A 72089-nucleotide genomic window follows, 5' to 3' on the forward strand; every position below is an offset into this window, starting at 1 on the left:
GACTTGAATGCAGGCTCGTCTTGCATCTCCCAAGATGAAAGGATGTCTGAATCCCCTGTGGAGACCACAGAGAAAGACCTAGTTCCCCACCTCATCGCGACCGGAGGCCTCACATCCTTTGAAAACTCCAGAGTTATGCGGAGATCAGTGCCTCCAAAGGAGACGATGCCTGACTCCTCGTGAAACTTGATAGGAGACCCAGGATTCCTGTGGCACGTGGAAAGGGACCCTTGGTCTCCCGTCTCAGCTGGAGAGGCGTCCCAATTGCCCTGCAAAGCCTCGAGGAGAATCCCGAGTTGTCCCTCGCAACTAGGCAGGAGTCCTGACATGGCTGAACACACACGTGTGTGGAAGGGCCATCCCCGTCGTAACTCGAGAATATACCCCAGGTTCCCGCCGCAACTCGAGAAAAACCATGAGACTTCCCCCTCGCCGCGAGATGAGGCCCGATTCCCCTGCACTGCGTGCAGAGCAATTCCGTGTTGCACATCACACATGAAAGGAGCCTTGATTTCCTTGATGGCACTCCAGAGAAACCCCAAGAACACTGTTTCAAGGCTAGAGGGATCCTGAGGTCACTGTAGCAACACGAAAGAGCTCTGTGGACCAAGAATCAACACGAGATGAGAGGTTAGTCCCTGGCTTCGACTCCTGAGGGATACCACCTTACCACAAGCACCTCAAGAGGAAGCTTCTCTCAGCTCTACGTATGTGAGAGGGATCCTGAGTTTGCGGCCTCAAGTGGAATGGACACCGCGATGCCCTGACTCGAAATAAGGCCGGATATCCCTGCAGTGACTTGAATGTAGGCTCGTCTTGCATCTCCCAAGAAGAAAGGATGTCTGAATCCCCTGTGGAGACCACAGAGAAACACCTAGTTCCCCACCTCATCGCGAACGCAGGCCTCACATCCTTTGAAAACTCCAGAGGTACGCGGAGATCAGTGCCTCCAAAGGAGACGATGCCTGACTCCTCGTGAAACTTGATAGGAGTCCCAGGATTCCTGTGGCACGTGGAAAGGGACCCTTGGTCTCCCGCCTCAGCTGGAGAGGCGTTCCAATTGCCCTGCCAAGCCTCGAGGAGAATCCCGAGTTGTCCCTCGCAACTAGGCAGGAGTCCTGACGTGGCTGAACAAACACGTGGTTGGAAGGGCCATCCCCGTCGTAACTCGAGAATATACCCCAGGTTCCGGCCGCAACTCGAGAAAAACCATGAGACTTCCCCCTCGACGCGAGATGAGGCCCGATTCCCCTGTACTGCGTGCAGAGCAATTCCGTGTTGCACATCACACATGAAAGGAGCCTTGATTTCCTTGATGGCACTCCAGAGAAATCCCAAGAACACTGTTTCAAGGATAGAGGGATCCTGAGGTCACTGTAGCAACACGAAAGAACTCTGTGGACCAAAAATCAACTCGAGATGAGAGGTTAGTCCCTGGATTCGTCTCCAGAGGAATACCACCTTACCACAAGCACCTCAAGAGGAGGCTTCTCTCAGCTCTAGGTATGTGAGAGGGACCCTGAGTTTGCGGCCTCAAGTGGAATGGACACCGCGATGCCCTGACTCGAAATAAGGCCGGATATCCCTGCAGTGACTTCAATGCAGGCTCGTCTTGCATCTCCCAGGACGAAAGGATGTCTGAATCCCCTGTGGACAGCACAGAGAAAGACTTAGTTCCCCTCCTCATCGCGACAGGAGGCCTCAAATCCTTTGAAAACTCCAGAGGTACGCGGAGATCAGTGCCTCCAAAGGAGACGATGCCTGACTCCTCGTGAAACTTGATAGGAGTCCCAGGATTCCTGTGGCACTTGGAAAGGGACACTTGGTCTCCCGCCTCAGCTGGAGAGGCGTCCCAATTGCCCTGCCAAGCCTCGAGGAGAATCCAGAGTTGTCCCTCGCAACTAGGCAGGAGTCCTGACGTCGCTGAAGAAACACGTGGGTGGAAGGGCCATCCCCGTGGTAACTCGAGAATATACCCCAGGTTCCCGCCGCAACTCGAGAAAAACCATGAGACTTCCCCCTCGCTGCGAGATGAGGCCCGATTCCCCTGCACTGCGTGCAGAGCAATTCCGTCTTGCACATCACACATGAAAGGAGCCTTGATTTCCTTGATGGCACTCCAGAGAAACCCCAAGAACACTGTTTCAAGGATAGAGGGATCCTGAGGTCACTGTAGCAACACGAAAGAACTCTGTGGACCAAAAATCAACTCGAAAAGAGAGGATAGTCCCTGGATTCGTCTCCAGAGGAATACCACCTTACCACAAGCACCTCAAGAGGAGGCTTCTCTCAGCTCTAGGTATGTGAGAGGGACCCTGAGTTTGCGGCCTCCAGTGGAATGCACACCGCGATGCCCTGACGCGAAATAAGGCTGGATATCCCTGCAGTGACTTGAATGCAGGCTCGTCTTGCATCTCCCAAGATGAAAGGATGTTTGAATCCCCTGTGGAGACCACAGAGAAAGACCTAGTTCCCCACCTCATCGCGACCGGAGGCCTCACATCCTTTGAAAACTCCAGAGGTATGCGTAGATCAGTGCCTCCAAAGGAGACAATGCCTGACTCCTCGTGAAACTTGATAGGAGTCCCAGGATTCCTGTGGCACGTGGAAAGGGACCCTTGGTCTCCCGCCTCAGCTGGAGAGGCGTCCCAATTGCCTTGCCAAGCCTCGAGGAGAATCCCGAGTTGTGTCTCGCAACTAGGCAAGAGTCCTGACGTGGCTGAACAAACACGTGGGTGGAAGGGTCATCCCCGTCGTAACTCGAGAATATACCCCAGGTTCCCGCCGCAACTCGAGAAAAACCATGAGACTTCCCCCTCGCCGCGAGATGAGGCCCGATTCCCCTGCACTGCGTGCAGAGCAATTCTGTGTTGCACATTACACATGAAAGCAGCCTTGATTTCCTTCATGGCACTCCAGAGAATCCCCAAGAACACTGTTTCAAGGCTAGAGGGATCCTGAGGTCACTGTAGCAACACGAAAGAGCTCCGTGGACCAAAAATCAACTCGAGATGAGAGGTTAGTCCCTGGCTTCGACTCCAGAGGAATACCACCTTACCACAAGCACCTCAAGAGGAGGCTTCTCTCAGCTCTAGGTATGTGAGAGGGACCCTGAGTTTGCGGCCTCAAGTGGAATGGACACCGCGATGCCCTGACGCGAAATAAGGCTGGATATCCCTGCAGTGACTTGAATGCAGGCTCGTCTTGCATCTCCCAAGATGAAAGGATGTCTGAATCCCCTGTGGAGACCACAGAGAAACACCTAGTTCCCCACCTCATCGCGACCGGAGGTCTCACATCCTTTGAAAACTCCAGAGGTACGCGGAGATCAGTGCCTCCAAAAGAGACGATGCCTGACTCCTCGTGAAACTTGATAGGAGTCCCAGGATTCTTGTCGCACGTGGAAAGGGACCCTTGGTCTCCCGCCTCAGCTGGAGAGGCGTTCCAATTGCCCTGCCAAGCCTCGAGGAGAATCCCGAGTTGTCCCTCGCAACTAGGCAGGAGTCCTGATGTGGCGGAACAAACACGTGGGTGGAAGGGCCATCCCCGTCGTAACTCGAGAATATACCCCAGGTTCCCGCCGCAACTCGAGAAAAACCATGAGACTTCCCCCTCGATGCGAGATGAGGCCCGATTCCCCTGTACTGCGTGCAGAGCAATTCCGTCTTGCACATCACACATGAAAGGAGCCTTGATTTCCTTGATGGCACTCCAGAGAAACCCCAAGAACACTGTTTCAAGGATAGAGGGATCCTGAGGTCACTGTAGCAACACGAAAGAACTCTGTGGACCAAAAATCAACTCGAAAAGAGAGGTTACTCCCTGGATTCGTCTCCAGAGGAATACCACCTTACCACAAGCACCTCAAGAGGAGGCTTCTCTCAGCTCTAGGTATGTGAGAGGGACCCTGAGTTTGCGGCCTCAAGTGGAATGGACACCGCGATGCCCTGACGCGACATAAGGCTGGATATCCCTGCAGTGACTTGAATGCAGGCTCGTCTTGAATCTCCCAAGATGAAAGGATGTCTGAATCCCCTGTGGAGACCACAGAGAAAGACCTAGTTCCCCACCTCATCGCGACCGGAGGCCTCACATCCTTTGAAAACTCCAGAGGTACGCGGAGATCAGTGCCTCCAAAGGAGACGATGCCTGACTTCTTGTGAAACTTGATAGGAGTCCCAGGATTCCTGTGGCACGTGGAAAGGGACTCTTGGTCTCCCGCCTCAGCTGGAGAGGCGTCCCAATTGCGTTGCCAAGCCTCGAGGAGAATCCCGAGTTGTGTCTCGCAACTAGGCAAGAGTCCTGACGTGGCTGAACAAACACGTGTGTGGATGGGCCATCCCCGTCGTAACTCGAGGATATACCCCAGGTTCCCGCCGCAACTCGAGAAAAACCATGAGACTTCCACCTCGCCGCGAGATGAGGCCCGATTCCCCTGCACTGCGTGCAGAGCAATTCTGTGTTGCACATCACACATGAAAGGAGCCTTGATTTCCTTGATGGCACTCCAGAGAAACCCCAAGAACACTGTTTCAAGGCTAGAGGGATCCTGAGGTCACTGGAGCAACACGAAAGAGCTCCGTGGACCAAAAATCAACTCGAGATGAGAGGTTAGTCCCTGGCTTCGACTCCAGAGGAATACCACCTTACCACAAGCACCTCAAGAGGAGGCTTCTCTCAGCTCTAGGTATGTGAGAGGGACCCTGAGTTTGCGGCCTCAAGTGGAATGGACACCACGATGCCCTGACTCGAAATAAGGCCGGATATCCCTGCAGTGACTGGAATGCAGGCTCGTCTTGCATCTCCCAAGACGAAAGGGTGTCTGAATCCCCTGTGGAGACCACAGAGAAAGACCTAGTTCCCCACCTCATCGCGACAGGGGGCCTCAAATCCTTTGAAAACTCCAGAGGTATGCGGAGATCAGTGCCTCCAAAAGAGACGATGCCTGACTCCTCGTGAAACTTGATAGGAGACCCAGGATTCCTGTGGCACGTGGAAAGGGAACCTTGGTCTCCCGTCTCAGCTGGAGAGGCATCCCAATTGCCCTGCAAAGCCTCGAGGAGAATCCCGAGTTGTCCCTCGCAACTAGGCAGGAGTCCTGACATGGCTGAACACACACGTGTGTGGAAGGGCCATCCCCGTCGTAACTCGAGAATATACCCCAGGTTCCCGCCGCAACTCGAGAAAAACCATGAGACTTCCCCCTCGCCGCGAGATGAGGCCCGATTCCCCTGCACTGCGTGCAGAGCAATTCCGTGTTGCACATCACACATGAAAGGAGCCTTGATTTCCTTGATGGCACTCCAGAGAAACCCCAAGAACACTGTTTCAAGGATAGAGGGATCCTGAGGTCACTGTAGCAACACGAAAGAGCTCCGTGGACCAAGAATCAACTCGAGATGAGAGGTTAGTCCCTGGCTTCGACTCCAGAGGAATACCACCTTACCACAAGCACCTCAAGAGGAGGCTTCTCTCAGCTCTAGGTATGTGAGAGGGACCCTGAGTTTGCGGCCTCAAGTGGAATGGACACCGCGATGCCCTGACTCGAATTAAGGCCGGATATCCCTGCAGTGACTTCAATGCAGACTCATCTTGCATCTCCCAAGACGAAAAGATGTCTGAATCACCTGTGGAGACCACAGAGAAAGACTTAGTTTCCCACCTCATCGCGACCGATAGCCTCACATCCTTTGAAAACTCCACAGGTACGCGGAGATCAGTGCCTCCAAAGGGGACGATGTTTGACTTCTCGTGAAACTTGATAGGAGTCCCAGGTTTCCTGTGGCACTTGGAAAGGGACACTTGGTCTCCCGCCTCAGCTGGAGAGGCGTCCCAATTGCCCTGCCAAGCCTCGAGGAGAATCCCGAGTTGTCCCTCGCAACTAGGCAGGAGTCCTGACGTCGCTGAAGAAACACGTGGGTGGAAGGGCCATCCCCGTCGTAACTCGAGAATATACCCCAGGTTCCCGCCGCAACTCGAGAAAAAGCATGAGACTTCCCCCTCGCTGCGAGATGAGGCCCGATTCCTCTGCACTGCGTGGAGAGCAATTCCGTGTTGCACATCACACATGAAAGGAGCCTTCATTTCCTTGATGGCACTCCAGAGAAACCCGAAGAACACTGTTTCAAGGCTAGAGGGATCCTGAGGTCACTGTAGCAACACGAAAGAGCTCCATGGGCCAAAAATCAACTCGAGATGAGAGGTTAGTCCCTGGCTTCGACTCCAGAGGAATACCACCTTACCACAAGCACCTCAAGAGGAGGCTTCTCTCAGCTCTAGGTATGTGAGAGGGACCCTGAGTTTGTGGCCTCAAGTGGAATGGACACCGCGATGCCCTGACTCGAAATAAGGCCGGATATCCCTGCAGTGACTTGAATGCAGGCTCGTCTTGCATCTCCCAAGAAGAAAGGGTGTCTGAATCCCCTGTGGAGACCACAGAGAAAGACCTAGTTCCCCACCTCATCGCGACAGGAGGCCTCAAATCCTTTGAAAACTCCAGAGGTATGCGGAGATCAGTGCCTCCAAAGGAGACGATGCCTGACTCCTCGTGAAACTTGATAGGAGACCCAGGATTCCTGTGGCACGTGGAAAGGGACACTTGGTCTCCCGTCTCAGCTGGAGAGGCGTCCCAATTGCCCTGCCAAGCCTCGAGGAGAATCCAGAGTTGTCCCTCGCAACTAGGCAGGAGTCCTGACGTCGCTGAAGAAACACGTGGGTGGAAGGGTCATCCCCGTCGTAACTCGAGAATATACCCCAGGTTCCCGCCGCAACTCGAGAAAAACCATGAGACTTCCCCCTCGCCGCGAGATGAGGCCCGATTCCCCTGCACTGCGTGCAGAGCAATTCCGTGTTGCACATCACACATGAAAGGAGCCTTGATTTCCTTGATGGCACTCCAGAGAAACCCCAAGAACACTGTTTCAAGGCTAGAGGGATCCTGAGGTCACTGTAGCAACACGAAAGAGCTCCGTGGACCAAGAATCAACACGAGATGAGAGGTTAGTCCCTGTCTTCGACTCCTGAGGAATACCACCTTACCACAAGCACCTCAAGAGGAGGCTTCTCTCAGCTCTAGGTATGTGAGAGTGATCCTGAGTTTGCGGCCTCAAGTGGAATGGACACCGCGATGCCCTGACTTGAAATAAGGCCGGATATCCCTGCAGTGACTTGAATGCAGGCTCGTCTTGCATCTCCCAAGAAGAAAGGGTGTCTGAATCCCCTGTGGAGACCACAGAGAAAGACCTAGTTCCCCACCTCATCGCGACCGGAGGCCTCACATCCTTTGAAAACTCCGGAGGTACGCGGAGATCAGTGCCTGCAAAGGAGACGATGCCTGACTCCTCGTGAAACTTGATAGGAGTCCCAGGATTCTTGTGGCACATGTAAAGGGACCCTTGGTCTCCCGCCTCAGCTGGAGAGGCGTTCCAATTGCCCTGCCAAGCCTCGAGGAGAATCCCGAGTTGTCCCTCGCAACTAGGCAGGAGTCCTGACGTGGCTGAACAAACACGTGGGTGGAAGGGCCATCTCCGTCGTAACTCGAGAATATACCCCAGGTTCCCACCGCAACTCGAGAAAAACCATGAGACTTCCCCCTCGATGCGAGATGAGGCCCGATTCCCCTGCACTGCGTGCAGAGCAATTCCGTGTTGCACATCACACATGAAAGGAGCCTTGATTTCCTTGATGGCACTCCAGAGAAACCCCAAGAACACTGTTTCAAGGATAGAGGGATCCTGAGGTCACTGTAGCAACACGAAAGAACTCTGTGGACCAAAAATCAACTCGAAAAGAGAGGTTAGTCCCTGGATTCGTCTCCAGAGGAATACCACCTTACCACAAGCACCTCAAGAGGAGGCTTCTCTCAGCTCTAGGTATGTGAGAGGGACCCTGAGTTTGCGGCCTCAAGTGGAATGGACACCGCGATGCCCTGACTCGAAATAAGGCCGGAGCCGGATATCCCTGCAGTGACTTCAATGCAGGCTCGTTTTGCATCTCTCAGGACGAAAGGATGTCTGAATCCCCTGTGGAAAGCACAGAGAAAGACTTAGTTCCCCACCTCATCGCGACCGATAGCCTCACATCCTTTGAAAACTCCAGAGGTACGCGGAGATCAGTGCCTCCAAAGGAGACGATGCCTGACTCCTCGTGTAACTTGATAGGAGTCCCAGGATTCCTGTGGCACTTGGAAAGGGACACTTGGTCTCCCGCCTCAGCTGGAGAGGCGTCCCAATTGCCCTGCCAAGCCTCGAGGAGAATCCAGAGTTGTCCCTCGCAACTAGGCAGGAGTCCTGACGTGGCTGAAGAAACACGTGGGTGGAAGGGCCATCCCCGTCGTAACTCGAGAATATACCCCAGGTTCCCGCCGCAACTCGAGAAAAACCATGAGACTTCCCCCTCGCCGCGAGATGAGGCCCGATTCCCCTGCACTGCGTGGAGAGCAATTCCGTGTTGCACATCACACATGAAAGGAGCCTTGATTTCCTTGATGGCACTCCAGAGAAACCCCAAGAACACTGTTTCAAGGCTAGAGGGATCCTGAGGTCACTGTAGCAACACGAAAGAGCTCCGTGGGCCAAAAATCAACTCGAGATGAGAGTTTAGTCCCTGGCTTCGACTCCAGAGGAATACCACCTTACCAGAAGCACCTCAAGAGGAGGCTTCTCTCAGCTCTAGGTATGTGAGAGGGACCCTGAGTTTGCGGCCTCAAGTGGAATGGACACCGCGATGCCCTGACTCGAAATAAGGCCGGATATCCCTGCAGTGACTTCAATGCAGACTCGTCTTGCATCTCCCAAGATGAAAAGATGTCTGAATCACCTGTGGAAAGCACAGAGAAAGACTTAGTTTCCCACCTCATCGCGACCGATAGCCTCACATCCTTTGAAAACTCCAGAGGTACGCGGAGATCAGTGCCTCCAAAGGAGACGATGCCTGACTTCTCGTGAAACTTGATAGGAGTCCCAGGTTTCCTGTGGCACTTGGAAAGGGACACTTGGTCTCCCGCCTCAGCTGGAGAGGCGTCCCAATTGCCCTGCCAAGCCTCGAGGAGAATCCCGAGTTGTCCCTCGCAACTAGGCAGGAGTCCTGACGTCGCTGAAGAAACACGTGGGTGGAAGGGCCATCCCCGTCGAAACTCGAGAATATACCCCAGGTTCCCGCCGCAACTCGAGAAAAAGCATGAGACTTCCCCCTCGCTGCGAGATGAGGCCCGATTGCTCTGCACTGCGTGCAGAGCAATTCCGTGTTGCACATCACACATGAAAGGAGCCTTGATTTCCTTGATGGCACTCCAGAGAAACCCGAAGAACACTGTTTCAAGGCTAGAGGGATCCTGAGGTCACTGTAGCAACACGAAAGAGCTCCATGGGCCAAAAATCAACTCGAGATGAGAGGTTAGTCCCTGGCTTCGACTCCAGAGGAATACCACCTTACCACAAGCACCTCAAGAGGAGGCTTCTCTCAGCTCTAGGTATGTGAGAGGGACCCTGAGTTTGTGGCCTCAAGTGGAATGGACACCGCGATGCCCTGACTCGAAATAAGGCCGGATATCCCTGCAGTGACTTGAATGCAGGCTCGTCTTGCATCTCCCAAGACGAAAGGGTGTCTGAATCCCCTGTGGAGACCACAGAGAAAGACCTAGTTCCCCACCTCATCGCGACAGGAGGCCTCAAATCCTTTGAAAACTCCAGAGGTATGCGGAGATCAGTGCCTCCAAAGGAGACGATGCCTGACTCCTCGTGAAACTTGATAGGAGACCGAGGATTCCTGTGGCACGTGGAAAGGGACACTTGGTCTCCCGTCTCAGCTGGAGAGGCGTCCCAATTGCCCTGCAAAGCCTCGAGGAGAATCCAGAGTTGTCCCTCGCAACTAGGCAGGAGTCCTGACGTCGCTGAAGAAACACGTGGGTGGAAGGGTCATCCCCGTCGTAACTCGAGAATATACCCCAGGTTCCCGCCGCAACTCGAGAAAAACCATGAGACTTCCCCCTCGCCGCGAGATGAGGCCCGATTCCCCTGCACTGCGTGCAGAGCAATTCCGTGTTGCACATCACACATGAAAGGAGCCTTGATTTCCTTGATGGCACTCCAGAGAAACCCCAAGAACACTGTTTCAAGGCTAGAGGGATCCTGAGGTCACTGTAGCAACACGAAAGAGCTCCATGGACCAAGAATCAACACGAGATGAGAGGTTAGTCCCTGTCTTCGACTCCTGAGGAATACCACCTTACCACAAGCACCTCAAGAGGAGGCTTCTCTCAGCTCTAGGTATGTGAGAGTGATCCTGAGTTTGCGGCCTCAAGTGGAATGGACACCGCGATGCCCTGACTTGAAATAAGGCCGGATATCCCTGCAGTGACTTGAATGCAGGCTCGTCTTGCATCTCCCAAGAAGAAAGGATGTCTGAATCCCCTGTGGAGACCACAGAGAAAGACCTAGTTCCCCACCTCATCGCGACCGGAGGCCTCACATCCTTTGAAAACTCCAGAGGTACGCGGAGATCAGTGCCTGCAAAGGAGACGATGCCTGACTCCTCGTGAAACTTGATAGGAGTCCCAGGATTCTTGTGGCACGTGGAAAGGGACCCTTGGTCTCCCGCCTCAGCTGGAGAGGCGTTCCAATTGCCCTGCCAAGCCTCGAGGAGAATCCCGAGTTGTCCCTCGCAACTAGGCAGGAGTCCTGACGTGGCTGAACAAACACGTGGGTGGAAGGACCATCTCCGTCGTAACTCGAGAATATACCCCAGGTTCCCACCGCAACTCGAGAAAAACCATGAGACTTCCCCCTCGATGCGAGATGAGGCCCGATTCCCCTGCACTGCGTGTAGAGCAATTCCGTGTTGCACATCACACATGAAAGGAGCCTTGATTTCCTTGATGGCACTCCAGAGAAACCCCAAGAACACTGTTTCAAGGATAGAGGGATCCTGAGGTCACTGTAGCAACACGAAAGAACTCTGTGGACCAAAAATCAACTCGAAAAGAGAGGTTAGTCCCTGGATTCGTCTCCAGAGGAATACCACCTTACCACAAGCACCTCAAGAGGAGGCTTCTCTCAGCTCTAGGTATGTGAGAGGGACCCTGAGTTTGCGGCCTCAAGTGGAATGGACACCGCGATGCCCTGACTCGAAATAAGGCCGGAGCCGGATATCCCTGCAGTGACTTCAATGCAGGCTCGTTTTGCATCTCTCAGGACGAAAGGATGTCTGAATCCCCTGTGGAAAGCACAGAGAAAGACTTAGTTCCCCACTTCATCGCGACCGATAGCCTCACATCCTTTGAAAACTCCAGAGGTACGCGGAGATCAGTGCCTCCAAAGGAGACGATGCCTGACTCCTCGTGCAACTTGATAGGAGTCCCAGGATTCCTGTGGCACTTGGAAAGGGACACTTGGTCTCCCGCCTCAGCTGGAGAGGCGTCCCAATTGCCCTGCCAAGCCTCGAGGAGAATCCCGAGTTGTCCCTCGCAACTAGGCAGGAGTCCTGACGTCGCTGAAGAAACACGTGGGTGGAAGGGCCATCCCCGTCGTAACTCGAGAATATACCCCAGGTTCCCGCCGCAACTCGAGAAAAACCATGAGACTTCCCCCTCGCCGCGAGATGAGGCCCGATTCCCTTGCACTGCGTGCAGAGCAATTCCGTGTTGCACATCACACATGAAAGGAGCCTTGATTTCCTTGATGGCACTCCAGAGAAACCCCAAGAACACTGTTTCAAGGCTAGAGGGATCCTGAGGTCACTGTAGCAACACGAAAGAGCTCCGTGGACCAAGAATCAACACGAGATGAGAGGTTAGTCCCTGTCTTCGACTCCTGAGGAATACCACCTTACCACAAGCACCTCAAGAGGAGGCTTCTCTCAGCTCTAGGTATGTGAGAGGGATCCTGAGTTTGCGGCCTCAAGTGGAATGGACACCGCGATGCCCTGACTCGAAATAAGGCCGGATATCCCTGCAGTGACTTGAATGCAGGCTCGTCTTGCATCTCCCAAGAAGAAAGGATGTCTGAATCCCCTGTGGAGACCACAGAGAAAACCTAGTTCCCCACCTCATTGCGACCGGAGGCCTCACATCCTTTGAAAACTCCAGAGGTACGCGGAGATCAGTGCCTCCAAAGGAGACGATGCCTGACTTCTTGTGAAACTTGATAGGAGTCCCAGGATTCTTGTGGGACGTGGAAAGGGACCCTTGGTCTCCCGCCTCAGCTGGAGAGGCGTTCCAATTGCCCTGCCAAGCCTCGAGGAGAATCCCGAGTTGTCCCTCGCAACTAGGCAGGAGACCTGACGTGGCTGAACAAACACGTGGGTGGAAGGGCCATCCCCGTCGTAACTCGAGAATATACCCCAGGTTCCCGCCGCAACTCGAGAAAAACCATGAGACTTCCCCCTCGATGCGAGATGAGGCCCGATTCCCCTGTACTGCGTGCAGAGCAATTCCGTCTTGCACATCACACATGAAAGGAGCCTTGATTTCCTTGATGGCACTCCAGAGAAACCCCAAGAACACTGTTTGAAGGATAGAGGGATCCTGAGGTCACTGTAGCAACACGAAAGAATTCTGTGGACCAAAAATCATTTCAAAAAGAGAGGTTAGTCGCTGGATTCGTCTCCAGAGGAATACCACCTTACCACAAGCACCTCAAGAGGAGGCTTCTCTCAGCTCTAGGTATGTGAGAGGGACCCTCAGTTTGCGGCCTCAAGTGGAATGGACACCGCGATGCCCTGACTCGAAATAAGGCCGGATATCCCTGCAGTGACTTCAATGCAGGCTCGTCTTGCATCTCCCAGGACGAAAGGATGTCTGAATCCCCTGTGGAAAGCACAGAGAAAGACTTAGTTCCCCACCTCATCGCGACCGATAGCCTCACATCCTTTGAAAACTCCAGAGGTACGCGGAGATCAGTGCCTCCAAAGGAGACGATGCCTGACTCCTCGTGAAACTTGATAGGAGTCCCAGGATTCCTGTGTCACTTGGAAAGGGACACTTGGTCTCCCGCCTCAGCTGGAGAGGCGTCCCAATTGCCCTGCCAAGCCTCGAGGAGAATCCAGAGTTGTCCCTCGCAACTAGGCAGGAGTCCTGACGTCGCTGAAGAAACACGTGGGTGGAAGGGCCATCCCCGTCGTAACTCGAGAATATACCCCAGGTTCCCGCCGCAACTCGAGAAAAAGCATGAGACTTCCCCCTCGCCGCGAGATGAGGCCCGATTCCCCTGCACTGTGTGCAGAGCAATTCCGTGTTGCACATCACACATGAAAGGAGCCTTGATTTCCTTGATGGCACTCCAGAGAAACCCCAAGAACACTGTTTCAAGGCTAGAGGGATCCTGAGGTCACTGTAGCAACACAAAAGAGCTCCGTGGAGCAAAAATCAACTCGAGATGAGAGGTTAGTCCCTGGCTTCGACTCCAGAGGAATACCACCTTACCACAAGCACCTCAAGAGGAGGCTTCTCTCAGCTCTAGGTATGTGAGAGGGACCCTGAGTTTGCGGCCTCAAGTGGAATGGACACCGCGATGCCCTGACTCGAAATAAGGCCGGATATCCCTGCAGTGACTTCAATGCAGGCTCGTCTTGCATCTCCCAAGACGAAACGGTGTCTGAATCCCCTGTGGAGACCGCAGAGAAAGACCTAGTTCCCCACCTCATCGCGACAGGGGGCCTCAAATCCTTTGAAAACTCCAGAGGTATGCGGAGATCAGTGCCTCCAAAGGAGACGATGCCTGACTCCTCGTGAAACTTGATAGGAGACCCAGGATTCCTGTGGCACGTGCAAAGGGACCCTTGGTCTCCCGACTCAGCTGGAGAGGCGTCCCAATTGCCCTGCAAAGCCTCGAGGAGAATCCCGAGTTGTCCCTCGCAACTAAGCAGGAGTCCTGACGTCGCTGAAGAAACACGTGGGTGGAAGGGCCATCCCCGTCGTAACTCGAGAATATACCCCAGGTTCCCGCCGCAACTCGAGAAAAACCATGAGACTTCCCCCTCGCCGCGAGATGAGGCCCGATTCCCCTGTACTGCGTGCAGAGCAATTCCGTGTTGCACATCACACATGAAAGGAGCCTTGATTTCCTTGATGGCACTCCAGAGAAACCCCAAGAACACTGTTTCAAGGCTAGAGGGATCCTGAGGTCACTGTAGCAACACGAAAGAGCTCCGTGGACCAAGAATCAACACGAGATGAGAGGTTAGTCCCTGGCTTCGACTCCTGAGGAATACCACCTTACCACAAGCACCTCAAGAGGAGGCTTCTCTCAGCTCTAGGTATGTGAGAGGGACCCTGAGTTTGCGGCCTCAAGTGGAATGGACACCGCGATGCCCTGACTCGAAATAAGGCCGGATATCCCTGCAGTGACTTGAATGCAGGTTCGTCTTGCATCTCCCAAGAAGAAAGGATGTCTGAATCCCCTGTGGAGACCACAGAGAAACACCTAGTTCCCCACCTCATCGCAACCGGAGGCCTCACATCCTTTGAAAACTCCAGAGGTACGCGGAGATCAGTGCCTCCAAAGGAGACGATGCCTGACTCCTCGTGAAACTTGATAGGAGTCCCAGGATTCCTGTGGCACGTGGAAAGGGACCCTTGGTCTCCCGCCTCAGCTGGAGAGGCGTTCCAATTGCCCTGCCAAGGCTCGAGGAGAATCCGGAGTTGTCCCTCGCAACTAGGCAGGAGTCCTGACGTGGCTGAAGAAACACGTGGTTGGAAGGGCCATCCCCGTCGTAACTCGAGAATATACCCCAGGTTCCCGCCGCAACTCGAGGAAAACCATGACACTTCCCCCTCGATGCGAGATGAGGCCCGATTCCCCTGCACTGCGTGCAGAGCAATTCCGTGCTGCACATCACACATGAAAGGAGCCTTGATTTCCTTAATTGCACTCCAGAGAAACCCCAAGAACACTGTTTCAAGGCTAGAGGGATCCTGAGGTCACTGTAGCAACACGAAAGAACTCTGTGGACCAAAAATCAACTCGAAAAGAGAGGTTAGTCCCTGGATTCGTCTCCAGAGGAATACCACCTTACCACAAGCACCTCAAGAGGAGGCTTCTCTCAGCTCTAGGTATGTGAGAGGGACCCTGAGTTTGCGGCCTCAAGTGGAATGGACACCGCGATGCCCTGACTCGAAATAAGGCCGGATATCCCTGCAGTGACTTCAATGCAGGCTCGTCTTGCATCTCCCAGGACGAAAGGATGTCTGAATCCCCTGTGGAAAGCACAGAGAAAGACTTAGTTCCCCACCTCATCGCGACCGATAGCCTCACATCCTTTGAAAGCTCTAGAGGTACGCGGAGATCAGTGCCTCCAAAGGAGACGATGCCTGACTCCTCGTGAAACTTGATAGGAGTCCCAGGATTCCTGTGGCACGTGGAAAGGGACCCTTGGTCTCCCGCCTCAGCTGGAGAGTCGTCCCAATTGCCTTGCCAAGCCTCGAGGAGAATCCCGAGTTGTGTCTCGCAACTAGGCAGGAGTCCTGACGTGGCTGAACACACACGTGTGTGGAAGGGCCATCCCCGACGTAACTCGAGAATATACCCCAGGTTCCCGCCGCAACTCGAGAAAAACCATGAGACTTCCCCCTCGCCGCGAGATGAGGCCCGATTCCCCTGCACTGCGTGCAGAGCAATTCCGTGTTGCACATCACACATGAAAGGAGCCTTGATTTCCTTGATGGCACTCCAGAGAAACCCCAAGAACACTGTTTCAAGGCTAGAGGGATCCTGAGGTCACTGTAGCAACACGAAAGAGCTCCGTGGACCAAGAATCAACTCGAGATGAGAGGTTAGTCCCTGGCTTCGACTCCTGAGGAATACCACCTTACCACAAGCACCTCAAGAGGAGGCTTCTCTCAGCTCTAGGTATGTGAGAGGGATCCTGAGTTAGCGGCCTCAAGTGGAATGGACACCGCGATGCCCTGACTGGAAATAAGGCTGGATATCCCTGCATTGACTTCAATGCTGGCTCGTCTTGCATCTCCCAGGACGAAAGGATGTCTGAATCCCCTGTGGAAAGTACAGAGAAAGACTTAGTTCCCCACCTCATCGCAACCGGAGGCCTCACATCCTTTGAAAACTCCAGAGGTACGCGGAGATCAGTGCCTCCAAAGGAGACGATGCCTGACTCCTCGTGAAACTTGATAGGAGTCCCAGGATTCCTGTGGCACTTGGAATGGGACCCTTGGTCTCCCGCCTCAGCTGGAGAGGCGTTCCAATTGCCCTGCCAAGCCTCGAGGAGAATCCCGAGTTGTCCCTCGCAACTAGGCAGGAGTCCTGACGTGGCTGAACAAACACATATTTGGAAGGGCCATCTGCGTCGTAACTCGAGAATATACCCCAGGTTCCCGCCGCAACTCGAGAAAAACCATGAGACTTCCCCCTCGATGCGAGATGAGGCCCGATTCCCCTGTACTGCGTGCAGAGCAATTCCGTGTTGCACATCACACATGAAAGGAGCCTTGATTTCCTTGATGGCACTCCAGAGAAACCCCAAGAACACTGTTTCAAGGCTAGAGGGATCCTGAGGTCACTGTAGCAACACGAAAGAACTCTGTGGACCAAAAATCAACTCGAAAAGAGAGGTTAGTCCCTGGATTCGTCTCCAGAGGAATACCACCTTACCACAAGCACCTCAAGAGGAGGCTTCTCTCAGCTCTAGGTATGTGAGAGGGACCCTGAGTTTGCGGCCTCAAGTGGAATGGACACCGCGATGCCCTGACTCGAAATAAGGCCGGATATCCCTGCAGTGACTTCAATGCAGGCTCGTCTTGCATCTCCCAGGACGAAAGGATGTCTGAATCCCCTGTGGAAAGCACAGAGAAAGACTTAGTTCCCCTCCTCATCGCGACAGGAGGCCTCAAATCCTTTGAAAACTCCAGAGGTACGCGGAGATCAGTGCCTCCAAAGGAGACGATGCCTGACTCCTCGTGCAACTTGATAGGAGTCCCAGGATTCCTGTGGCACTTGGAAAGGGACACTTGGTCTCCCGCCTCAGCTGGAGAGGCGTCCCAATTGCCCTGCCAAGCCTCGAGGAGAATCCAGAGTTGTCCCTCGCAACTAGGCAGGAGTCCTGACGTCGCTGAAGAAACACGTGGGTGGAAGGGCCATCCCCGTCGTAACTCGAGAATATACCCCAGGTTCCCGCCGCAACTCGAGAAAAACCATGAGACTTCCGGCTCGCCGTGAGATGAGGCCCGATTCCCCTGCACTGCGTGCAGAGCAATTCCGTGTTGCACATCACACATGAAAGGAGCCTTGATTTCCTTGATGGCACTCCAGAGAAACCCCAAGAACACTGTTTCAAGGCTAGAGGGATCCTGAGGTCACTGTAGCAACACGAAAGAGCTCCGTGGGCCAAAAATCAACTCGAGATGAGAGGTTAGTCCCTGGCTTCGACTCCAGAGGAATACCACCTTACCACAAGCACCTCAAGAGGAGGCTTCTCTCAGCTCTAGGTATGTGAGAGGGACCCTGAGTTTGCGGCCTCAAGTGGAATGGACACCGCGATGCCCTGACGCGAAATAAGGCTGGATATCCCTGCAGTGACTTGAATGCAGGCTCGTCTTGCATCTCCCAAGATGAAAGGATGTCTGAATCCCCTGTGGAGACCACAGAGAAAGACCTAGTTCCCCACCTCATCGCGACCGGAGGCCTCACATCCTTTGAAAACTCCAGAGGTACGCGGAGATCAGTGCCTCCAAAGGAGACGATGCCTGACTCCTCGTGAAACTTGATAGGAGACCCAGGATTCCTGTGGCACGTGGAAAGGGACCCTTGGTCTCCCGTCTCAGCTGGAGAGGCATCCCAATTGCCCTGCAAAGCCTCGAGGAGAATCCCGAGTTGTCCCTCGCAACTAGGCAGGAGTCCTGACATGGCTGAACACACACGTGTGTGGAAGGGCCATCCCCGTCGTAACTCGAGAATATACCCCAGGTTCCCGCCGCAACTCGAGAAAAACCATGAGACTTCCCCCTCGCCGCGAGATGAGGCCCGATTCCCCTGCACTGCGTGCAGAGCAATTCCGTGTTGCACATCACACATGAAAGGAGCCTTGATTTCCTTGATGGCACTCCAGAGAAACCCCAAGAACACTGTTTCAAGGCTAGAGGGATCCTGAGGTCACTGTAGCAACACGAAAGAGCTCCGTGGGCCAAAAATCAACTCGAGATGAGAGGTTAGTACCTGGCTTCGACTCCAGAGGAATACCACCTTACCACAAGCACCTCAAGAGAAGGCTTCTCTCAGCTCTAGGTATGTGAGAGGGACCCTGAGTTTGCGGCCTCAAGTGGAATGGACACCGCGATGCCCTGACGCGAAATAAGGCTGGATATCCCTGCAGTGACTTGAATGCAGGCTCGTCTTGCATCTCCCAAGATGAAAGGATGTCTGAATCCCCTGTGGAGACCACAGAGAAAGACCTAGTTCCCCACCTCATCGCGACCAGAGGCCTCACATCCTTTGAAAACTCCAGAGGTACGCGGAGATCAGTGCCTCCAAATGAGACGATGCCTGTCTCCTCGTGAAACTTGATAGGAGTTCCAGGATTCCTGTGGCACTTGGAAAGAGACCCTTGGTCTCCCGTCTCAGCTGGAGAGGCGTCCCAATTGCCTTGCCAAGCCTCGAGGAGAATCCCGAGTTGTCCCTCGCAACGAGGCAGGAGTCCTGACGTGGCTGAACAAACACGTGGGTGGAAAGGCCATCCCCGTCGTAACTCGAGAATATACCCCAGGTTCCCGCCGCAACTCGAGAAAAACCATGAGACTTCCCCCTCGCCGCGAGATGAGGCCCGATTCCCCTGTACTGCGTGCAGAGCAATTCCGTGTTGCACATCACACATGAAAGGAGCCTTGATTTCCTTGATGGCACTCCAGAGAAACCCCAAGAACACTGTTTCAAGGCTAGAGGGATCCTGAGGTCACTGTAGCAACACGAAAGAACTCTGTGGACCAAAAATCAACTCGAAAAGAGAGGTTAGTCCCTGGATTCGTCTCCAGAGGAATACCACCTTACCACAAGCACCTCAAGAGGAGGCTTCTCTCAGCTCTAGGTATGTGAGAGGGACCCTGAGTTTGCGGCCTCAAGTGGAATGGACACCGCGATGCCCTGACTCGAAATAAGGCCGGATATCCCTGCAGTGACTTCAATGCAGGCTCGTCTTGCATCTCCCAGGACGAAAGGATGTCTGAATCCCCTGTGGAAAGCACAGAGAAAGACTTAGTTCCCACCTCATCGCGACCGATAGCCTCACATCCTTTGAAAACTCCAGAGGTACGCGGAGATCAGTGCCTCCAAAGGAGACAACGCCTGACTCCTCGTGAAACTTGATAGGAGTCCCAGGATTCCTGTGGCACTTGGAAAGGGACACTTGGTCTCCCGCCTCAGCTGGAGAGGCGTCCCAATTGCCCTGCCAAGCCTCGAGGAGAATCCAGAGTTGTCCCTCGCAACTAGGCAGGAGTCCTGACGTCGCTGAAAAAACACGTGGGTGGAAGGGCCATCCCCGTCGTAACTCGAGAATATACCCCAGGTTCCCGCCGCAACTCGAGAAAAACCATGAGACTTCCCCCTCGCCGCGAGATGAGGCCGGATTCCCCTGCACTGCGTGCAGAGCAAATCCGTGTTGCACATCACACATGAAAGGAGCCTTGATTTCCTTGATCGCACTCCAGAGAAACCCCAAGAATACTGTTTCAAGGCTAGAGGGATCCTGAGGTCACTGTAGCAACACGAAAGAGCTCTGTGGGCCAAAAATCAACTCGAGATGAGATGTTAGTCCCTGGCTTCGACTCCAGAGGAATACCACCTTACCACAAGCACCTCAAGAGGAGGCTTCTCTCAGCTCTAGGTATGTGAGAGGGACCCTGAGTTTGCGGCCTCAAGTGGAATGGACACCGCGATGCCCTGACGCGAAATAAGGCTGGATGTCCCTGCAGTGACTTGAATGCAGGCTCGTCTTGCATCTCCCAAGATGAAAGGATGTCTGAATCCCCTGTGGAGACCACAGAGAAAGACCTAGTTCCCCACCTCATCGCGACCGGAGGCCTCACATCCTTTCAAAACTCCAGAGGTACGCGGAGATCAGTGCCTCCAAAGGAGACGATGCCTGACTCCTCCTGCAACTTGATAGGAGTCCCAGGATTCCTGTGGCACGTGGAAAGGGACACTTGGTCTCCCGCCTCAGCTGGAGAGGCGTCCCAATTGCCTTGCCAAGCCTCGAGGAGAATCCCGAGTTGTGTCTCGCAACTAGGCAGGAGTCCTGACGTGGCTGAACAAACACGTGTGTGGAAGGGCCATCCCCGTCGTAACTCGAGAATATACCCCAGGTTCCCGCCGCAACTCGAGAAAAACCATGAGACTTCCCCCTCGCCGCGAGTTGAGGCCCGATTCCCCTACACTGCGTGCAGAGCAATTCTGTGTTGCACATCACACATGAAAGGAGCCTTGATTTCCTTCATGGCACTCCAGAGAAACCCCAAGAACACTGTTTCAAGGCTAGAGGGATCCTGAGGTCACTGTAGCAACACGAAAGAGCTCCGTGGGCCAAAAATCAACTCGAGATGAGAGGTTAGTCCCTGGCTTCGACTCCAGAGGAATACCACCTTACCACAAGCACCTCAAGAGGAGGCTTCTCTCAGCTCTATGTATGTGAGAGGGATCCTGAGTTTGTGGCCTCAAGTGGAATGGACACCGCGATGCCCTGACTCGAAATAAGGCCGGATATCCCTGCAGTGACTTCAATGCAGGCTCGTCTTGCATCTCCCAAGACGAAAGGATGTCTGAATCCCCTGTGGAAAGCACAGAGAAAGACTTAGTTCCCCACCTCATCGCGACCGATAGCCTCACATCCTTTGAAAACTCCAGAGGTACGCGGAGATCAGTGCCTCCAAAGGAGACGATGCCTGACTTCTCGTGAAACTTGATAGGAGTCCCAGGTTTGCTGTGGCACTTGGAAAGGGACACTTGGTCTCCCGCCTCAGCTGGAGAGGCGTCCCAATTGACCTGCCAAGCCTCGAGGAGAATCCCGAGTTGTCCCTCGCAACTAGGCAGGAGTCCTGACGTCGCTGAAGAAACACGTGGGTGGAAGGGCCATCCCCTTCGTAACTCGAGAATATACCCCAGGTTCCCGCCGCAACTCGAGAAAAACCATGAGACTTCCCCCTCGATGCGAGATGAGGCCGGATTCCCCTGTACTGCGTGCAGAGCAATTCCGTGTTGCACATCACACATGAAAGGAGCCTTGATTTCCTTGATGGCACTCCAGAGAAACCCCAAGAACACTGTTTCAAGGCTAGAGGGATCCTGAGGTCACTGTAGTAACACGAAAGAACTCTGTGGACCAAAAATCAACTCGAAAAGAGAGGTTTTCCCTGGATTCGTCTCCAGAGGAATACCACCTTACCACAAGCACCTCAAGAGGAGGCTTCTCTCAGCTCTAGGTATGTGAGAGGGACCCTGAGTTTGCGGCCTCAAGTGGAATGGACACCGCGATGCCCTGACTCGAAATAAGGCCGGATATCCCTGCAGTGACTTCAATGCAGGCTCGTCTTGCATCTCTCAGGAAGAAAGGATGTCTGAATCCCCTGTGGAAAGCACAGAGAAAGACTTAGTTCCCCACCTCATCGCGACCGATAGCCTCACATCCTTTGAAAACTCCAGAGGTACGCGGAGATCAGTGCCTCCAAAGGAGACGATGCCTGACTCCTCGTGAAACTTGATAGGAGTCCCAGGATTCCTGTGGCACTTGGAAAGGGACACTTGGTCTCCCGCCTGAGCTGGAGAGGCGTCCCAATTGCCCTGCCAAGCCTCGAGGAGAATCCAGAGTTGTCCCTCGCAACTAGGCAGGAGTCCTGACGTCGCTGAAGAAACACGTGTGTGGAAGGGCCATCCCCGTCGTAACTCGAGAATATACCCCAGGTTCCCGCCGCAACTCGAGAAAAACCATGAGACTTCCCCCTCGCCGCGAGATGAGGCCCGATTCCCCTGCACTGCGTGCAGAGCAATTCCGTCTTGCACATCACACATGAAAGGAGCCTTGATTTCCTTGATGGCACTCCAGAGAAACCCCAAGAACACTGTTTCAAGGCTAGAGGGATCCTGAGGTCACTGTAGCAACACGAAAGAGCTCCGAGGGCCAAAAATCAACTCGAGATGAGAGGTTAGTCCCTGGCTTCGACTCCAGAGGAATACCACCTTACCACAAGCACCTCAAGAGGAGGCTTCTCTCAGCTCTAGGTATGTGAGAGGGACCCTGAGTTTGCGGCCTCAAGTGGAATGGACACCGCGATGCCCTGACTCGAAATAAGGCCGGATATCCCTGCAGTGACTTGAATGCAGGCTCGTCTTGCATCTCCCAAGACGAAAGGGTGTCTGAATCCCCTGTGGAGACCACAGAGAAAGACCTAGTTCCCCACCTCATCGCGACAGGAGGCCTCAAATCCTTTGAAAACTCCAGAGGTATGCGGAGATCAGTGCCTCCAAAGGAGACGATGCCTGACTCCTCGTGAAACTTGATAGGAGACCCAGGATTCCTGTGGCACGTGGAAAGGGACACTTGGTCTCCCGTCTCAGCTGGAGAGGCGTCCCAATTGCCCTGCAAAGCCTCGAGGAGAATCCAGAGTTGTCCCTCGCAACTAGGCAGGAGTCCTGACGTCGCTGAAGAAACACGTGGGTGGAAGGGTCATCCCCGTCGTAACTCGAGAATATACCCCAGGTTCCCGCCGCAACTCGAGAAAAACCATGAGACTTCCCCCTCGCCGCGAGATGAGGCCCGATTCCCCTGCACTGCGTGCAGAGCAATTCCGTGTTGCACATCACACATGAAAGGAGCCTTGATTTCCTTGATGGCACTCCAGAGAAACCCCAAGAACACTGTTTCAAGGCTAGAGGGATCCTGAGGTCACTGTAGCAACACGAAAGAGCTCCGTGGACCAAGAATCAACACGAGATGAGAGGTTAGTCCCTGGCTTCGACTCCTGAGGAATACCACCTTACCACAAGCACCTCAAGAGGAGGCTTCTCTCAGCTCTAGGTATGTGAGAGTGATCCTGAGTTTGCGGCCTCAAGTGGAATGGACACCGCGATGCCCTGACTTGAAATAAGGCCGGATATCCCTGCAGTGACTTGAATGCAGGCTCGTCTTGCATCTCCCAAGAAGAAAGGATGTCTGAATCCCCTGTGGAGACCACAGAGAAAGACCTAGTTCCCCACCTCATCGCGACCGGAGGCCTCACATCCTTTGAAAACTCCAGAGGTACGCGGAGATCAGTGCCTGCAAAGGAGACGATGCCTGACTCCTCGTGAAACTTGATAGGAGTCCCAGGATTCTTGTGGCACGTGGAAAGGGACCCTTGGTCTCCCGCCTCAGCTGGAGAGGCGTTCCAATTGCCCTGCCAAGCCTCGAGGAGAATCCCGAGTTGTCCCTCGCAACTAGGCAGGAGTCCTGACGTGGCTGAACAAACACGTGGGTGGAAGGGCCATCTCCGTCGTAACTCGAGAATATACCCCAGGTTCCCACCGCAACTCGAGAAAAACCATGAGACTTCCCCCTCGATGCGAGATGAGGCCCGATTCCCCTGCACTGCGTGCAGAGCAATTCCGTGTTGCACATCACACATGAAAGGAGCCTTGATTTCCTTGATGGCACTCCAGAGAAACCCCAAGAACACTGTTTCAAGGATAGAGGGATCCTGAGGTCACTGTAGCAACACGAAAGAACTCTGTGGACCAAAAATCAACTCGAAAAGAGAGGTTAGTCCCTGGATTCGTCTCCAGAGGAATACCACCTTACCACAAGCACCTCAAGAGGAGGCTTCTCTCAGCTCTAGGTATGTGAGAGGGACCCTGAGTTTGCGGCCTCAAGTGGAATGGACACCGCGATGCCCTGACTCGAAATAAAGCCGGAGCCGGATATCCCTGCAGTGACTTCAATGCAGGCTCGTTTTGCATCTCTCAGGACGAAAGGATGTCTGAATCCCCTGTGGAAAGCACAGAGAAAGACTTAGTTCCACACTTCATCGCGACCGATAGCCTCACATCCTTTGAAAACTCCAGAGGTACGCGGAGATCAGTGCCTCCAAAGGAGACGATGCCTGACTCCTCGTGCAACTTGATAGGAGTCCCAGGATTCCTGTGGCACTTGGAAAGGGACACTTGGTCTCCCGCCTCAGCTGGAGAGGCGTCCCAATTGCCCTGCCAAGCCTCGAGGAGAATCCAGAGTTGTCCCTCGCAACTAGGCAGGAGTCCTGACGTCGCTGAAGAAACACGTGGGTGGAAGGGCCATCCCCGTCGTAACTCGAGAATATACCCCAGGTTCCCGCCGCAACTCGAGAAAAACCATGAGACTTCCCCCTCGCCGCGAGATGAGGCCCGATTCCCCTGCACTGCGTGCAGAGCAATTCTGTGTTGCACATCACACATGAAAGGAGCCTTGATTTCCTTCATGGCACTCCAGAGAAACCCCAAGAACACTGTTTCAAGGCTAGAGGGATCCTGAGGTCACTGTAGCAACACGAAAGAGCTCCGTGGGCCAAAAATCAACTCGAGATGAGAGGTTAGTCCCTGGCTTCGACTCCAGAGGAATACCACCTTACCACAAGCACCTCAAGAGGAGGCTTCTCTCAGCTCTAGGTATGTGAGAGGGACCCTGAGTTTGCGGCCTCAAGTGGAATGGACACCGCGATGCCCTGACGCGAAATAAGGCTGGATATCCCTGCAGTGACTTGAATGCAGGCTCGTCTTGCATCTCCCAAGAAGAAAGAATGTCTGAATCCCCTGTGGAGACCACAGAGAAACACCTAGTTCCCCACCTCATCGCGACCGGAGGCCTCACATCTTTTGAAAACTCCAGAGGTACGCGGAGATCAGTGCCTCCAAAGGAGACGATGCCTGACTCCTCGTGAAACTTGATAGGAGTCCCAGGATTCTTGTGGCACGTGGAAAGGGACCCTTGGTCTCCCGCCTCAGCTGGAGAGGCGTTCCAATTGCCCTGTCAAGCCTCGAGGAGAATCCCGAGTTGTCCCTCGCAACTAGGCAGGAGTCCTGACGTCGCTGAAGAAACACGTGGGTGGAAGGGCCATCCCCGTCGTAACTCGAGAATATACCCCAGGTTCCCGCCGCAACTCGAGAAAAACCATGAGACTTCCCCCTCGCCGCGAGATGAGGCCCGATTCCCCTGCACTGCGTGCAGAGCAATTCCGTGTTGCACATCACACATGAAAGGAGCCTTGATTTCCTTGATGGCACTCCAGAGAAACCCCAAGAACACTGTTTCAAGGCTAGAGGGATCCTGAGGTCACTGTAGCAACACGAAAGAGCTCCGTGGGCCAAAAATCAACTCGAGATGAGAGGTTAGTCCCTGGCTTCGACTCCAGAGGAATACCACCTTACCACAAGCACCTCAAGAGGAGGCTTCTCTCAGCTCTAGGTATGTGAGAGGGACCCTGAGTTTGCGGCCTCAAGTGGAATGGACACCGCGATGCCCTGACGCGAAATAAGGCTGGATATCCCTGCAGTGACTTGAATGCAGGCTCGTCTTGCATCTCCAAGATGAAAGGATGCCTGAATCCCCTGTGGAGACCACAGAGAAAGACCTAGTTCCCCACCTCATCGCGACCGGAGGCCTCACATCCTTTGAAAACTCCAGAGGTACGCGGAGATCAGTGCCTCCAAAGGAGACGATGCCTGACTCCTCGTGCAACTTGATAGGAGTCCCAGGATTCCTGTGGCACGTGGAAAGGGACCCTTGGCTCCCGCCTCAGCTGGAGAGGCGTCCCAATTGCCTTGCCAAGCCTCGAGGAGAATCCCGAGTTGTGTCTCGCAACTAGGCAAGAGTCCTGACGTGGCTGAACAAACACGTGTGTGGAAGGGCCATCCCCGTCGTAACTCGAGAATATACCCCAGGTTCCCGCCGCAACTCGAGAAAAACCATGAGATTTCCCCTCGCCGCGAGATCAGGCCCGATTCCCCTGCACTGCGTGCACAGCAATTCTGTGTTGCACATCACACATGAAAGGAGCCTTGATTTCCTTGATGGCACTCCAGAGAAACCCCAAGAACACTGTTTCAAGGCTAGAGGGATCCTGAGGTCACTGGAGCAACACGAAAGAGCTCCGTGGACCAAAAATCAACTCGAGATGAGAGGTTAGTCCCTGGCTTCGACTCCAGAGAAATACCACCTTACCACAAGCACCTCAAGAGGAGGCTTCTCTCAGCTCTAGGTATGTGAGAGGGACCCTGAGTTTGCGGCCTCAAGTGGAATGGACACCGCGATGCCCTGACTCGAAATAAGGCCGGATATCCCTGCAGTGACTATAATGCAGGCTCGTCTTGCATCTCCCAAGCCGAAAGGGTGTCTGAATCCCCTGTGGAGACCACAGAGAAAGACCTAGTTCCCCACCTCATCGCGACCGATAGCCTCACATCCTTTGAAAACTCCAGAGGTACGCGGAGATCAGTGCCTCCAAAGGAGACGATGCCTGACTCCTCGTGAAACTTGATAGGAGACCCAGGATTCCTGTGGCACGTGGAAAGGGACACTTGGTCTCCCGTCTCAGCTGGAGAGGCGTCCCAATTGCCCTGCAAAGCCTCGAGGAGAATCCCGAGTTGTCCCTCGCAACTAAGCAGGAGTCCTAACATGGCTGAACACACACGTGTGTGGAAGGGCCATCCCCGTCGTAACTCGAGAATATGCCCCAGGTTCCCGCCGCAACTCGAGAAAAACCATGAGACTTCCCCCTCGCCGCGAGATGAGGCCCGATTCCCTTGCACTGCGTGCAGAGCAATTCCGTGTTGCACATCACACATGAAAGGAGCCTTGATTTCCTTGATGGCACTCCAGAGAAACCCCAAGAACACTGTTTCAAGGATAGAGGGATCCTGAGGTCACTGTAGCAACACGAAAGAGCTCCGTGGACCAAGAATCAACACGAGATGAGAGGTTAGTCCCTGGCTTCGACTCCTGAGGAATACCACCTTACCACAAGCACCTCAAGAGGAGGCTTCTCTCAGCTCTAGGTATGTGAGAGGGACCCTGAGTTTGCGGTCTCAAGTGGAATGGACACCGTGATGCCCTGACTCGAAATAAGGCCGGATATCCCTGCAGTGACTTCAATGCAGGCTCGTCTTGCATCTCCCAGGACGAAAGGATGTCTGAATCCCCTGTGGAAAGCACAGAGAAAGACCTAGTTCCCCACCTCATCGCGACCGATAGCCTCACATCCTTTGAAAACTCCAGAGGTACGCGGAGATCAGTGCCTCCAAAGGAGACGATGCCTGACTCCTCGTGAAACTTGACAGGAGTCCCAGGATTCCTGTGTCACTTGGAAAGGGACACTTGGTCTCCCGCCTGAGCTGGAGAGGCGTCCCAATTGCCCTGCCAAGCCTCGAGGAGAATCCAGAGTTGTCCCTCGCAACTAGGCAGGAGTCCTGACGTCGCTGAAGAAACACGTGGGTGGAAGGGCCATCCCCGTCGTAACTCGAGAATATACCCCAGGTTCCCGCCGCAACTCGAGAAAAACCATGAGACTTCCCCCTCGCCGCGAGATGAGGCCCGATTCCCCTGCACTGTGTGCAGAGCAATTCCGTGTTGCACATCACACATGAAAGGAGCCTTGATTTCCTTGATGGCACTCCAGAGAAACCCCAAGAACACTGTTTCAAGGCTAGAGGGATCCTGAGGTCACTGTAGCAACACGAAAGAGCTCCGTGGAGCAAAAATCAACTCGAGATGAGAGGTTAGTCCCTGGCTTCGACTCCAGAGGAATACCACCTTACCACAAGCACCTCAAGAGGAGGCTTCTCTCAGCTCTAGGTATGTGAGAGGGACCCTGAGTTTGCGGCCTCAAGTGGAATGGACACCGCGATGCCCTGACTCGAAATAAGGCCGGATATCCCTGCAGTGACTGGAATGCAGGCTCGTCTTGCATCTCCCAAGACGAAAGGGTGTCTGAATCCCCTGTGGAGACCGCAGAGAAAGACCTAGTTCCCCACCTCATCGCGACAGGGGGCCTCAAATCCTTTGAAAACTCCAGAGGTATGCGGAGATCAGTGCCTCCAAAGGAGACGATGCCTGACTCCTCGTGAAACTTGATAGGAGACCCAGGATTCCTGTGGCACGTGGAAAGGGACCCTTAGTCTCCCGACTCAGCTGGAGAGGCGTCCCAATTTCCCTGCAAAGCCTCGAGGAGAATCCCGAGTTGTCCCTCGCAACTAAGCAGGAGTCCTGACGTCGCTGAAGAAACACGTGGGTGGAAGGGCCATCCCCGTCGTAACTCGAGAATATACCCCAGGTTCCCGCCGCAACTCGAGAAAAACCATGAGACTTCCCCCTCGCCGCGAGATGAGGCCCGATTCCCCTGCACTGCGTGCAGAGCAATTCCGTGTTGCACATCACACATGAAAGGAGCCTTGATTTCCTTGATGGCACTCCAGAGAAACCCCAAGAACACTGTTTCAAGGCTAGAGGGATCCTGAGGTCACTGTAGCAACACGAAAGAGCTCCGTGGACCAAGAATCAACACGAGATGAGAGGTTAGTCCCTGGCTTCGACTCCTGAGGAATACCACCTTACCACAAGCACCTCAAGAGGAGGCTTCTCTCAGCTCTAGGTATGTGAGAGGGATCCTGAGTTTGCGGCCTCAAGTGGAATGGACACCGCGATGCCCTGACTCGAAATAAGGCCGGATATCCCTGCAGTGACTTGAATGCAGGCTCGTCTTGCATCTCCCAAGAAGAAAGGATGTCTGAATCCCCTGTGGAGACCACAGAGAAACACCTAGTTCCCCACCTCATCGCAACCAGAGGCCTCACATCCTTTGAAAACTCCAGAGGTACGCGGAGATCAGTGCCTCCAAAGGAGACGATGCCTGACTCCTCGTGAAACTTGATAGGAGTCCCAGGATTCCTGTGGCACGTGGAAAGGGACCCTTGGTCTCCCGCCTCAGCTGGAGAGGCGTTCCAATTGCCCTGCCAAGCCTCGAGGAGAATCCGGAGTTGTCCCTCGCAACTAGGCAGGAGTCCTGACGTGGCTGAAGAAACACGTGGTTGGAAGGGCCATCCCCGTCGTAACTCGAGAATATACCCCAGGTTCCCGCCGCAACTCGAGGAAAACCATGACACTTCCCCCTCGATGCGAGATGAGGCCCGATTCCCCTGCACTGCGTGCAGAGCAATTCCGTGCTGCACATCACACATGAAAGGAGCCTTGATTTCCTTGATTGCACTCCAGAGAAACCCCAAGAACACTGTTTCAAGGCTAGAGGGATCCTGAGGTCACTGTAGCAACACGAAAGAACTCTGTGGACCAAAAATCAACTCGAAAAGAGAGGTTAGTCCCTGGATTCGTCTCCAGAGGAATACCACCTTACCACAAGCACCTCAAGAGGAGGCTTCTCTCAGCTCTAGGTATGTGAGAGGGACCCTGAGTTTGCGGCCTCAAGTGGAATGGACACCGCGATGCCCTGACTCGAAATAAGGCCGGATATCCCTGCAGTGACTTCAATGCAGGCTCGTCTTGCATCTCCCAGGACGAAAGGATGTCTGAATCCCCTGTGGAAAGCACAGAGAAAGACTTAGTTCCCCACCTCATCGCGACCGATAGCCTCACATCCTTTGAAAGCTCTAGAGGTACGCGGAGATCAGTGCCTCCAAAGGAGACGATGCCTGACTCCTCGTGAAACTTGATAGGAGTCCCAGGATTCCTGTGGCACGTGGAAAGGGACCCTTGGTCTCCCGCCTCAGCTGGAGAGTCGTCCCAATTGCCTTGCCAAGCCTCGAGGAGAATCCCGAGTTGTGTCTCGCAACTAGGCAGGAGTCCTGACGTGGCTGAACAAACACGTGTGTGGAAGGGCCATCTCCGTCGTAACTCGAGAATATACCCCAGGTTCCCGCCGCAACTCGAGAAAAACCATGAGACTTCCCCCTCGCCGCGAGATGAGGCCCGATTCCCCTGCACTGCGTGCAGAGCAATTCTGTGTTGCACATCACACATGAAAGGAGCCTTGATTTCCTTCATGGCACTCCAGAGAAACCCCAAGAACACTGTTTCAAGGCTAGAGGGATCCTGAGGTCACTGTAGCAACACGAAAGAGCTCCGTGGACCAAAAATCAACTCGAGATGAGAGGTTAGTCCCTGGCTTCGACTCCAGAGGAATACCACCTTACCACAAGCACCTCAAGAGGAGGCTTCTCTCACCTCTAGGTATGTGAGAGGGACCCTGAGTTTGCGGCCTCAAGTGGAATGGACACCACGATGCCCTGACTCGAAATAAGGCCGGATATCCCTGCAGTGACTGGAATGCAGGCTCGTCTTGCATCTCCCAAGATGAAAGGTTGTCTGAATCCCCTGTGGAGACCACAGAGAAAGACCTAGTTCCCCACCTCATCGCGACAGGGGGCCTCAAATCCTTTGAAAACTCCAGAGGTATGCGGAGATCAGTGCCTCCAAAGGAGACGATGCCTGACTCCTCGTGAAACTTGATAGGAGACCCAGGATTCCTGTGGCACGTGGAAAGGGACCCTTGTTTTCCCGTCTCAGCTGGAGAGGCGTCCCAATTGCCCTGCAAAGCCTCGAGGAGAATTCCGAGTTGTCCCTCGCAACTAGGCAGGAGTCCTGACGTGGCTGAAGAAACACGTGGTTGGAAGGGCCATCCCCGTCGTAACTCGAGAATATACCCCAGGTTCCCGCCGCAACTCGAGAAAAACCATGAGACTTCCCCCTCGCCGCGAGATGAGGCCCGATTCCCCTGCACTGCGTGCAGAGCAATTCCGTGTTGCACATCACACATGAAAGGAGCCTTGATTTCCTTGATGGCACTCCAGAGAAACTCCAAGAACACTGTTTCAAGGCTAGAGGGATCCTGAGGTCACTGTAGCAACACGAAAGAGCTCCATGGGCCAAAAATCAACTCGAGATGAGAGGTTAGTCCCTGGCTTCGACTCCAGAGAAATACCACCTTACCACAAGCACCTCAAGAGGAGGCTTCTCTCAGCTCTAGGTATGTGAGAGGGACCCTGAGTTTGTGGCCTCAAGTGGAATGGACACCGCAATGCCCTGACTCGAAATAAGGCCGGATATCCCTGCAGTGACTTGAATGCAGGCTCGTCTTGCATCTCCCAAGACGAAAGGATGTCTGAATCCCCTGTGGAGACCACAGAGAAAGACCTAGTTCCCCACCTCATCGCGACAGGAGGCCTCAAATCCTTTGAAAACTCCAGAGGTATGCGGAGATCAGTGCCTCCAAAGGAGACGATGCCTGACTCCTCGTGAAACTTGATAGGAGACCCAGGATTCCTGTGGCACGTGGAAAGGGACACTTGGTCTCCCGTCTCAGCTGGAGAGGCGTCCCAATTGCCCTGCAAAGCCTCGAGGAGAATCCAGAGTTGTCCCTCGCAACTAGGCAGGAGTCCTGACGTCGCTGAAGAAACACTTGGGTGGAAGGGTCATCCCCGTCGTAACTCGAGAATATACCCCAGGTTCCCGCCGCAACTCGAGAAAAACCATGAGACTTCCCCCTCGCCGCGAGATGAGGCCCGATTCCCCTGCACTGCGTGCAGAGCAATTCCGTGTTGCACATCACACATGAAAGGAGCCTTGATTTCCTTGATGGCACTCCAGAGAAACCCCAAGAACACTGTTTCAAGGCTAGAGGGATCCTGAGGTCACTGTAGCAACACGAAAGAGCTCCGTGGACCAAGAATCAACACGAGATGAGAGGTTAGTCCCTGTCTTCGACTCCTGAGGAATACCACCTTACCACAAGCACCTCAAGAGGAGGCTTCTCTCAGCTCTACGTATGTGAGAGTGATCCTGAGTTTGCGGCCTCAAGTGGAATGGACACCGCGATGACCTGACTTGAAATAAGGCCGGATATCCCTGCAGTGACTGGAATGCAGGCTCGTCTTGCATCTCCCAAGAAGAAAGGATGTCTGAATCCCCTGTGGAGACCACAGAGAAAGACCTAGTTCCCCACCTCATCGCGACCGGAGACCTCACATCCTTTGAAAACTCCAGAGGTACGCGGAGATCAGTGCCTGCAAAGGAGACGATGCCTGACTCCTCGTGAAACTTGATAGGAGTCCCAGGATTCTTGTGGCACGTGGAAAGGGACCCTTGGTCTCCCGCCTCAGCTGGAGAGGCGTTGCAATTGCCCTGTCAAGCCTCGAGGAGAATCCCGAGTTGTCCCTCGCAACTAGGCAGGAGTCCTGACGTGGCTGAACAAACATGTGGGTGGAAGGGCCATCTCCGTCGTAACTCGAGAATATACCCCAGGTTCCCACCGCAACTCGAGAAAAACCATGAGACTTCCCCCTCGATGCGAGATGAGGCCCGATTCCCCTGCACTGCGTGCAGAGCAATTCCGTGTTGCACATCACACATGAAAGGAGCCTTGATTTCCTTGATGGCACTCCAGAGAAACCCCAAGAACACTGTTTCAAGGATAGAGGGATCCTGAGGTCACTGTAGCAACACGAAAGAAATCTGTGGACCAAAAATCAACTCGAAAAGAGAGGTTTTCCCTGGATTCGTCTCCAGAGGAATACCACCTTACCACAAGCACCTCAAGAGGAGGCTTCTCTCAGCTCTAGGTATGTGAGAGGGACCCTGAGTTTGCGGCCTCAAGTGGAATGGACACCGCGATGCCCTGACTCGAAATAAGGCCGGAGCCGGATATCCCTGCAGTGACTTCAATGCAGGCTCGTTTTGCATCTCTCAGGACGAAAGGATGTCTGAATCCCCTGTGGAAAGCACAGAGAAAGACTTAGTTCCCCACTTCATCACGACCGATAGCCTCACATCGTTTGAAAACTCCAGAGGTACGCGGAGATCAGTGCCTCCAAAGGAGACGATGCCTGACTCCTCGTGCAACTTGATAGGAGTCCCAGGATTCCTGTGGCACTTGGAAAGGGACACTTGGTCTCCCGACTCAGCTGGAGAGGCGTCCCAATTGCCCTGCCAAGCCTCGAGGAGAATCCAGAGTTGTCCCTCGCAACTAGGCAGGAGTCCTGACGTCGCTGAAGAAACACGTGGGTGGAAGGGCCATCCCCGTCGTAACTCGAGAATATACCCCAGGTTCCCGCCGCAACTCGAGAAAAACCATGAGACTTCCCCCTCGCCGCGAGATGAGGCCCGATTCCCCTGCACTGCGTGCAGAGCAATTCCGTGTTGCACATCACACATGAAAGGAGCCTTGATTTCCTTCATGGCACTCCAGAGAAACCCCAAGAACACTGTTTCAAGGCTAGAGGGATCCTGAGGTCACTGTAGCAACACGAAAGAGCTCCGTGGGCCAAAAATCAACTCGAGATGAGAGGTTAGTCCCTGGCTTCGACTCCAGAGGAATACCACCTTACCACAAGCACCTCAAGAGGAGGCTTCTCTCAGCTCTAGGTATGTGAGAGGGACCCTGAGTTTGCGGCCTCAAGTGGAATGGACACCGCGATGCCCTGACGCGAAATAAGGCTGGATATCCCTGCAGTGACTTGAATGCAGGCTCGTCTTGCATCTCCCAAGAAGAAAGAATGTCTGAATCCCCTGTGGAGACCACAGAGAAACACCTAGTTCCCCACCTCATCGCGACCGGAGGCCTCACATCCTTTGAAAACTCCAGAGGTACGCGGAGATCAGTGCCTCCAAAGGAGACGATGCCTGACTCCTCGTGAAACTTGATAGGAGTCCCAGGATTCCTGTGGCACGTGGAAAGGGACCCTTGGTCTCCCGCCTCAGCTGGAGAGGCGTTCCAATTGCCCTGCCAAGCCTCGAGGAGAATCCCGAGTTGTCCCTCGCAACTAGGCAGGAGTCCTGACGTGGCTGAAGAAACACGTGGTTGGAAGGGCCATCCCCGTCGTAACTCGAGAATATACCCCAGGTTCCCGCCGCAACTCGAGAAAAACCATGAGACTTCCCCCTCGATGCGAGATGAGGCCCGATTCCCCTGCACTGCGTGCAGAGCAATTCCGTGCTGCACATCACACATGAAAGGAGCCTTGATTTCCTTGATTGCACTCCAGAGAAACCCCAAGAACACTGTTTCAAGGCTAGAGGGATCCTGAGGTCACTGTAGCAACACGAAAGAACTCTGTGGACCAAAAATCAACTCGAAAAGAGAGGTTAGTCCCTGGATTCGTCTCCAGAGGAATACCACCTTACCACAAGCACCTCAAGAGGAGGCTTCTCTCAGCTCTAGGTATGTGAGAGGGACCCTGAGTTTGCGGCCTCAAGTGGAATGGACACCGCGATGCCCTGACTCGAAATAAGGCCGGATATCCCTGCAGTGACGTCAATGCAGGCTCGTCTTGCATCTCCCAGGACGAAAGGATGTCTGAATCCCCTGTGGAAAGCACAGAGAAAGACTTAGTTCCCCACCTCATCGCGACCGATAGCCTCACATCCTTTGAAAGCTCTAGAGGTACGCGGAGATCAGTGCCTCCAAAGGAGACGATGCCTGACTCCTCGTGAAACTTGATAGGAGTCCCAGGATTCCTGTGGCACGTGGAAAGGGACCCTTGGTCTCCCGCCTCAGCTGGAGAGTCGTCCCAATTGCCTTGCCAAGCCTCGAGGAGAATCCCGAGTTGTGTCTCGCAACTAGGCAGGAGTCCTGACGTGGCTGAACAAACACGTGTGTGGAAGGGCCATCTCCGTCGTAACTCGAGAATATACCCCAGGTTCCCGCCGCAACTCGAGAAAAACCATGAGACTTCCCCCTCGCCGTGAGATGAGGCCCGATTCCCCTGCACTGCGTGCAGAGCAATTCTGTGTTGCACATCACACATGAAAGGAGCCTTGATTTCCTTCATGGCACTCCAGAGAAACCCCAAGAACACTGTTTCAAGGCTAGAGGGATCCTGAGGTCACTGTAGCAACACGAAAGAGCTCCGTGGACCAAAAATCAACTCGAGATGAGAGGTTAGTCCCTGGCTTCGACTCCAGAGGAATACCACCTTACCACAAGCACCTCAAGAGGAGGCTTCTCTCACCTCTAGGTATGTGAGAGGGACCCTGAGTTTGCGGCCTCAAGTGGAATGGACACCGTGATGCCCTGACTCGAAATAAGGCCGGATATCCCTGCAGTGACTGGAATGCAGGCTCGTCTTGCATCTCCCAAGATGAAAGGTTGTCTGAATCCCCTGTGGAGACCACAGAGAAAGACCTAGTTCTCCACCTCATCGCGACAGGGGGCCTCAAATCCTTTGAAAACTCCAGAGGTATGCGGAGATCAGTGCCTCCAAAGGAGACGATGCCTGACTCCTCGTGAAACTTGATAGGAGACCCAGGATTCCTGTGGCACGTGGAAAGGGACACTTGTTTTCCCGTCTCAGCTGGAGAGGCGTCCCAATTGCCCTGCAAAGCCTCGAGGAGAATCCCGAGTTGTCCCTCGCAACTAGGCAGGAGTCCTGACGTCGCTGAAGAAACACGTGGGTGGAAGGGCCATCCCCGTCGTAACTCGAGAATATACCCCAGGTTCCCGCCGCAACTCGAGAAAAACCATGAGACTTCCCCCTCGCCGCGAGATGAGGCCCGATTCCCCTGCACTGCGTGCAGAGAAATTCCGTGTTGCACATCACACATGAAAGGAGCCTTGATTTCCTTGATGGCACTCCAGAGAAACCCCAAGAACACTGTTTCAAGGCTAGAGGGATCCTGAGGTCACTGTAGCAACACGAAAGAGTTCCGTGGACCAAGAATCAACACGGGATGAGAGGTTAGTCCCTGGCTTCGACTCCTGAGGAATACCACCTTACCACAAGCACCTCAAGAGGAGGCTTCTCTCAGCTCTAGGTATGTGAGAGGGATCCTGAGTTTGCGGCCTCAAGTGGAATGGACACCGCGATGCCCTGACTCGAAATAAGGCCGGATATCCCTGCAGTGACTTGAATGCAGGCTCGTCTTGCATCTCCCAAGAAGAAAGGATGTCTGAATCCCCTGTGGAGACCACAGAGAAACACCTAGTTCCCCACCTCATCGCGACCGGAGGCCTCACATCCTTTGAAAACTCCAGAGGTACGCGGAGATCAGTGCCTGCAAAGGAGACGATGCCTGACTCCTCGTGAAACTTGATAGGAGTCCCAGGATTCTTGTGGCACGTGGAAAGGGACCCTTGGTCTCCCGCCTCAGCTGGAGAGGCGTTCCAATTGCCCTGCCAAGCCTCGAGGAGAATCCCGAGTTGTCCCTCGCAACTAGGCAGGAGTCCTGACGTGGCTGAACAAACACGTGGGTGGAAGGGCCATCCCCGTCGCAACTCGAGAATATACCCCAGGTTCCCGCCGCAACTCGAGAAAAACCATGAGACTTCCCCCTCAATGCGAGATGAGGCCCGATTCCCCTGTACTGCGTGCAGAGCAATTCCGTCTTGCACATCACACATGAAAGGAGCCTTGATTTCCTTGATGGCACTCCAGAGAAACCCCAAGAACACTGTTTCAAGGATAGAGGGATCCTGAGGTCACTGTAGCAACACGAAAGAACTCTGTGGACCAAAAATCAACTCGATAAGAGAGGTTAGTCCCTGGATTCGTCTCCAGAGGAATACCATCTTACCACAAGCACCTCAAGAGGAGGCTTCTCTCAGCTCTAGTTATGTGAGAGGGACCCTGAGTTTGCGGCCTCAAGTGGAATGGACACCGCGATGCCCTGACGCGAAATAAGGCTGGATATCCCTGCAGTGACTTGAATGCAGGCTCGTCTTGCATCTCCCAAGATGAGAGGATGTCTGAATCCCCTGTGGAGACCACAGAGAAAGACCTAGTTCCCCACCTCATCGCGACCGGAGGCCTCACATCCTTTGAAAACTCCAGAGGTACGCGGAGATCAGTACCTCCAAAGGAGACGATGCCTGACTTCTTGTGAAACTTGATAGGAGTCCCAGGATTCCTGTGGCACGTGGAAAGGGACTCTTGGTCTCCCGCCTCAGCTGGAGAGGCGTCCCAATTGCCTTGCCAAGCCTCGAGGAGAATCCCGAGTTGTGTCTCGCAACTAGGCAAGAGTCCTGACGTGGCTGAACAAACACGTGTGTGGATGGGCCTTCCCCGTCGTAACTCGAGAATATACCCCAGGTTCCCGCCGCAACTAGAGAAAAACCATGAGACTTCCCCCTCGCCGCGAGATGAGGCCCGATTCCCCTGCACTGCGTGCAGAGCAATTCCGTCTTGCACATCACACATGATAGGAGCCTTGATTTCCTTGATGGCACTCCAGAGAAACCCCAAGAACACTGTTTCAAGGCTAGAGGGATCCTGAGGTCACTGTAGCAACACGAAAGAGCTCCGTGGACCAAAAATCAACTCGAGATGAGAGGTTAGTCCCTGGCTTCGACTCCAGAGGAATACCACCTTACCACAAGCACCTCAAGAGGAGGCTTCTCTCAGCTCTAGGCATGTGAGAGGGACCCGGAGTTTGCGGCCTCAAGTGGAATGGACACCGCGATGCCCTGACTCGAAATACGGCCGGATATCCCTGCAGTGACTGGAATGCAGGCTCGTCTTGCATCTCCCAAGACGAAAGGGTGTCTGAATCCCCTGTGGAGACCACAGAGAAAGACCTAGTTCCCCACCTCATCGCGACAGGCGGCCTCAAATCCTTTGAAAACTCCAGAGGTATGCGGAGATCAGTGCCTCCAAACGAGACGATGCCTGACTCCTCGTGAAACTTGATAGGAGACCCAGGATTCCTGTGGCACGTGGAAAGGGACCCTTGGTCTCCCGTCTCAGCTGGAGAGGCATCCCAATTGCCCTGCAAAGCCTCGAGGAGAATCCCGAGTTGTCCCTCGCAACTAGGCAGGAGTCCTGACATGGCTGAACACACACGTGTGTGGAAGGGCCATCCCCGACGTAACTCGAGAATATACCCCAGGTTCCCGCCGCAACTCGAGAAAAACCATGAGACTTCCCCCTCGCCGCGAGATGAGGCCCGATTCCCCTGCACTGCGTGCAGAGCAATTCCGTGTTGCACATCACACATGAAAGGAGCCTTGATTTCCTTGATGGCACTCCAGAGAAACCCCAAGAACACTGTTTCAAGGCTAGAGGGATCCTGAGGTCACTGTAGCAACACGAAAGAGCTCCGTGGACCAAGAATCAACTCGAGATGAGAGGTTAGTCCCTGGCTTCGACTCCAGAGGAATACCACCTTACCACAAGCACCTCAAGAGGAGGCTTCTCTCAGCTCTATGTATGTGAGAGGGTTCCTGAGTTTGTGGCCTCAAGTGGAATGGACACCGCGATGCCCTGACTCGAAATAAGGCCGGATATCCCTGCAGTGACTTCAATGCAGGCTCGTCTTGCATCTCCCAAGACGAAAGGATGTCTGAATCCCCTGTGGAAAGCACAGAGAAAGACTTAGTTCCCCACCTCATCGCGACCGATAGCCTCACATCCTTTGAAAACTCCAGAGGTACGCGGAGATCAGTGCCTCCAAAGGAGACGATGCCTGACTTCTCGTGAAACTTGATAGGAGTCCCAGGTTTCCTGTGGCACTTGGAAAGGGACACTTGGTCTCCCGCCTCAGCTGGAGAGGCGTCCCAATTGACCTGCCAAGCCTCGAGGAGAATCCCGAGTTGTCCCTCGCAACTAGGCAGGAGTCCTGACGTCGCTGAAGAAACACGTGGGTGGAAGGGCCATCCCCGTCGTAACTCGAGAATATACCCCAGGTTCCCGCCGCAACTCGAGAAAAACCATGAGACTTCCCCCTCGGCGCGAGATGAGGCCCGATTCCCCTGCACTGCGTGCAGAGCAATTCTGTGTTGCACATCACACATGAAAGGAGCCTTGATTTCCTAGATGGCACTCCAGAGAAACCCCAAGAACACTGTTTCAAGGCTAGAGGGATCCTGAGGTCACTGTAGCAACACGAAAGAGCTCCGTGGGGCAAAATCAACTCGAGATGAGAGGTTAGTCCCTGGCTTCGACTCCAGAGGAATACCACCTTACCACAAGCACCTCAAGAGGAGGCTTCTCTCAGCTCTAGGTATGTGAGAGGGACCCTGAGTTTGCAGCCTCAAGTGGAATGGACACCGCGATGCCCTGACTCGAAATAAGGCCGGATATCCCTGCAGTGACTGGAATGCAGGCTCGTCTTGCATCTCCCAAGACGAAAGGGTGTCTGAATCCCCTGTGGAGACCACAGAGAAAGACCTAGTTCCCCACCTCATCGCGACAGGCGGCCTCAAATCCTTTGAAAACTCCAGAGGTATGCGGAGATCAGTGCCTCCAAAGGAGACGATGCCTGACTCCTCGTGAAACTTGATAGGAGACCCAGGATTCCTGTGGCACGTGGAAAGGGACCCTTGGTCTCCCGTCTCAGCTGGAGAGGCATCCCAATTGCCCTGCAAAGCCTCGAGGAGAATCCCGAGTTGTCCCTCGCAACTAGGCAGGAGTCCTGACATGGCTGAACACACACGTGTGTGGAAGGGCCATCCCCGTCGTAACTCGAGAATATACCCCAGGTTCCCGCCGCAACTCGAGAAAAACCATGAGACTTCCCGGTCGCCGCGAGATGAGGCCCGATTCCCCTGCACTGCGTGCAGAGCAATTCCGTGTTGCACATCACACATGAAAGGAGCCTTGATTTCCTTGATGGCACTCCAGAGAAACCCCAAGAACACTGTTTCAAGGCTAGAGGGATCCTGAGGTCACTGTAGCAACACGAAAGAGCTCCGTGGACCAAGAATCAACTCGAGATGAGAGGTTAGTCCCTGGCTTCGACTCCTGAGGAATACCACCTTACCACAAGCACCTCAAGAGGAGGCTTCTCTCAGCTCTAGGTATGTGAGAGGGATCCTGAGTTTGCGGCCTCAAGTGGAATGGACACCGCGATGCCCTGACGCGAAATAAGGCTGGATATCCCTGCAGTGACTTCAATGCAGGCTCGTCTTGCATCTCCCAAGAAGAAAGGATGTCTGAATCCCCTGTGGAAAGCACAGAGAAAGACTTAGTTCCCCACCTCATCGCGACCGGAGGCCTCACATCCTTTGAAAACTCCAGAGGTACGCGGAGATCAGTGCCTCCAAAGGAGACGATGCCTGACTCCTCGTGCAACTTGATAGGAGTCCCAGGATTCCTGTGGCACGTGGAAATGGACCCTTGGTCTCCCGCCTCAGCTGGAGAGGCGTCCCAATTGCCTTGCCAAGCCTCGAGGAGAATCCCGAGTTGTGTCTCGCAACTAGGCAGGAGTCCTGACGTGGCTGAACAAACACGTGTGTGGAAGGGCCATCCACGTCGTAACTCGAGAATATACCCCAGGTTCCCGCCGCAACTCGAGAAAAACCATGAGACTTCCCCCTCGCCGCGAAATGAGGCCCGATTCCCCTGCACTGCGTGCAGAGCAATTCTGTGTTGCAGATCACACATGAAAGGAGCCTTGATTTCCTTCATGGCACTCCAGAGAAACCCCAAGAACACTGTTTCAAGGCTAGAGGGATCCTGAGGTCACTGTAGCAACACGAAAGAGCTCCGTGGACCAAAAATCAACTCGAGATGACAGGTTAGTCCCTGGCTTCGACTCCTGAGGAATACCACCTTACCACAAGCACCTCAAGAGGAGGCTTCTCTCAGCTCTAGGTATGTGAGAGGGACCCTGAGTTTGCGGCCTCAAGTGGAATGGACACCACGATGCCCTGACTCGAAATAAGGCCAGATATCCCTGCAGTGACTGGAATGCAGGCTCGTCTTGCATCTCCCAAGACGAAAGGGTGTCTGAATCCCCTGTGGAGACCACAGAGAAAGACCTAGTTCCCCACCTCATCGCGACAGGAGGCCTCACATTCTTTGAAAACTCCAGAGGTATGCGGAGATCAGTGCCTCCAAAGGAGACGATGCCTGACTCCTCGTGAAACTTGATAGGAGACCCAGGATTCCTGTGGCACGTGGAAAGGGACCCTTGGTCTCCCGTCTCAGCTGGAGAGGCGTCCCAATTGCCCTGCAAAGCCTCGAGGAGAATCCCGAGTTGTCCCTCGCAACTAGGCAGGAGTCCTGACATGGCTGAACACACACGTGTGTGGAAGGGCCATCCCCGTCGTAACTCGAGAATATACCCCAGGTTCCCGCCGCAACTCGAGAAAAACCATGAGACTTCCCCCTTGCCGCGAGATGAGGCCAGATTCCTCTGCACTGCGTGCAGAGCAATTCCGTGTTGCACATCACACATGAAAGGAGCCTTGATTTCCTTGATGGCACTCCAGAGAAACCCCAAGAACACTGTTTAAAGGCTAGAGGGATCCTGAGGTCCCTGTAGCAACACGAAAGAGCTCCGTGGACCAAGAATCAACACGAGATGAGAGGTTAGTCCCTGGCTTCGACTCCTGAGGAATACCACCTTACCACAAGCACCTCAAGAGGAGGCTTCTCTCAGCTCTAGGTATGTGAGAGGGATCCTGAGTTTGCGGCCTCAAGTGGAATGGACACCGCGATGCCCTGACTCGAAATAAGGCCGGATATCCCTGCAGTGACTTGAATGCAGGCTCGTCTTGCATCTCCCAAGAAGAAAGGATGTCTGAATCCCCTGTGGAGACCACAGAGAAAGACCTAGTTCCCCACCTCATCGCCACCGGAGGCCTCACATCCTTTGAAAACTCCAGAGGTACGCGGAGATCAGTGCCTCCAAAGGAGACGATGCCTGACTCCTCGTGAAACTTGATAGGAGTCCCAGGATTCTTATGGCACGTGGAAAGAAACCCTTGGTCTCCCGCCTCAGCTGGAGAGGCATTCCAATTGCCCTGCCAAGCCTCGAGGAGAATCCCGAGTTGTCCCTCGCAACTAGGCAGGAGTCCTGACGTGGCTGAACAGACACGTGGGTGGGAGGGCCATCCCCGTCGTAACTCCAGAATATACCCCAGGTTCCCGCCGCAACTCGAGAAAAACCATGAGACTTCCCCCTCGCCGCGAGATGAGGCCCGATTCCCCTGCACTGCGTGCAGAGCAATTCCGTGTTGCACATCACACATGAAAGGAGCCTTGATTTCCTTGATGGCACTCCAGAGAAACCCCAAGAACACTGTTTCAAGGATAGAGGGATCCTGAGGTCACTGTAGCAACACGAAAGAGCTCCGTGGGCCAAAAATCAACTCGAGATGAGAGGTTAGTCCCTGGCTTCGACTCCAGAGGAATACCACCTTACCACAAGCACCTCAAGAGGAGGCTTCTCTCAGCTCTAGGTATGTGAGAGGGATCCTGAGTTTGCGGCCTCAAGTGGAATGAACACCGCGATGCCCTGATTCGAAATAAGGCCAGATATCCCTGCAGTGACTTCAATGCAGGCTCGTCTTGCATCTCCCAGGACGAAAGAATGTCTGAATCCCCTGTGGAAAGCACAGAGAAAGACTTAGTTCCCCACCTCATCGCGACCGATAGCCTCACATCCTTTGAAATCTCCAGAAGTACGCGGAGATCAGTGCCTCCAAAGGAGACGATGCCTGACTCCTCGTGAAACTTGATAGGAGTCCCAGGATTCCTGTGGCACTTGGAAAGGGACACTTGGTCTCCCGCCTCAGCTGGAGAGGCGTCCCAATTGCCCTGCCAAGCCTCGAGGAGAATCCAGAGTTGTCCCTCGCAACTAGGCAGGAGTCCTGACGTCGCTGAAGAAACACGTGGGTGGAAGGGCCATCCCCGTCGTAACTCGAGAATATACCCCAGGTTCCCGCCGCAACTCGAGAAAAACCATGAGACTTCCCCCTCGCCGCGAGATGAGGCCCGATTCCCCTGCACTGCGTGCAGAGCAATTCCGTGTTGCACATCACACATGAAAGGAGCCTTGATTTCCTTGATGGCACTCCAGAGAAACCCCAAGAACACTGTTTCAAGGCTAGAGGGATCCTGAGGTCACTGTAGCAACACGAAAGAGCTCCGTGGACCAAAAATCAACTCGAGATGAGAGGTTAGTCCCTGGCTTCGACTCCAGAGGAATACCACCTTACCACAAGCACCTCAAGAGGAGGCTTCTCTCAGCTCTAGGTATGTGAGAGGGACTCTGAGTTTGCGGCCTCAAGTGGAATGGACACCGCGATGCCCTGACGCGAAATAAGGCCGGATATCCCTGCAGTGACTTGAATGCAGGCTCGTCTTGCATCTCCCAAGATGAAAGGATGTCTGAATCCCCTGTGGAGACCACAGAGAAAGACCTAGTTCCCCACCTCATTGCGACCGGAGGCCTCACATCCTTTGAAAACTCCAGAGGTACGCGGAGATCAGTGCCTCCAAAGGAGACGATGCCTGACTCCTCGTGAAACTTGATAGGAGTCCCAGGATTCCTGTGGCACGTGGAAAGGGACCCTTGGTCTCCCGCCTCAGCTGGAGAGGCGTCCCAATTGCCTTGCCAAGCCTCGAGGAGAATCCCGAGTTGTGTCTCGCAACTAGGCAAGAGTCCTGACGTGGCTGAACACACACGTGTGTGGAAGGGCCATCCCCGTCGTAACTCGAGAATATACCCCAGGTTCCCGCCGCAACTCGAGAAAAACCATGAGACTTCCCCCTGGCCGCGAGATGAGGCCCGATTCCCCTGCACTGCGTGCAGAGCAATTCCGTGTTGCACATCACACATGAAAGGAGCCTTGATTTCCTTCATGGCACTCCAGAGAAACCCCAAGAACACTGTTTCAAGGATAGAGGGATCCTGAGGTCACTGTAGCAACACGAAAGAGCTCCGTGGACCAAAAATCAACTCGAGATGAGAGGTTAGTCCCTAGCTTCGACTCCAGAGGAATACCACCTTACCACAAGCACCTCAAGAGGAGGCTTCTCTCAGCTCTAGGTATGTGAGAGGGACCCTGAGTTTGTGGCCTCAAGTGGAATGGACACCGCGATGCCCTGACTCGAAATAAGGCCGGATATCCCTGCAGTGACTGGAATGCAGGCTCGTCTTGCATCTCCCAAGATGAAAGGGTGTCTGAATCCCCTGTGGAGAACACAGAGAAAGACCTAGTTCCCCACCTCATCGCGACAGGAGGCCTCAAATCCTTTGAAAACTCCAGAGGTATGCGGAGATCAGTGCCTCCAAAGGAGACGATGCCTGACTCCTCGTGAAACTTGATAGGAGACCCAGGATTCCTGTGGCACGTGGAAAGGGACCCTTGGTCTCCCGTCTCAGCTGGAGAGGCGTCCCAATTGCCCTGCAAAGCCTCGAGGAGAATCCCGAGTTGTCCCTCGCAACTAGGCAGGAGTCCTGACATGGCTGAACACACACGTGTGTGGAAGGGCCATCCCCGTCGTAACTCGAGAATATACCCCAGGTTTCCGCCGCAACTCGAGAAAAACCATGAGACTTCCCCCTTGCCGCGAGATGAGGCCCGATTCCCCTGCACTGCGTGCAGAGCAATTCCGTGTTGCACATCACACATGAAAGGAGCCTTGATTTCCTTGATGGCACTCCAGAGAAACCCCAAGAACACTGTTTCAAGGCTAGAGGGATCCTGAGGTCACTGTAGCAACACGAAAGAGCTCCGTGGACCAAGAATCAACACGAGATGAGAGGTTAGTCCCTGGCTTCGACTCCTGAGGAATACCACCTTACCACAAGCACCTCAAGAGGAGGCTTCTCTCAGCTCTAGGTATGTGAGAGGGATCCTGAGTTTGCGGCCTCAAGTGGAATGGACACCGCGATGCCCTGACTCGAAATAAGGCCGGATATCCCTGCAGTGACTTGAATGCAGGCTCGTCTTGCATCTCCCAAGAAGAAAGGATGTCTGAATCCCCTGTGGAGACCACAGAGAAACACCTAGTTCCCCACCTCATCGCGACCGGAGGCCTCACATCCTTTGAAAACTCCAGAGGTACGCGGAGATCAGTGCCTCCAAAGGAGACGATGCCTGACTCCTCGTGAAACTTGATAGGAGTCCCAGGATTCTTGTGGCACGTGGAAAGGGACCCTTGGTCTCCCGCCTCAGCTGGAGAGGCGTTCCAATTGCCCTGCCAAGCCTCGAGGAGAATCCCGAGTTGTCCCTCGCAACTAGGCAGGAGTCCTGTCGTGGCTGAACAAACACGTGGGTGGAAGGGCCATCCCCGTCGTAACTCGAGAATATACCCCAGGTTCCCGCCGCAACTCGAGAAAAACCATGAGACTTCCCCCTCGATGCGAGATGAGGCCCGATTCCCCTGTACTGCGTGCAGAGCAATTCCGTCTTGCACATCACACATGAAAGGAGCCTTGATTTCCTTGATGGCACTCCAGAGAAACCCCAAGAACACTGTTTCAAGGCTAGAGGGATCCTGAGGTCACTGTAGCAACACGAAAGAACTCTGTGGACCAAAAATCAACTCGAAAAGAGAGGTTAGTCCCTGGATTCGTCTCCAGAGGAATACCACCTTACCACAAGCACCTCAAGAGGAGGCTTCTCTCAGCTCTAGGTATGTGAGAGGGACCCTGAGTTTGCGGCCTCAAGTGGAATGGACACCGCGATGCCCTGACTCGAAATAAGGCCGGATATCCCTGCAGTGACTTCAATGCAGGCTCGTCTTGCATCTCCCAGGACGAAAGGATGTCTGAATCCCCTGTGGAAAGCACAGAGAAAGACTTAGTTCCCCACCTCATCACGACCGATAGCCTCACATCCTTTGAAAACTCCAGAGGTACGTGGAGATCAGTGCCTCCAAAGGAGACGATGCCTGACTCCTCGTGAAACTTGATAGGAGTCCCAGGATTCCTGTGGCACTTGGAAAGGGACACTTGGTCTCCCGCCTCAGCTGGAGAGGCGTCCCAATTGCCCTGCCAAGCCTCGAGGAGAATCCCGAGTTGTGTCTCGCAACTAGGCAAGAGTCCTGACGTGGCTGAACAAACACGTGTGTGGTAGGGCCATCCCCGTCGTAACTCGAGAATATACCCCAGGTTCCCGCCGCAACTCGAGAACAACCATGAGACTTCCCCCTCGCCGCGAGATGAGGCCCGATTCCCCTGCACTGCGTGCAGAGGAATTCTGTGTTGCACATCACACATGAAAGGAGCCTTGATTTCCTTCATGGCACTCGAGAGAAACCCCAAGAACACTGTTTCAAGGATAGAGGGATCCTGAGGTCACTGTAGCAACACGAAAGAGCTCCGTGGACCAAAAATCAACTCGAGATGAGAGGTTAGTCCCTAGCTTCGACTCCAGAGGAATACCACCTTACCACAAGCACCTCAAGAGGAGGCTTCTCTCAGCTCTAGGTATGTGAGAGGGACCCTGAGTTTGTGGCCTCAAGTGGAATGGACACCGCGATGCCCTGACTCGAAATAAGGCCGGATATCCCTGCAGTGACTGGAATGCAGGCTCGTCTTGCATCTCCCAAGACGAAAGGGTGTCTGAATCCCCTGTGGAGACCACAGAGAAAGACCTAGTTCCCCAGCTCATCGCGACAGGAGGCCTCAAATCCTTTGAAAACTCCAGAGGTATGCGGAGATCAGTGCCTCCAAAGGAGACGATGCCTGACTCCTCGTGAAACTTGATAGGAGACCCAGGATTCCTGTGGCACGTGGAAAGGGACCCTTGGTCTCCCGTCTCAGCTGGAGAGGCGTCCCAATTGCCCTGCAAAGCCTCGAGGAGAATCCCGAGTTGTCCCTCGCAACTAGGCAGGAGTCCTGACATGGCTGAACACACACGTGTGTGGAAGGGCCATCCCCGTCGTATCTCGAGAATATACCCCAGGTTCCCGCCGCAACTCGAGAAAAACCATGAGACTTCCCCCTTGCCGCGAGATGAGGCCCGATTCCCCTGCACTGCGTGCAGAGCAATTCCGTGTTGCACATCACACATGAAAGGAGCCTTGATTTCCTTGATGGCACTCCAGAGAAACCCCAAGAACACTGTTTCAAGGCTAGAGGGATCCTGAGGTCACTGTAGCAACACGAAAGAGCTCCGTGGACCAAGAATCAACACGAGATGAGAGGTTAGTCCCTGGCTTCGACTCCTGAGGAATACCACCTTACCACAAGCACCTCAAGAGGAGGCTTCTCTCAGCTCTAGGTATGTGAGAGGGACCCTGAGTTTGCGGCCTCAAGTGGAATGGACACCGCGATGCCCTGACGCGAAATAAGGCTGGATATCCCTGCAGTGACTTGAATGCAGGCTCGTCTTGCATCTCCCAAGATGAAAGGATGTCTGAATCCCCTGTGGAGACCACAGAGAAAGACCTAGTTCCCCACCTCATCGCGACCGGAGGCCTCACATCCTTTGAAAACTCCAGAGGTATGCGGAGATCAGTGCCTCCAAAGGAGACGATGCCTGACTCCTCGTGCAACTTGATAGGAGTCCCAGGATTCATGTGGCACGTGGAAAGGGACCCTTGGTCTCCCGCCTCAGCTGGAGAGGCGTCCCAATTGCCTTGCCAAGCCTCGAGGAGAATCCCGAGTTGTGTCTCGCAACTAGGCAGGAGTCCTGACGTGGCTGAACAAACACGTGTGTGGAAGGGCCATCCCCGTCGTAACTCGAGAATATACCCCAGGTTCCCGCCGCAACTCGAGAAAAACCATGAGACTTCCCCCTCGCCGCGAGATGAGGCCCGATTCCCCTGCACTGCGTGCAGAGCAATTCTGTGTTGCACATCACACATGAAAGGAGCCTTGATTTCCTTCATGGCACTCCAGAGAAACCCCAAGAACACTGTTTCAAAGCTAGAGGGATCCTGAGGTCACTGTAGCAACACGAAAGAGCTCCGTGGGCCAAAAATCAACTCGAGATGAGAGGTTAGTCCCTGGCTTCGACTCCAGAGGAATACCACCTTACCACAAGCACCTCAAGAGGAGGCTTCTCTCAGCTCTAGGTATGTGAGAGGGACCCTGAGTTTGCGGCCTCAAGTGGAATGGACACCACGAAGCCCTGACTCGAAATAAGGCCGGATATCCCTGCAGTGACTGGAATGCAGGCTCGTCTTGCATCTCCCAAGATGAAAGGGTGTCTGAATCCCCTGTGGAGACCACAGAGAAAGACCTAGTTCCCCACCTCATCGCGACCGGAGCCCTCACATCCTTTGAAAACTCCAGAGGTACGCGGAGATCAGTGCCTCGAAAGGAGACGATGTCTGACTCCTCGTGAAACTTGATAGGAGTCCCAGGATTCCTGTGGCACGTGGAAAGGGACCCTTGGTCCCCCGCCTCAGCTGGAGAGGCGTCCCAATTGCCCTGCCAAGCCTCGAGGAGAATCCCGAGTTGTCCCTCGCAACTAGGCAGGAGTCCTGACGTCGCTGAAGAAACACGTGGGTGGAAGAGCCATCCTCGTCATAACTCGAGAATATACCCCAGGTTCCCGCCGCAACTCGAGAAAAACCATGAGACTTCCCCCTCGCCGCGAGATGAGGCCCGATTCCCCTGCACTGCGTGCAGAGCAATTCCGTGTTGCACATTACTCATGAAAGGAGCCTTGATTTCCTTGATGGCACTCCAGAGAAACCCCAAGAACACTGTTTCAAGGCTAGAGGGATCCTGAGGTCACTGTAGCAACACGAAAGAGCTCCGTGGACCAAGAATCAACACGAGATGAGAGGTTAGTCCCTGGCTTCGACTCCTGAGGAATACCACCTTACCACAAGCACCTCAAGAGGAGGCTTCTCTCAGCTCTAGGTATGTGAGAGGGATCCTGAGTTTGCGGCCTCAAGCGGAATGGACACCGCGATGCCCTGACTCGAAATAAGGCCGGATATCCCTGCAGTGACTTGAATGCAGGCTCGTCTTGCATCTCCCAAGAAGAAAGGATGTCTGAATCCCCTGTGGAGACCACAGAGAAACACCTAGTTCCCCACCTCATCGCGACCGGAGGCCTCACATCCTTTGAAAACTCCAGAGGTACGCGGAGATCAGTGCCTCCAAAGGAGACGATGCCTGACTCCTCGTGAAACTTGATAGGAGTCCCAGGATTCTTGTGGCACGTGTAAAGGGACCCTTGGTCTCCCGCCTCAGCTGGATAGGCGTTCCAATTGCCCTGCCAAGCCTCGAGGAGAATCCCGAGTTGTCCCTCGCAACTAGGCAGGAGTCCTGATGTGGCTGAACAAACACGTGGGTGGAAGGGCCATCCTCGTCGTAACTCGAGAATATACCCCAGGTTCCCGCCGCAACTCGAGAAAAACCATGAGACTTCCCCCTCGATGCGAGATGAGGCCCGATTCCCCTGTACTGCGTGCAGAGCAATTCCGTCTTGCACATCACACATGAAAGGAGCCTTGATTTCCTTGATGGCACTCCAGAGAAACCCCAAGAACACTGTTTCAAGGATAGAGGGATCCTGAGGTCACTGTAGCAACACGAAAGAACTCTGTGGACCAAAAATCAACTCGAAAAGAGAGGTTAGTCCCTGCATTCGTCTCCAGAGGAATACCACCTTACCACAAGCACCTCAAGAGGAGGCTTCTCTCAGCTCTAGGTATGTGAGAGGGACCCTGAGTTTGCGGCCTCAAGTGGAATGGACACCGCGATGCCCTGACGCGAAATAAGGCTGGATATCCCTGCAGTGACTTGAATGCAGGCTCGTCTTGCAACTCCCAAGATGAAAGGATGTCTGAATCCCCTGTGGAGACCACAGAGAAAGACCTAGTTCCCCACCTCATCGCGACCGGAGGCCTCACATCCTTTGAAAACTCCAGAGGTACGCGGAGATCAGTGCCTCCAAAGGAGACGATTGCTGACTCCTCGTGAAACTTGATAGGAGTCCCAGGATTCCTGTGGCTCGTGGAAAGGGACCCTTGGTCTCCCGCCTCAGTTGGAGAGGTGTCCCAATTGCCTTGCCAAGCCTCGAGGAGAATCCCGAGTTGTGTCTCGCAACTAGGCAAGAGTCCTGACGTCGCTGAACAAACACGTGTGTGGAAGGGCCATCACCGTCGTAACTCGAGAATATACCCCAGGTTCCCGCCGCAACTCGAGAAAAACCATGAGACTTCCCCCTCGCCGCGAGATGAGGCCCGATTCCCCTGCACTGCGTGCAGAGCAATTCTGTGTTGCACATCACACATGAAAGGAGCCTTGATTTCCTTGATGGCACTCCAGAGAAACCCCAAGAACACTGTTTCAAGGCTAGAGGGATCCTGAGGTCACTGTAGTAACACGAAAGAGCTCCGTGGACCAAAAATCAACTCGAGATGAGAGGTTAGTCCCTGGCTTCGACTCCAGAGGAATACCACCTTACCACAAGCACCTCAAGAGGAGGCTTCTCTCAGCTCTAGGTATGTGAGAGGGACCCTGAGTTTGTGGCCTCAAGTGGAATGGACACCACGATGCCCTGACTCGAAATAAGGCCAGATATCCCTGCAGTGACTGGAATGCAGGCTCGTCTTGCATCTCCCAAGACGAAAGGGTGTCTGAATCCCCTGTGGAGACCACAGAGAAAGACCTAGTTCCCCACCTCATCGCGACAGGAGGCCTCAAATCCTTTGAAAACTCCAGAGGTATGCGGAGATCAGTGCCTCCAAAGGAGACGATGCCTGACTCCTCGTGAAACTTGATAGGAGACCCAGGATTCCTGTGGCACGTGGAAAGGGACCCTTGGTCTCCCGTCTCAGCTGGAGAGGTGTCCTAATTGCCCTGCAAAGCCTCGAGGAGAATCCCGAGTTGTCCCTCGCAACTAGGCAGGAGTCCTGACGTCGCTGAAGAAACACGTGGGTGGAAGGGCCATCCCCGTCGTAACTCGAGAATATACCCCAGGTTCCCACCGCAACTCGAGAAAAACCATGAGACTTCCCCCTCGCCGCGAGATGAGGCCCGATTCCCCTGTACTGCGTGCAGAGCAATTCCGTGTTGCACATCACACATGAAAGGAGCCTTGATTTCCTTGATGGCACTCCAGAGAAACCCCAAGAACACTGTTTCAAGGCTAGAGGGATCCTGAGGTCATTGTAGCAACACGAAAGAGCTGCGTGGACCAAGAATCAACAGGAGATGAGAGGTTAGTCCCTGGCTTCGACTCCTGAGGAATACCACCTTACCACAAGCACCTCAAGAGGAGGCTTCTCTCAGCTCTAGGTATGTGAGAGGGATCCTGAGTTTGCGGCCTCAAGTGGAATGGACACCGCGATGCCCTGACTCGAAATAAGGCCGGATATCCCTGCAGTGACTTGAATGCAGGCTCGTCTTGCATCTCCCAAGAAGAAAGGATGTCTGAATCCCCTGTGGAGACCACAGAGAAACACCTAGTTCCCCACCTCATCGCGACCGGAGGCCTCACATCCTTTGAAAACTCCAGAGGTACACGGAGATCAGTGCCTCCAAATGAGACGATGCCTGACTCCTCGTGAAACTTGATAGGAGTCCCAGGATTCTTGTGGCACGTGGAAAGGGACCCTTGGTCTCCCGCCTCAGCTGGAGAGGCGTTCCAATTGCCCTGCCAAGCCTCGAGGAGAATCCCGAGTTGTCCCTCGCAACTAGGCAGGAGTCCTGATGTGGCTGAACAAACACGTGGGTGGAAGGGCCATCCCCGTCGTAACTCGAGAATATACCCCAGGTTCCCGCCGCAACTCGAGAAAAACCATGAGACTTCCCCCTCGATGCGAAATGAGGCCCGATTCCCCTGTACTGCGTGCAGAGCAATTCCGTCTTGCACATCACACATGAAAGGAGCCTTGATTTCCTTGATGGCACTCCAGAGAAACCCCAAGAACACTGTTTCAAGGCTAGAGGGATCCTGAGGTCACTGTAGCAACACGGAAGAACTCTGTGGACCAAAAATCAACTCGAAAAGAGAGGTTAGTCCCTGGATTCGTCTCCAGAGGAATACCACCTTACCACAAGCACCTCAAGAGGAGGCTTCTCTCAGCTCTAGGTATGTGAGTGGGACCCTGAATTTGCGGCCTCAAGTGGAATGGACACCGCGATGCCCTGACTCGAAATAAGGCCGGATATCCCTGCAGTGACTTCAATGCAGGCTCGTCTTGCATCTCCCAGGACGAAAGGATGTCTGAATCCCCTGTGGAAAGCACAGAGAAAGACTTAGTTCCCCACCTCATCGCGACCGATAGCCTCACATCCTTTGAAAACTCCAGAGGTACGCGGAGATCAGTGCCTCCAAATGAGACGATGCCTGACTCCTCGTGAAACTTGATAGGAGTCCCAGGATTCCTGTGGCACGTGGAAAGGGACCCTTGGTCTCCCGCCTCAGCTGGAGAGGCGTCCCCATTGCCCTGCCAAGCCTCGAGGAGAATCCAGAGTTGTCCCTCGCAACTAGGCAGGAGTCCTGAGGTCGCTGAAGAAACACGTGGGTGGAAGGGCCATCCCCGTCGTAACTCGAGAATATACCCCAGGTTCCCGCCGCAACTCGAGAAAAACCATGAGACTTCCCCCTCGCCGCGAGATGAGGCCCGATTCCCCTGCACTGCGTGCAGAGCAATTCCGTGTTGCACATCACACATGAAAGGAGCCTTGATTTCCTTGATGGCACTCCAGAGAAACCCCAAGAACACTGTTTCAAGGCTAGAGGGATCCTGAGGTCACTGTAGCAACACGAAAGAGCTCCGTGGGCCAAAAATCAACTCGAGATGAGAGGTTAGTCCCTGGCTTCGACTCCAGAGGAATACCACCTTACCACAAGCACCTCAAGAGGAGGCTTCTCTCAGCTCTAGGTATGTGAGAGGGATCCTGAGTTTGCGGCCTCAAGTGGAATGGACACCGCGATGCCCTGACTCGAAATAAGGCCGGATATCCCTGCAGTGACTTGAATGCAGGCTCGTCTTGCATCTCCCAAGAAGAAAGGATGTCTGAATCCCCTGTGGAGACCACAGAGAAACACCTAGTTCCCCACCTCATCGCCACCGGAGGCCTCACATCCTTTGAAAACTCCAGAGGTACGCGGAGATCAGTGCCTCCAAAGGAGACGATGCCTGACTCCTCGTGAAACTTGATAGGAGTCCCAGGATTCTTGTGGCACGTGTAAAGGGACCCTTGGTCTCCCGCCTCAGCTGCAGAGGCGTTCCAATTGCCCTGCCAAGCCTCGAGGAGAATCCCGAGTTGTCCCTCGCAACTAGGCAGGAGTCCTGACGTGGCTGAACAAACACGTGGGTGGAAGGGCCATCCCCGTCGTAACTCGAGAATATACCCCAGGTTCCCGCCGCAACTCGAGAAAAACCATGAGACTTCCCCCTCGATGCGAGATGAGGCCCAATTCCCCTGTACTGCGTGCAGAGCAGTTCCGTCTTGCACATCACACATGAAAGGAGCCTTGATTTCCTTGATGGCACTCCAGAGAAACCCCAAGAACACTGTTTCAAGGATAGAGGGATCCTGAGGTCACTGTAGCAACACGAAAGAACTCTGTGGACCAAAAATCAACTCGAAAAGAGAGGTTAGTCCCTGCATTCGTCTCCAGAGGAATACCACCTTACCACAAGCACCTCAAGAGGAGGCTTCTCTCAGCTCTAGGTATGTGAGAGGGACCCTGAGTTTGCGGCCTCAAGTGGAATGGACACCGCGATGCCCTGACGCGAAATAAGGCTGGATATCCCTGCAGTGACTTGAATGCAGGCTCGTCTTGCAACTCCCAAGATGAAAGGATGTCTGAATCCCCTGTGGAGACCACAGAGAAAGACCTAGTTCCCCACCTCATCGCGACCGGAGGCCTCACATCCTTTGAAAACTCCAGAGGTACGCGGAGATCAGTGCCTCCAAAGGAGACGATTGCTGACTCCTCGTGAAACTTGATAGGAGTCCCAGGATTCCTGTGGCTCGTGGAAAGGGACCCTTGGTCTCCCGCCTCAGCTGGAGAGGTGTCCCAATTGCCTTGCCAAGCCTCGAGGAGAATCCCGAGTTGTGTCTCGCAACTAGGCAAGAGTCCTGACGTCGCTGAACAAACACGTGTGTGGAAGGGCCATCCCCGTCGTAACTCGAGAATATACCCCAGGTTCCCGCCGCAACTCGAGAAAAACCATGAGACTTCCCCCTCGCCGCGAGATGAGGCCCGATTCCCCTGTACTGCGTGCAGAGCAATTCCGTGTTGCACATCACACATGAAAGGAGCCTTGATTTCCTTGATGGCACTCCAGAGAAACCCCAAGAACACTGTTTCAAGGCTAGAGGGATCCTGAGGTCATTGTAGCAACACGAAAGAGCTGCGTGGACCAAGAATCAACAGGAGATGAGAGGTTAGTCCCTGGCTTCGACTCCTGAGGAATACCACCTTACCAGAAGCACCTCAAGAGGAGGCTTCTCTCAGCTCTAGGTATGTGAGAGGGATCCTGAGTTTGCGGCCTCAAGTGGAATGGACACCGCGATGCCCTGACTCGAAATAAGGCCGGATATCCCTGCAGTGACTTGAATGCAGGCTCGTCTTGCATCTCCCAAGAAGAAAGGATGTCTGAATCCCCTGTGGAGACCACAGAGAAACACCTAGTTCCCCACCTCATCGCGACCGGAGGCCTCACATCCTTTGAAAACTCCAGAGGTACGCGGAGATCAGTGCCTCCAAATGAGACGATGCCTGACTCCTCGTGAAACTTGATAGGAGTCCCAGGATTCTTGTGGCACGTGGAAAGGGACCCTTGGTCTCCCGCCTCAGCTGGAGAGGCCTTCCAATTGCCCTGCCAAGCCTCGAGGAGAATCCCGAGTTGTCCCTCGCAACTAGGCAGGAGTCCTGATGTGGCTGAACAAACACGTGGGTGGAAGGGCCATCCCCGTCGTAACTCGAGAATATACCCCAGGTTCCCGCCGCAACTCGAGAAAAACCATGAGACTTCCCCCTCGATGCGAAATGAGGCCCGATTCCCCTGTACTGCGTGCAGAGCAATTCCGTCTTGCACATCACACATGAAAGGAGCCTTGATTTCCTTGATGGCACTCCAGAGAAACCCCAAGAACACTGTTTCAAGGCTAGAGGGATCCTGAGGTCACTGTAGCAACACGGAAGAACTCTGTGGACCAAAAATCAACTCGAAAAGAGAGGTTAGTCCCTGGATTCGTCTCCAGAGGAATACCACCTTACCACAAGCACCTCAAGAGGAGGCTTCTCTCAGCTCTAGGTATGTGAGAGGGACCCTGAATTTGCGGCCTCAAGTGGAATGGACACCGCGATGCCCTGACTCGAAATAAGGCCGGATATCCCTGCAGTGACTTCAATGCAGGCTCGTCTTGCATCTCCCAGGACGAAAGGATGTCTGAATCCCCTGTGGAAAGCACAGAGAAAGACTTAGTTCCCCACCTCATCGCGACCGATAGCCTCACATCCTTTGAAAACTCCAGAGGTACGCGGAGATCAGTGCCTCCAAATGAGACGATGCCTGACTCCTCGTGAAACTTGATAGGAGTCCCAGGATTCCTGTGGCACGTGGAAAGGGACCCTTGGTCTCCTGCCTCAGCTGGAGATGCGTCCCCATTGCCCTGCCAAGCCTCGAGGAGAATCCAGAGTTGTCCCTCGCAACTAGGCAGGAGTCCTGACGTCGCTGAAGAAACACGTGGGTGGAAGGGCCATCCCCGTCGTAACTCGAGAATATACCCCAGGTTCCCGCCGCAACTCGAGAAAAACCATGAGACTTCCCCCTCGCCGCGAGATGAGGCCCGATTCCCCTGCACTGCGTGCAGAGCAATTCCGTGTTGCACATCACACATGAAAGGAGCCTTGATTTCCTTGATGGCACTCCAGAGAAACCCCAAGAACACTGTTTCAAGGCTAGAGGGATCCTGAGGTCACTGTAGCAACACGAAAGAGCTCCGTGGGCCAAAAATCAACTCGAGATGAGAGGTTAGTCCCTGGCTTCGACTCCAGAGGAATACCACCTTACCACAAGCACCTCAAGAGGAGGCTTCTCTCAGCTCTAGGTATGTGAGAGGGACCCTGAGTTTGCGGCCTCAAGTGGAATGGACACCGCGATGCCCCGACGCGAAATAAGGCTGGATATCCCTGCAGTGACTTGAATGCAGGCTCGTCTTGCATCTCCCAAGATGAAAGGATGTCTGAATCCCCTGTGGAGACCACAGAGAAAGACCTAGTTCCCCACCTCATCGCGACAGGAGGCCTCACATCCTTTGAAAACTCCAGAGGTACGCGGAGATCAGTGCCTCCAAAGGAGACGATGCCTGACTCCTCGTGAAACTTGATAGGAGTCCCAGGGTTCCTGTGGCACGTGGAAAGGGACCCTTGGTCTCCCGCCTCAGCTGGAGAGGCGTCCCAATTGCCTTGCCAAGCCTCGAGGAGAATCCCGAGTTGTGTTTCGCAACTAGGCAGGAGTCCTGACGTGGCTGAACAAACACGTGGGTGGAAGGGCCATCCCCGTCGTAACTCGAGAATATACCCCAGGTTCCCGCCGCAACTCGAGAAAAACCATGAGACTTCCCCCTCGCCGCGAGATGAGGCCCGATTCCCCTGCACTGCGCGCAGAGCAATTCTGTATTGCACATCACACATGAAAGGAGCCTTGATTTCCTTGATGGCACTCCAGAGAAACCCCAAGAACACTGTTTCAAGGCTAGAAGGATCCTGAGGTCACTGTAGCAACACGAAAGAGCTCCGTGGACCAAAAATCAACTCGAGATGAGAGGTTAGTCCCTGGCTTCGACTCCAGAGGAATACCACCTTACCACAAGCACCTCAAGAGGAGGCTTCTCTCAGCTCTAGGTATGTGAGAGGGACCCTGAGTTTGCAGCCTCAAGTGGAATGGACACCGCGATGCCCTGACTCGAAATAAGGCCGGATATCCCTGCAGTGACTGGAATGCAGGCTCGTCTTGCATCTCCCAAGACGAAAGGGTGTCTGAATCCCCTGTGGAGACCACAGAGAAAGACCTAGTTCCCCACCTCATCGCGACAGGAGGCCTCAAATCCTTTGAAAACTCCAGAGGTATGCGGAGATCAGTGCCTCCAAAGGAGACGATGCCTGACTCCTCGTGAAACTTGATAGGAGTCCCAGGATTCCTGTGGCACGTGGAAAGGGACCCTTGGTCTCCCGTCTCAGCTGGAGAGGCGTCCCAATTGCCCTGCAAAGCCTCGAGGAGAATCCCGAGATGTCCCTCGCAACTAGGCAGGAGTCCTGACATGGCTGAACACACACGTGTGTGGAAGGGCCATCCCCGTCGTAACTCGAGAATATACCCCAGGTTTCCGCCGCAACTCGAGAAAAACCATGAGACTTCCCGCTCGCCGCGAGATGAGGCCCGATTCCCCTGCACTGCGTGCAGAGCAATTCCGTGTTGCACATCACACATGAAAGGAGCCTTGATTTCCTTGATGGCACTCCAGAGAAACCCCAAGAACACTGTTTCAAGGCTAGAGGGATCCTGAGGTCACTGTAGCAACACGAAAGAGCTCCGTGGACCAAGAATCAACACGAGATGAGAGGTTAGTGCCTGGCTTCGACTCCTGAGGAATACCACCTTACCACAAGCACCTCAAGAGGAGGCTTCTCTCAGCTCTAGGTATGTGAGAGGGATCCTGAGTTTGCGGCCTCAAGTGGAATGGACACCGTGATGCCCTGACTCGAAATAAGGCCGGATATCCCTGCAGTGACTTGAATGCAGGCTCGTCTTGCATCTCCCAAGAAGAAAGGATGTCTGAATCCCCTGTGGAGACCACAGAGAAAGACCTAGTTCCCCACCTCATCGCGACCGGAGGCCTCACATCCTTTGAAAACTCCAGAGGTACGCGGAGATCAGTGCCTCCAAAGGAGACGATGCCTGACTCTTCGTGAATCTTGATAGGACACCCAGGATTCCTGTGGCACGTGGAAAGGGACCCTTGGTCTCCCGCCTCAGCTGGAGAGGCATTCCAATTGCCCTGCCAAGCCTCGAGGAGAATCCCGAGTTGTCCCTCGCAACTAGGCAGGAGTCCTGACGTGGCTGAACAAACACGTGGGTCGAAGGGCCATCCCCGTCGTAACTCGAGTATATACCCCAGGTTCCCGCCGCAACTCGAGAAAAACCATGAGACTTCCCCCTCGATGCGAGATGAGGCCCGATTCCCCTGTACTGCGTGCAGAGCAATTCCGTGTTGCACATCACACATGAAAGGAGCCTTGATTTCCTTGATGGCACTCCAGAGAAACCCCAAGAACACTGTTTCAAGAATAGAGGGATCCTGAGGTCACTGTAGCAACACGAAAGAACTCTGTGGACCAAAAATCAACTCGAAAAGAGAGGTTAGTCCCTGGATTCGTCTCCAGAGGAATACCACCTTACCACAAGCACCTCAAGAGGAGGCTTCTCTCAGCTCTAGGTATGTGAGAGGGACCCTGAGTTTGCGGCCTCAAGTGGAATGGACACCGCGATGCCCTGACTCGAAATAAGGCCGGATATTCCTGCAGTGACTTCAATGCAGGCTCGTCTTGCATCTCCCAGGACGAAAGGATGTCTGAATCCCCTGTGGAAAGCACAGAGAAAGACTTAGTTCCCCACCTCATCGCGACCGATAGCCTCACATCCTTTGAAAACTCCAGAGGTCCGCGGAGATCAGTGCCTCCAAAGGAGACGATGCCTGACTTCTCGTGAAACTTGATAGGAGTCCCAGGATTCCTGTGGCACGTGGAAAGGGACCCTTGGTCTCCCGCCTCAGCTGGAGAGGCGTCCCAATTGCCTTGCCAAGCCTCGAGGAGAATCCCGAGTTGTGTCTCGCAACTAGGCAAGCGTCCTGACGTGGCTGAACAAACACGTGTGTGGAAGGGCCATCCCCGTCGTAACTCGAGAATATACCCCATGTTCCCGCCGCAACTCGAGAAAAACCATGAGACTTCCCCCTCGCCGCGAGATGAGGCCCGATTCCCCCGCACTGCATGCAGAGCAATTCTGTGTTGCACATCACACATGAAAGGAGCCTTGATTTCCTTGATGGCACTCCAGAGAAACCCCAAGAAGACTGTTTCAAGGCTAGAGGGATACTGAGGTCACTGTAGCAACACGAAAGAGCTCCGTGGACCAAAAATCAAATCGAGATGAGATGTTAGTCCCTGGCTTCGACTCCAGAGGAATACCACCTTACCACAAGCACCTCAAGAGGAGGCTTCTCTCAGATCTAGGTATGTGAGAGGGACCCTGAGTTTGCAGCCTCAAGTGGAATGGACACCGCGATGCCCTGACTCGAAATAAGGCCGGATATCCCTGCAGTGACTTGAATGCAGGCTCGTCTTGCATCTCCCAAGACGAAAGGGTGTCTGAATACCCTGTGGAGACCACAGAGAAAGACCTAGTTCCCCACCTCATCGCGACAGGAGGCCTCAAATCCTTTGAAAACTCCAGAGGTATGCGGAGATCAGTGCCTCCAAAGGAGACGATGCCTGACTCCTCGTGAAACTTGATAGGAGTCCCAGGATTCCTGTGGCACGTGCAAAGGGACCCTTGGTCTCCCGTCTCAGCTGGAGAGGCGTCCCAATTGCCCTGCAAAGCCTCGAGGAGAATCCCGAGTTGTGTCTCGCAACTAGGCAAGAGTCCTGACGTGATTGAACAAACACGTGTGTGGAAGGGCCATCCCAGGCGTAACTCGAGAATATACCCCAGGTTCCCGCCGCAACTCGAGAAAAACCATGAGACTTCCCCCTCGCCGCGAGATGAGGCCCGATTCCCCTGCACTGCGTGCAGAGCAATTCCGTGTTGCACATCACACATGAAAGGAGCCTTGATTTCCTTGATGGCACTCCAGAGAAACCCCAAGAACACTGTTTCAAGGCTAGAGGGATCCTGAGGTCACTGTAGCAACACGAAAGAGCTCCGTGGACCAAGAATCAACACGAGATGAGAGGTTAGTCCCTGGCTTCGACTCCTGAGGAATACCATCTTACCACAAGCACCTCAAGAGGAGGCTTCTCTCAGCTCTAGGTATGTGAGAGGGATCCTGAGTTTGCGGCCTCAAGTGGAATGGACACCGCGATGCCCTGACTCGAAATAAGGCCGGATATCCCTGCAGTGACTTGAATACAGGCTCGTCTTGCATCTCCCAAGAAGAAAGGATGTCTGAATCCCCTGTGGAGACCACAGAGAAAGACCTAGTTCCCCACCTCATCGCGACCGGAGGCCTCACATCCTTTGAAAACTCCAGAGGTACGCGGAGATCAGTGCCTCCAAAGGAGACGATGCCTGACTCCTCGTGAAACTGATAGGAGTCCCAGGATTCTTGTGGCACGTGGAAAGGGACCCTTGGTCTCCCGCCTCAGCTGGAGAGGCGTTCCAATTGCCCTGCCAAGCCTCGAGGAGAATCCCGAGTTGTCCCTCGCAACTAGGCAGGAGTCCTGACGTGGCTGAACAAACACGTGGGTGGAAGGGCCATCCCCGTCGTAACTCGAGAATATACCCCAGGTTCCCGCCGCAACTCGAGAAAAACCATGAGACTTCCCCCTCGATGCGAGATGAGGCCCGATTCCCCTGCACTGCGTGCAGAGCAATTCCGTCTTGCACATCACACATGAAAGGAGCCTTGATTTCCTTGATGGCACTCCAGAGAAACCCCAAGAACACTGTTTCAAGGCTAGAGGGATCCTGAGGTCACTGTAGCAACACGAAAGAACTCTGTGGACCAAAAATCAACTCGAAAAGAGAGGTTAGTCCCTGGCTTCGACTCCAGAGGAATACCACCTTACCACAAGCACCTCAAGAGGAGGCTTCTCTCAGCTCTAGGTATGTGAGAGGGACCCTGAGTTTGCGGCCTCAAGTGGAATGGACACCGCGATGCCCTGACTCGAAATAAGGCCAGATATCCCTGCAGTGACTTCAATGCAGGCTCGTCTTGCATCTCCCAGGACGAAAGAATGTCTGAATCCCCTGTGGAAAGCACAGAGAAAGACTTAGTTCCCCACCTCATCGCGACCGATAGCCTCACATCCTTTGAAAACTCCAGAGGTACGCGGAGATCAGTGCCTCCAAAGGAGACGATGCCTGACTCCTCGTGAAACTTGATAGGAGTCCCAGGATTCCTGTGGCACTTGGAAAGGGACACTTGGTCTCCCGCCTCAGCTGGAGAGGCGTCCCAATTGCCCTGCCAAGCCTCGAGGAGAATCCAGAGTTGTCCCTCGCAATTAGGCAGGAGTCCTGACGTCGCTGAAGAAACACGTGGGTGGAAGGGCCATCCCCGTCGTAACTCGAGAATATACCCCAGGTTCCCGCCGCAACTCGAGAAAAACCATGAGACTTCCCCCTCGCCGCGAGATGAGGCCCGATTCCCCTGCACTGCGTGCAGAGCAATTCCGTGTTGCACATCACACATGAAAGGAGCCTTGATTTCCTTGATGGCACTCCAGAGAAACCCCAAGAACACTGTTTCAAGGCTAGAGGGATCCTGAGGTCACTGTAGCAACACGAAAGAGCTCCGTGGACCAAGAATCAACACGAGATGAGAGGTTAGTCCCTGGCTTCGACTCCTGAGCAATACTACCTTACCACAAGCACCTCAAGAGGAGGCTTCTCTCAGCTCTAGGTATGTGAGAGGGATCCTGAGTTTGCGGCCTCAAGTGGAATGGACACCGCGATGCCCTGACTCGAAATAAGGCCGGATATCCCTGCAGTGACTTGAATGCAGGCTCGTCTTGCATTTCCCAAGAAGAAAGGATGTCTGAATCCCCTGTGGAGACCACAGAGAAACACCTAGTTCCCCACCTCATCGCGACCGGAGGCCTCACATCCTTTGAAAACTCCAGAGGTACGCGGAGATCAGTGCCTCCAAAGGAGACGATGCCTGACTCCTCGTGAAACTTGATAGGAGTCCCAGGATTCTTGTGGCACGTGGAAAGGGACCCTTGGTCTCCCGCCTCAGCTGGAGAGGCGTCCCAATTGCCCTTCCAAGCCTCGAGGAGAATCCTGAGGTGTCCCTCGCAACTAGGCAGGAGTCCTGACGTGGCTGATGTAACACGTGGGTGGAAGTGCCATCCCCGTCGTAACTCGAGAATATACCCCAGGTTCCCGCCGCAACTCGAGAAAAACCATGAGACTTCCCCCTCGATGCGAGATGAGGCCCGATTCCCCTGTACTGCGTGCAGAGCAATTCCGTCTTGCACATCACACATGAAAGGAGCCTTGATTTCCTTGATGGCACTCCAGAGAAACCCCAAGAACACTGTTTCAAGGCTAGAGGGATCCTGAGGTCACTGTAGCAACACGAAAGAACTCTGTGGACCAAAAATCAACTCGAAAAGAGAGGTTAGTCCCTGGATTTTTCTCCAGAGGAATACCACCTTACCACAAGCACCTCAAGAGGAGGCTTCTCTCAGCTCTAGGTATGTGAGAGGGACCCTGAGTTTGCGGCCTCAAGTGGAATGGACACCGCGATGCCCTGACGCGAAATAAGGCCGGATATCCCTGCAGTGACTGGAATGCAGGCTCGTCTTGCATCTCCCAAGACGAAAGGGTGTCTGAATCCCCTGTGGAGACCACAGAGAAAGACCTAGTTCCCCACCTCATCGCGACAGGAGGCCTCAAATCCTTTGAAAACTCCAGAGGTATGCGGAGATCAGTGCCTCCAAAGGGAGACGATGCCTGACTCCTCGTGAAACTTGATAGGAGACCCAGGATTCCTGTGGCACGTGGAAAGGGACCCTTGGTCTCCCGTCTCAGCTGGAGAGGCGTTCCCAATTGCCCTGCCAAGCCTCGAGAGATCCCGAGTTGTCCCTCGCAACTAGGCAGGAGTCCTGCCGTCGCTGATGAAACACGTGGGTGGAAGGGCCATCCCCGTCGTAACTCGAGAATATACCCCAGTTTCCCGCCGCAACTCGAGAAAAACCATGAGACTTCCCCCTCGCCGCGAGATGAGGCCAGATTCCCCCTGCACTGCGTTGCAGAGCAATTCCGTGTTGCACATCACACATGAAAGGAGCCTTGATTTCCTTGATGGCACTCCAGAGAAACCCCAAGAACACTGTTTCAAGGCTAGAGGGATCCTGAGGTCACTGTAGCAACACGAAAGAGCTCCGTGGGCCAAAAATCAACTCGAGATGAGAGGTTAGTCCCTGGCTTCGACTCCTGTGGAATACCACCTTACCACAAGCACCTGAAGAGGAGGCTTCTCTCAGCTCTAGGTATGTGAGAGGGATCCTGAGTTTGAGGCCTCAAGTGGAATGGACACCGCGATGCCCTGACTCGAAATAAGGCCGGATATCCCTGCAGTGACTTGAATGCAGGCTCGTCTTGCATCTCCCAAGAAGAAAGGATGTCTGAATCCCCTGTGGAGCCACAGAGAAACACCTAGTTCCCCACCTCATCGCGACCGGAGGCCTCACATCCTTTGAAAACTCCAGAGGTACGCGGAGATCAGTGCCTCCAAAGGAGACGATGCCTGACTCCTCGTGAAACTTGATAGGAGTCCCAGGATTCTTGTGGCACGTGGAAAGGGACCGTTGGTCTCCCGCCTCAGCTGGAGAGGCGTTCCAATTGCCCTGCCAAGCCTCGAGGAGAATCCCGAGTTGTCCCCTCGCAACTAGGCAGGAGTCCTGACGTGGCTGAACAAACACGTGTGTGGAAGGGCCATCCCCGTCGTAACTCGAGAATATACCCCAGGTTCCCGCCGCAACTCGAGAAAAACCATGAGACTTCCCCCCTCGATGCGAGATGAGGCCCATTCCCCTGTACCTCGTGCAGAGCAATTCCGTCTTGCACATCACACATGAAAGGAGCCTTGATTTCCTTGATGGCACTCCAGAGAAACCCCAAGAACACTGTTTCAAGGATAGAGGGATCCTGAGGTCACTGTAGCAACACGAAAGAACTCTGTGGACCAAAAATCAACTCGAAAATGAGAGGTTAGTCCCTGGATTCGTCTCCAGAGGAATACCACCTTACCACAAGCACCTCACAGAGGAGGCTTCTCTCAGCTCTAGGTATGTGAGAGGGACCCTGAGTTTGCGGCCTCAAGTGGAATGGACACCGCGATGCCCTGACTCGAAATAAGGCCGGATATCCCTGCAGTGACTTCAATGCAGGCTCGTCTTGCATCTCCCACGACGAAAGGATGTCTGAATCCCCTGTGGAAAGCACAGAGAAAGACTTAGTTCCCCACCTCATCGCGACCGATAGCCTCACATCCTTTGAAAACTCCAGAGGTACGCGGAGATCAGTGCCTCCAAAGGAGACGATGCCTGACTCCTCGTGAAACTTGATAGGAGTCCCCAGGATTCCTGTGGCACTTGGAAAGGGGACACTTGGTCTCCCGCCTCAGCTGGAGAGGCGTCCCAATTGCCCTGCCAAGCCTCGAGGAGAATCCAGAGTTGTCCCTCGCAACTAGGCAGGAGTCCTGACGTCGCTGAAGAAACACGTGGGTGGAAGGGCCATCCCCGTCGTAACTCGAGAATATACCCCAGGTTCCCGCCGCAACTCGAGAAAAACCATGAGACTTCCCCCTCGCCGCGAGATGAGGCCCGATTACCCTGCACTGCATGCAGAGCAATTCCGTGTTGCACATCACACATGAAAGGAGCCTTGATTTCCTTGATGGCACTCCAGAGAAACCCCAAGAACACTGTTTCAAGGCTAGAGGGATCCTGAGGTCACTGTAGCAACAAGAAAGAGCTCCGTGGGCCAAAAAATCAAACTCGAGATGAGAGGTTAGTCCCTGGCTTCGACTCCAGAGGAATACGACCTTACCACAAGCACCTCAAGAGGAGGCTTCTCTCAGCTCTAGGTATGTGAGAGGGACCCTGAGTTTGAGGCCTCAAGTGGAATGGACACCGCGATGCCCTGACTCGAAATAAGGCCGGATATCCCTGCAGTGACTTGAATGCAGGCTCGTCTTGCATCTCCCAAGAAGAAAGGATGTCTGAAATCCCCTGTGGAGACCACAGAGAAACACCTAGTTCCCCACCTCATCGCGACCGGAGGCCTCACATCCTTTGAAAACTCCAGAGGTACGCGGAGATCAGTGCCTCCAAAGGAGACGATGCCTGACTCCTCGTGAAACTGTGATAGGAGTCCCAGGATTCTTGTGGCACGTGGAAAGGGACCCTTGGTCTCCCGCCTCAGCTGGAGAGGCGTTCCAATTGCCCCTGCCAAGCCTCGAGGAGAATCCCGAGTTGTCCCTCGCAACTAGGCAGGAGTCCTGACGTGGCTGAACAAACACGTGTTGGAAGGGCCATCCCCGTCGTAACTCGAGAATATACCCCAGGTTCCCGCCGCAACTCGAGAAAAAACCATGAGACTTCCCCCTCGATGCGAGATGAGGCCCGATTCCCCTGTACTGCGTGCAGAGCAATTCCGTCTTGCACATCACACATGAAAGGAGCCTTGATTTCCTTGATGCACTCCAGAGAAACCCCAAGAACACTGTTTCAAGGATAGAGGGATCCTGAGGTCACTGTAGCAACACGAAAGAACTCTGTGGACCAAAAAATCAACTCGAAAAGAGAGGTTAGTCCCTGGATTCCGTCTCCAGAGGAATACCACCTTACCACAAGCACCTCAAGAGGAGGCTTCTCTCAGCTCTAGGTATGTGAGAGGGACCCTGAGTTTGCGGCCTCAAGTGGAATGGACACCGCGATGCCCTGACTCGAAATAAGGCCGGATATCCCTGCAGTGACTTCAATGCAGGCTCGTCTTGCATCTCCCACGACGAAAGGATGTCTGAATCCCCTGTGGAAAGCACAGAGAAAGACTTAGTTCCCCACCTCATCGCGACCGATAGCCCTCACATCCTTTGAAAACTCCAGAGGTACGCGGAGATCAGTGCCTCCAAAGGAGACGATGCCTGACTCCTCGTGAAACTTGATAGGAGTCCCAGGATTCCTGTGGCACTTGGAAAGGGACACTTGGTCTCCCGCCTCAGCTGGAGAGGCGTCCCAATTGCCCTGCCAAGCCTCGAGGAGAATCCAGAGTTGTCCCTCGCAACTAGGCAGGAGTCCTGACGTTGCTGAAGAAACACGTGGGTGGAAGGGCCATCCCCGTCGTAACTCGAGAATATACCCCAGGTTCCCGCCGCAACTCGAGAAAAACCATGAGACTTCCCCCTCGCCGCGAGATGAGGCCCGATTACCCTGCACTGCATGCAGAGCAATTCCGTGTTGCACATCACACATGAAAGGAGCCTTGATTTCCTTGATGGCACTCCAGAGAAACCCCAAGAACACTGTTTCAAGGCTAGAGGGATCCTGAGGTCACTGTAGCAACACGAAAGAGCTCCGTGGGCCAAAAATCAACTCGAGATGAGAGGTTAGTCCCTGGCTTCGACTCCAGAGGAATACGACCTTACCACAAGCACCTCAAGAGGAGGCTTCTCTCAGCTCTAGGTATGTGAGAGGGACCCTGAGTTTGCGGCCTCAAGTGGAATGGACACCGCGATGCCCTGACTCGAAATAAGGCCGGATATCCCTGCAGTGACTTGAATGCAGGCTCGTCTTGCATCTCCCAAGAAGAAAGGATGTCTGAATCCCCTGTGGAGACCACAGAGAAAGACCTAGTTCCCCACCTCATCGCGACCGGAGGCCTCACATCCTTTGAAAACTCCAGAGGTACGCGGAGATCAGTGCCTCCAAAGGAGACGATGCCTGACTCCTCGTGAAACTTGATAGGAGTCCCAGGATTCCTGTGGCACGTGGAAAGGGACCCATGGTCTCCCGCCTCAGCTGGAGAGGCATCCCAATTGCCTTGCCAAGCCTCGAAGAGAATCCCGAGTTGTGTCTTGCAACTAGGCAAGAGTCCTGACGTGGCTGAACAAACACGTGTGTGGAAGGGCCATCCCCGTCGTAACTCGAGAATATACCCCAGGTTCCCGCCGCAACTCGAGAGAAACCATGAGACTTCCCCCTCGATGCGAGATGAGGCCCGATTCCCCTGCACTGCGTGCAGAGCAATTCTGTGTTGCAGATCACACATGAAAGGAGCCTTGATTTCCTTGATGGCACTCCAGAGAAACCCCAAGAACACTGTTTCAAGGCTAGAGGGATCCTGAGGTCACTGTAGCAACACGAAAGCGCTCCGTGGACCAAGAATCAACACGAGATGAGAGGTTAGTCCCTGGCTTCGACTCCTGAGGAATACCACCTTACCACAAGCACCTCAAGAGGAGGCTTCTCTCAGCTCTAGGTATGTGAGAGGGATCCTGAGTTTGCGGCCTCAAGTGGAATGGACACCGCGATGCCCTGACTCGAAATAAGGCCGGATATCCCTGCAGTGACTTGAATGCAGGCTCGTCTTGCATCTCCCAAGAAGAAAGGTTGTCTGAATCCCCTGTGGAGACCACAGAGAAACACCTAGTTCCCCACCTCATCGCGACCGGAGGCCTCACATCCTTTGAAAACTCCAGAGGTACGCGGAGATCAGTGCCTCCAAAGGAGACGATGCCTGACTCCTCGTGAAACTTGATAGGAGTCCCAGGATTCTTTTGGCACGTGGAAAGGGACCATTGGTCTCCCGCCTCAGCTTGAGAGGCGTCCCAATTGCCCTGCAAAGCCTCGAGGAGAATCCCGAGTTGTCCCTCGCAACTAGGCAGGAGTCCTGACGTGGCTGAACAAACACGTGGGTGGAAGGGCCATCCCCGTCGTAACTCGAGAATATACCCCAGGTTCCCGCCGCAACTCGAGAAAAACCATGAGACTTCCCCCTCGCCGGGAGATGAGGCCCGATTCCCCTGCACTGCGTGCAGAGCAATTCCGTGTTGCACATCACACATGAAAGGAGCCTTGATTTCCTTGATGGCACTCCAGAGAAACCCCAAGAACACTGTTTCAAGGCTAGAGGGATCCTGAGGTCACTGTAGCAACACGAAAGAACTCTGTGGACCAAAAATCAACTCGAAAAGAGAGGTTAGTCCCTGGATTCGTCTCCAGAGGAATACCACCTTACCACAAGCACCTCAAGAGGAGTCTTCTCTCAGCTCTAGGTATGTGAGAGGGACCCTGAGTTTGCGGCCTCAAGTGGAATGGACACCGCGATGCCCTGACTCGAAATAAGGCGGATATCCCTGCAGTGACTGGAATGCAGGCTCGTCTTGCATCTCCCAAGATGAAAGGGTGTCTGAATCCCCTGTGGAGACCACAGAGAAAGACCTAGTTCCCCACCTCATCGTGACAGGAGGCCTCAAATCCTTTGAAAACTCCAGAGGTATGCAGAGATCAGTGCCTCCAAAGGAGACGATGCCTGACTCCTCCTGAAACTTGATAGGAGACCCAGGATTCCTGTGGCACGTGGAAAGGGACCCTTGGTCTCCCGTCTCAGCTGGAGAGGCGTCCCAATTGCCCTGCAAAGCCTCGAGGAGAATCCCGAGTTGTCCCTCGCAACTAGGCAGGAGTCCTGACGTCGCTGAAGAAACACGTGGGTGGAAGGGCCATCCCCGTCGTAACTCGAGAATATACCCCAGGTTCCCGCTGCAACTCGAGAAAAACCATGAGACTTCCCCCTCGCCGCGAGATGAGGCCCGATTCCCCTGCACTGCGTGCAGAGCAATTCCGTGTTGCACATCACACATGAAAGGAGCCTTGATTTCCTTGATGGCACTCCAGAGAAACCCCAAGAACACTGTTTCAAGGCTAGAGGGATCCTGAGGTCACTGTAGCAACAAGAAAGAGCTCCGTGGGCCAAAAATCAACTCGAGATGAGAGGTTAGTCCCTGGCTTCGACTCAAGAGGAATACGACCTTACCACAAGCACCTCAAGAGGAGGCTTCTCTCAGCTCTAGGTATGTGAGAGGGACCCTGAGTTTGCGGCCTCAAGTGGAATGGACACCGCGATGCCCTGACTCGAAATAAGGCCGGATATCCCTGCAGTGACTTGAATGCAGGCTCGTCTTGCATCTCCCAAGAAGAAAGGATGTCTGAATCCCCTGTGGAGACCACAGAGAAAGACCTAGTTCCCCACCTCATCGCGACCGGAGGCCTCACATCCTTTGAAAACTCCAGAGGTACGCGGAGATCAGTGCCTCCAAAGGAGACGATGCCTGACTCCTCGTGAAACTTGATAGGAGTCCCAGGATTCCTGTGGCACGTGGAAAGGGACCCATGGTCTCCCGCCTCAGCTGGAGAGGCATCCCAATTGCCTTGCCAAGCCTCGAAGAGAATCCCGAGTTGTGTCTCGCAACTAGGCAAGAGTCCTGACGTGGCTGAACAAACACGTGTGTGGAAGGGCCATCCCCGTCGTAACTCGAGAATATACCCCAGGTTCCCGCCGCAACTCGAGAGAAACCATGAGACTTCCCCCTCGATGCGAGATGAGGCCCGATTCCCCTGCACTGCGTGCAGAGCAATTCTGTGTTGCAGATCACACATGAAAGGAGCCTTGATTTCCTTGATGGCACTCCAGAGAAACCCCAAGAACACTGTTTCAAGGCTAGAGGGATCCTGAGGTCACTGTAGCAACACGAAAGCGCTCCGTGGACCAAGAATCAACACGAGATGAGAGGTTAGTCCCTGGCTTCGACTCCTGAGGAATACCACCTTACCACAAGCACCTCAAGAGGAGGCTTCTCTCAGCTCTAGGTATGTGAGAGGGATCCTGAGTTTGCGGCCTCAAGTGGAATGGACACCGCGATGCCCTGACTCGAAATAAGGCCGGATATCCCTGCAGTGACTTGAATGCAGGCTCGTCTTGCATCTCCCAAGAAGAAAGGATGTCTGAATCCCCTGTGGAGACCACAGAGAAACACCTAGTTCCCCACCTCATCGCGACCGGAGGCCTCACATCCTTTGAAAACTCCAGAGGTACGCGGAGATCAGTGCCTCCAAAGGAGACGATGCCTGACTCCTCGTGAAACTTGATAGGAGTCCCAGGATTCTTTTGGCACGTGGAAAGGGACCATTGGTCTCCCGCCTCAGCTTGAGAGGCGTTCCAATTGCCCTGCCAAGCCTCGAGGAGAATCCCGAGTTGTCCCTCGCAACTAGGCAGGAGTCCTGACGTGGCTGAACAAACACGTGGGTGGAAGGGCCATCCCCGTCGTAACTCGAGAATATACCCCAGGTTCCCGCCGCAACTCGAGAAAAACCATGAGACTTCCCCCTCGCCGGGAGATGAGGCCCGATTACCCTGCACTGCGTGCAGAGCAATTCCGTGTTGCACATCACACATGAAAGGAGCCTTGATTTCCTTGATGGCACTCCAGAGAAACCCCAAGAACACTGTTTCAAGGCTAGAGGGATCCTGAGGTCACTGTAGCAACACGAAAGAACTCTGTGGACCAAAAATCAACTCGAAAAGAGAGGTTAGTCCCTGGATTCGTCTCCAGAGGAATACCACCTTACCACAAGCACCTCAAGAGGAGTCTTCTCTCAGCTCTAGGTATGTGAGAGGGACCCTGAGTTTGCGGCCTCAAGTGGAATGGACACCGCGATGCCCTGACGCGAAATAAGGCGGATATCCCTGCAGTGACTGGAATGCAGGCTCGTCTTGCATCTCCCAAGATGAAAGGGTGTCTGAATCCCCTGTGGAGACCACAGAGAAAGACCTAGTTCCCCACCTCATCGTGACAGGAGGCCTCAAATCCTTTGAAAACTCCAGAGGTATGCAGAGATCAGTGCCTCCAAAGGAGACGATGCCTGACTCCTCCTGAAACTTGATAGGAGACCCAGGATTCCTGTGGCACGTGGAAAGGGACCCTTGGTCTCCCGTCTCAGCTGGAGAGGCGTCCCAATTGCCCTGCAAAGCCTCGAGGAGAATCCCGAGTTGTCCCTCGCAACTAGGCAGGAGTCCTGACGTCGCTGAAGAAACACGTGGGTGGAAGGGCCATCCCCGTCGTAACTCGAGAATATACCCCAGGTTCCCGCTGCAACTCGAGAAAAACCATGAGACTTCCCCCTCGCCGCGAGATGAGGCCCGATTCCCCTGCACTGCGTGCAGAGCAATTCCGTGTTGCACATCACACATGAAAGGAGCCTTGATTTCCTTGATGGCACTCCAGAGAAACCCCAAGAACACTGTTTCAAGGCTAGAGGGATCCTGAGGTCACTGTAGCAACACGAAAGAGCTCCGTGGGCCAAAAATCAACTCGAGATGAGAGGTTAGTCCCTGGCTTCGACTCCTGAGGAATACCACCTTACCACAAGCACCTCAAGAGGAGGCTTCTCTCAGCTCTAGGTATGTGACAGGGATCCTGAGTTTGCGGCCTCAAGTGGAATGGACACCGCGATGCCCTGACTCGAAATAAGGCCGGATATCCCTGCAGTGACTTGAATGCAGGCTCGTCTTGCATCTCCCAAGAAGAAAGGATGTCTGAATCCCCTGTGGAGACCACAGTGAAACACCTAGTTCCCCACCTCATCGCGACCGGAGGCCTCACATCCTTTGAAAACTCCAGAGGTATGCGGAGATCAGTGCCTCCAAAGGAGACGATGCCTGACTCCTCGTGAAACTTGATAGGAGTCCCAGTATTCTTGTGGCACGTGGAAAGGGACCCTTGGTCTCCCGCCTCAGCTGGAGAGGCGTTCCAATTGCCCTGCCAAGCCTCGAGGAGAATACCGAGTTGTCCCTCGCAACTAGGCAGGAGTCCTGACGTGGCTGAACAAACACGTGGGTGGAAGGGCCATCCCCGTCGTAACTCGAGAATATACCCCAGGTTCCCGCCGCAACTCGAGAAAAACCATGAGACTTCCCCCTCGATGCGAGATGAGGCCCGATTCCCCTGTACTGCGTGCAGAGCAATTCCGTCTTGCACATCACACATGATAGGAGCCTTGATTTCCTTGATGGCACTCCAGAGAAACCCCAAGAACACTGTTTCAAGGATAGAGGGATCCTGGGGTCACTGTAGCAACACGAAAGAACTCTGTGGACCAAAAATCAACTCGAAAAGAGAGGATAGTCCCTGGATTCGTCTCCAGAGGAATACCACCTTACCACAAGCACCTCAAGAGGAGGCTTCTCTCAGCTCTAGGTATGTGAGAGGGACCCTGAGTTTGCGGCCTCAAGTGGAATGGACACCGCGATGCCCTGACTCGAATAAGGCCGGATATCCCTGCAGTGACTTCAATGCAGGCTCGTCTTGCATCTCCCAGGACGAAAGGATGTCTGAATCCCCTGTGGAAAGCACAGAGAAAGACTTAGTTCCCCACCTCATCGCGACCGATAGCCTCACATCCTTTGAAAACTCCAGAGGTACGCGGAGATCAGTGCCTCCAAAGGAGACGATGCCTGACTCCTCGTGAAACTTGATAGGAGTCCCAGGATTCCTGTGGCACGTGGAAAGGGACCCATGGTCTCCCGCCTCAGCTGGAGAGGCGTCCCAATTGCCCTGCAAAACCTCGAGGAGAATCCCGAGTTGTCCCTCGCAACTAGGCAGGAGTCCTGACGTCGCTGAAGAAACACGTGGGTGGAAGGGCCATCCCTGTCGTAACTCGAGAATATACCCCAGGTTCCCGCCGCAACTCGAGAACAACCATGAGACTT

The sequence above is a fragment of the Cervus elaphus genome, unplaced genomic scaffold (assembly GCF_910594005.1).
Source record: "Cervus elaphus unplaced genomic scaffold, mCerEla1.1, whole genome shotgun sequence".
NCBI lineage: Eukaryota > Metazoa > Chordata > Mammalia > Artiodactyla > Cervidae > Cervus > Cervus elaphus.